Source organism: Bubalus kerabau, chromosome 3 (genome assembly GCF_029407905.1).
Source record: "Bubalus kerabau isolate K-KA32 ecotype Philippines breed swamp buffalo chromosome 3, PCC_UOA_SB_1v2, whole genome shotgun sequence".
NCBI classification, from domain to species: Eukaryota; Metazoa; Chordata; class Mammalia; order Artiodactyla; family Bovidae; genus Bubalus; species Bubalus kerabau.
Genome location: NC_073626.1, coordinates 175,638,708 through 175,710,796, shown reverse-complemented (window position 1 = coordinate 175,710,796; position 72,089 = coordinate 175,638,708). Strand labels below are relative to the sequence as shown.

General features: G+C 41.1%; 1 protein-coding gene, 1 long non-coding RNA gene and 1 other non-coding gene across 7 annotated transcripts in view; all 3 read right to left on the bottom strand.

The window, feature by feature from the left end:
* Nucleotides 1-8,089: 8,089 nt before the first annotated feature.
* TRNAG-GCC (transfer RNA glycine (anticodon GCC)) lies at nt 8,090-8,161 on the bottom strand. Its single transcript has one exon. It is a non-coding gene; the product is annotated as a tRNA-Gly (tRNA).
* A 25,391-nt stretch (nt 8,162-33,552) lies between these two features.
* Nucleotides 33,553-60,106, bottom strand: PTP4A2 (protein tyrosine phosphatase 4A2). Of its 5 annotated transcripts, XM_055573845.1 has the most exons (7): nt 59,968-60,106; nt 44,773-45,476; nt 42,484-42,576; nt 38,467-38,597; nt 37,061-37,135; nt 36,635-36,726; nt 33,553-36,087 (listed from the first exon to the last, which is right to left on the bottom strand). In XM_055573845.1, the coding sequence occupies exons 2-6, from the start codon at nt 44,866-44,868 to the stop codon at nt 36,681-36,683; spliced, it is 441 nt and encodes a 146-aa protein (XP_055429820.1). In that variant the 5' UTR covers nt 44,869-45,476; nt 59,968-60,106; the 3' UTR covers nt 33,553-36,087; nt 36,635-36,680. The 5 variants fall into 5 exon arrangements, with proteins under 5 accessions (XP_055429820.1, XP_055429817.1, XP_055429818.1 ...); XM_055573842.1 differs by lacking the exon at nt 36,635-36,726; XM_055573843.1 differs by lacking the exons at nt 36,635-36,726; nt 59,968-60,106 and adding an exon at nt 57,863-57,995.
* A 9,162-nt stretch (nt 60,107-69,268) lies between these two features.
* Nucleotides 69,269-72,089, bottom strand: part of LOC129646920 (uncharacterized) — a 2,957-nt gene continuing 136 nt past the window's right edge. The window contains exons 2-3 of the long non-coding RNA XR_008712217.1: nt 71,179-71,252; nt 69,269-70,777 (exon numbers count right to left, since the gene is read on the bottom strand). This is a non-coding gene — a long non-coding RNA (uncharacterized LOC129646920). The remainder of the gene's footprint in view (nt 70,778-71,178; nt 71,253-72,089) is intronic.

Below are 72,089 nucleotides of genomic sequence, written 5' to 3'. Positions count from 1 at the left end.
AGATAAGGCAACTGAAAATTCAATGAATAACTTTCCTCAGGATGCTTTTAAGTATCAGGGCTGAAACTACATGTCTAAAGGCCCACACTCGGCTGTTTCCTCAACATAAAGGCTTTGCTCTGTGGAGGGAGTAAGTTCAGGAGAAATGCCTTCTGGATACCTCTTGCTTCTGGGTATCTCTGCTTGGAGAGGGATGGTGCAGCACATGCCAGAAGGGATATATATGGAACTGCAAGAGCAGCTCCAGAGTCCACAGAGTGGCCTGGAGGTAGTCATCAGGTTGTGGGGCGGATGTTTAGGGCTCTGGTTTTGATATTGTACTTGAATGGAAAATATATTTTACTTAACTGGTTTGGGGAACGTTATGGATATTATAGAGAAATGTTTCAGATAGGAATTGGTCAGGCAGCAGATAAGCCAGTTACAATCGCTTAAGTGCGTCAAGGAATTTTATTTTGTCTGCAGTGCCCTTATGCTGGTTTCTTTTATCTCCTGCTCTGCCATTCTGCGGCTCTGGCATCACAGCTATAGCAAGGAAGAATGAAGAATTGGTACGGAAATCCAACTAGCAGTCCTTCACGGGGGGGGATAAAGTCATCAAGCCATGCTTTGGCACTGCCACTATGGAGACTTGATTGAAAAAAAACCAAAGGTCCAAGAACTTGCAAAGTCAGCTGGTAAGAGGAGAAGCTGAGGGAGGTTTTGGAGAAATCCTATATCTTCAAGGAGCCCCTTCATTCCGTATCTACTGGATAAGGAGTCCTTAGTTTTACCCTTGGTTCCCTGAGACTATGTGATATAACCTTGGCAGGGGCATTGGCCTTCTCCAAATGGGCCGTGGCAGTGGGCAGGGTTCTCCAAGAGCTTTCCACCTGGCCTCAGGAGGAGGGGAGCTGGTACCACCTGGAGACAGCAATTTATTACTTAGTTTGGGGAAACTTGGACTGATAAACTGGCTCTAGGGGGAAAAAATTAATTTAAAAAAGCACCCTGGGGACTTGCCTGGTGGTCCAGTGGTTAAGAATCTGCCTTGCAAGGCAGGGGACGTGAGTTTGATTCCTGGTCGGGGAACTAAGACCCCCCCATGCCAGGGAGAAACTAAGCCCCCACGCCACAACTACTGAGCCTGCGCACCACAACTAGAGAGTCTGCACACCACAACGAAGATCCTGCATGCTGTAACTAAGACCCAAATAAATAAATATTTTCAATTAATTAAAAAAATCTTTGATTTATAGCATTCTCTGATTTCCAGGGTGTAAATATTCCCCCTGTAACTCAATTTCAAGCTACCACAGTGGAACAACCAGCTCACAGAATTCCTGAATATTTAACAATCAGCTCTTGGGAGGCTGTGCATGCCAACTCTAGTACATCACTCCTGGTAGCTCTTCTATTGGGACCCCCAGAGATAACTGCAGGGCCCTTTGAGGAAAGACAGGATTTGCCATCACATGAATGGGATGTAAAGTCATTACAAGTTGAATATGAAAAAGCAATCAGGCAATTAAATTCAACTTTGTAGTAACAAGCTGATGAGATTAGATACGTGGGCTACATTTGCATTAAAATATTTTAATATGCATTCTCATTATAAAATAGACAACTGTGAAGATCCATTTATTCAGCAGGTATTTACTCACAATTTCCTCTCTGCCAGGGACGGTTTGAGACACTAGGGATGAATACAGTGAATAAAATAAAGTTACTGTCCCCCTGGAGTTTATACTCTAGTCCTTTTGAAGTAAGGTCAGATAGTCATATTGTTATGATGAAAATCTAAGCAGAGAAGAGGATAGAGAGTGAGAGGGCTTTATTTTAGAACCGGAGTTCAGGGAAGCCCTCACTGAAGATGAGTTAACATTTGGGCAGAGGTGGGAATGAAGTGAGGCGGGGAGGCAAGCTGAGTCTCGGGGGAGGACTCCAGGCAGAAGGAGGAGCGTGCGGGAGGATGCTGAGTTGAAAGCAAACTGGGAATAAGTGAGGAACATCAGGAGTCCACTGTGGCTAGAGCTCAGTGAGCAAGGTGCAGGGTGAGGGGGCCGTGGAGACGAAGTGAGAGGCAGGGAACGCTGCATGGCGGACATTATGCAAGGATACTGTGCATTTAATGCTAAATGTGATGGGAAGACATTGGAGGGTTCTGAGCAGGAAAATAGCAATATCTCCTTTGCATTATAAAAGGATGTTGTGTCGACATCATGTGGGTAGTAAAACAGGAAGCAGAGACACCAATTGGGTGAGAGATTATGGTAGTTTAAGTAAACATAGTAGAGGTGGAAGCAGTAAACGGTGGTTAGATTGTAACAGAGTTTACAGGACTTAACAAAAAACAGGATATGAGATGAAGTAAAAAGAAGATGAATCTTAGATAACCTCAGTATTTTTGTGCTCCCTGCCCAAATTATTGGGATTGCCAGGGAAGAGCAGGTTTGGAATGGAAAGAACCAAGAGTTCCGTGGAATGATATGTCTTCATTTTGTCTTCATTCTTGAAGGATAATTTTGCTAAGTGTAAAATTCTGAATTGACATTTGTTCTCTTCCAACATGTTAGACATTGGGGAGAAAAGCAACCATTAAGGTGACATTTTCAGACAAAACTGAAACAATTTGTCACTAGTAAATCAAATATACTGAAGACATTCTAAATATATTCAATTCAATTCAGTCACTCAGTTGTGTCCAACTCTTTGTAACCCCATGAATTGCAGCACGCCAGGCCTCCCTGTCCATCACCAACTCCCGGAGTTCACTCAGACTCACCTCCATCAAGTCAGTGATGCCATCCAGCCATCTCATCCTCTGTTGTCCCCTTCTCCTCCTGCCCCCAATCCCTCCCAGCATCAGAGTCTTTTCCAATGAGTCAATTCTTCACATGAGGTGGCCAAAGTACTGGAGTTTCAGCTTTAGCATCATTCCTTCCAAAGAAATCCCAGGGCTGATCTCCTTCAGAATGGACTGGTTGGATCTCCTTGCAGTCCAAGGGACCCTCAAGAGTCTTCTCCAACACCACAGTTCAAAAGCATCAATTCTTCAGTGCTCAGCCTTCTTCACAGTCCAACTCTCACATCCATACATGACCACAGGAAAAACCATGACCTTGACTAGATGGACCTTTGTTGGCAAAGTAATGTTACAGGCAGACAAAAAATGATCCTGTGTGCGTGTGTGTTTGTGTGTGTTAGTCATTCAGTCATGCCTGACTCTTTGCAACCCCATAGACTGTAGCCCACAAGGCTCCTCTGTCCATGGAATTCTCCAGGCAAGGATACTAAAGTGGGTTGCCACTCCCTACTCCAAGGGATCTTCCTGACCCAGGGACCGAACCCTGGTCTCTTACATTTCAGGGAGATTCTTTACAGTCTAAGCTACCAGGGAAGCCAAATGAAGCCAAATAAATGTTGACTGTAACTAATGATAAGATTATCTTGAGGTTTAAAAATAAATATTTCATTTGAAAGGCAAAGATTGCCAGAGTGGATAATAAAAATTCAACTATATATTGCCTACAGGCTTCCCAGGTGGCATTAGTGGTAAAGAACCTGCCTGCCAATGCAGGAGACGTAAGAGACACAGTTGACAGTACATAGGCTTCAACAATACGTGGACTATGAACTTCCAGATGTTCAAGCTGGATTTAGAAAAGGCAGAGGAACCAGAGATCAAATTGCCTACATCCACTGGATCATCAAAAAAGCAAAAGAGTTCCAGAAAAACATCTACTTCTGCTTTACTGGGTACACCAAAGCCTTTGACTGTGTGGATCACAATAAACTGTGGAAAATTCTTCAAAAGATGGGAATACCAGACCATCTGACCTGCCTCCTGAGAAATCTGTATGCAGGTCAAGAAACAACAGTTAGAACTGGATGTGAAACAACAGACTGATTCCAAATCAGGAAAGGAGTCTATTTCCTTTCAATATACAATATTCAATATACAAGGCTGTATATTGTCACCTTGCTTATTTAACTTCTATAACATCATGCGAAATGCTGGGCTGGATGAAGCACAAGATGGAATCAAGATGGCCAGAAGAAACATCAATAACCTCAGATATGCAGATGACACCATCCTTATGGCAGGAAGCAAAGAACTAAAGAGCCTCTTAATGAAAGTGAAAGAGGAGAGTGAAAAAGTTGGCTTAAAACTCAACATTCAGAAAACAGCACTGTTTATAATAGCCAGGACATGGAAGCAACCTAGATGTCCATCAGCAGATGAATGGATAAGAAAGCTGTGGTACATATACACAATGGAGTATTACTCAGCCATTAAAAAGAATACATTTGAATCAGTTCTAATGAGGTGGATGAAACTGGAGCCTATTATACAGAGTGAAGTAAGCCAGAAAGAAAAACACCAATACAGTATACTAACGCATATATATGGAATTTAGAAAGATGGTAACAATAACCCTGTGTACGAGACAGCAAAAGAGACACTGATGTATAGAACAGTCTTATGGACTCAGTGGGAGAGGGAGAGGGTGGGAAGATTTGGGAGAATGGCATTGAAACATGTAAAATATCATGTATGAAACGAGTTGCCAGTCCAGGTTCGATGCACAATACTGGATGCTTGGGGCTGGTGCACTGGGAGGACCCAGAGGGATGGTATGGGGAGGGAGGAGGGAGGAGGGTTCAGGATGGGGAACACATGTATACCTGTGGCGGATTCATTTTGACATTTGGCAAAACTAATACAATTATGTAAAGTTTAAAAATAAAATAAAATTAAAAAAAAAAAAAAGAAAACTAAGATCATGGCATCCAGTCCCATCACTTCATGGTAAATAGATGGGGAAACAATGAAAACAGTGAGAGACTTTATTTTGGGGGGGCTCCAAAATCACTGCAGATGGTGACTGCAGCCATGAAATTAAAAGATGCTTACTCCTTGGAAGAAAAGCTATGACCAACCTAGATAGCATATTAAAAAGCAGAGACATTACTTTACCAACAAAGGTCCATTTAGTCAAAGCTATGGTTTTTCCAGTAGTCATGTATAGATGTGAGAGTTGGACTAAAGAAAGCTGAGTGCCGAAGAATTGATGCTTTTGAACTGCAGTGTTGGAGAAGATTCTTGAGAGTCCCTTGGACTGCAAGGAGATCAAACCAGTCCATCCTAAAGGAAATCAGTCAGAATATTCCTTGGAAGGATTGATGCTGAAGCTGAAACTCCAATACTTTGGCCACCTGATGCGAAGAGCTGACTCACTGGAGAAGGAGACTAGGAAAGATTGAAGGCGGGAGGAGAAGGGAACAACAGAAGATGAGATGGTTGGATGGCATCACCGACTCAATGGACATAAGTTTGAGTAAGCTCCAGGAGTTGGTGATGGACGGGGAAGCCTGGTGTGCTGCAGTCCATGGGGTAGCAAAGAGTTGGACATGATTGAGCAACTGAACTGAACTGAAACAAAAGAAAGCTGACATGGCTACATAAGTTACAGAATAACATAATAAAATTACAGACTTTGAAGTAAAAAATATTTCATAATGGAGAGATGTGGTCCTTTCATAATGACAAAAATCCAATTTACCAGGAAGATGTAACAATTCTAAATTTGTATTAACCTAACAACATACTTTTTAACTTGTAATTTTAACTTGCCTTTTAACATGCTTTGTAACTCCCTCTTGTACAAACAAGGGGAAGCAGGTTCTGTATCTAGAGGAGCAGTTGCCCAGGTAGCTAGCGGACAAACAATCAACCCTTAGTGGCTGCTACTTGTACACAGGGAGGCCAAAGGCCTGGACCCACAGGAGCACCTGCTTTGTTGGGCAAGGAAGCACAAGACTCTGGGTTGGGTTGGCCAACGTCTAAGCCTCAACTAGAGAGAAACTGGGAGAGCACCCAGTGTGTCTCCTGGGGTTGAGCAGACAACAGACAAACTTGCAGATCAAGAGCACACGACCCAGGCAGTTCTGGGTCTGCTCCCTGACTGATGACCTAGATCTAAGACCTCCTGGACAGTCCCCAGGGAAGACATGGTATCCTTGTTGGCGAGTATGTAAACTTTCATAAGGGAAAATGGGTGCACAAATTTTTGGCTTCATTTAGGTTTCAAAAGAGTTAGATGGGGGACTTTGCAGGCTCCTTGCCCACAAATCCCTCCCATTCTGTGGCCACAGGAGAGGGAATTTAAGGAGCCCTATTTCAGGAGTTGGGACACAGCACAATTTAGAGGAAAGAGGATGGACTGCAATATACCAGGCAGAGCTCCATTCAGTGTTGAAAGTCACTTGCTGGATGATATAGACAAGTGACTTAACCTTTGTGAATTGCAGTTTCCTCACCTATAAAACAGAGATTATAACTGTATTACTTTCTAGGATTCTTGTGAAGATTAAATAATAATTTGAAAAGAGTTTAGCATGGAATCTGGTATAGGAAATAATAAGTTATACCATTATTATTACATTTGCCACAGGCTTGCTTATAATAACAAAAACAAATGGGAACAACCTAATGTCAATCAATGGGGAATTGGTTAAATAAAGATGTTACATCCACGGCTTCCCTGGTGGCTCAGTGGTAAAGAATCCACCTGCCAACGCAGGAGACAGCAGTTCTATCCCTGATCCAGAAAGATACCACATGCCACAGAGCAACTAAGCCTATGCAGAGCGAGCCACAACTACTGAGTCCACCGGCCACAACTCCGGAAGCCCACGTGCCTTAGAGCCCGTGATCTGCAACAAGATAAGCCACCCCAAAGAGAAGCCTGCAGACTGAAACCAGAGTGTAGCCTCCACTCCCTGCAACTATAGAAAGCCCCTGTGAAGCAATGAAGACCCACTGCAGCCAAAACAAATAATTTTTTAAATAAAATTAAATTTAAAAATAAATAAAATTCAATGCAATAAGTTAATAGTAAAAATAAAATTATAATGCATATCTATACTTGTTAATGTGGAAAATTGTTCGTGTATTTATTATTTTGTATTTTAAAAAGCAGATTTTTATGTCATTGTATATAATATGACCTGATTTTATGTTTAAATGTAAGTTTGTATAAATGCATATAGATGCATGTGTAATTATATGTGTAAGTGCTTAGAAAACTGTTTGGAATGAGATATACCAAATCGTTAACAGTGGTTATCCTTGCAGGGTGAGTACATGAGTAAATTTCTTTTCTTTCTGCTTATCTGCATTTTAATTTTTTTAATGATGACCATGTGTGATGTGTGTAATAAAAATAATAATAAAGGAAAAGATAAAATTTTGTGGCCCAGAGCAAGAGAAGACTCCAAATGAGGTCTGCCCAACACAAAGCAGACTAAAAAAAGGAATGAGGGTTTTTGTTTTTTTTCAGAAAAAGGAAGCTTTATCCAGCTTTACAGAATTGTGATAAAATACTTAAATGGGAAATCTAAAATACAACACAATACATATAGCTGATTCACACTGTTGTACAGCACAAAGTAATACAGTATTGTAAAGCAATAAATGAAAATAAAATATACAAATGAACTATCTATGAAATATAAACAGAATTACAGACATAGAGAAGACTGGTGGTTGTCAAGTGGGAGGGAGTTGGGGGAAGGATGGAGTAAGAGGTTGAAGCTAGCAGATGCAAACTATTACATATAGAATGGATAAACCAACAAGGTCCTCCTCTATAGCACCAGGGACTATATTCAATATCCTGTGATAAACCATAATGGAAAAGAGTATTTAAGAGAAAATATACATTTGTATAACTGAATCATTTTGCGGTACAGCAGAAATTAACACAACACTGTAAGTCAACTATAGGTTGGTGCTCAGTCTCCACTGTGTCTGACTCTTGGCGACGCTATGGACTGTAGCCTGCCAGGTTCCTGTGTCCGTGGGATTTTCCAGGCAAGAACATTATACTTAAATTAAAAAATGCTGATTAAAATTTTAAAAAAATTGATTAAACAAGAGTTCAGGTGGAAAAGATGATACACAGAATAGGAGAGTGAGTGAACTCGCTCAGTCGTGTCTGACTCTTTGTGACCCCATGGACTGTAGCCCTCCAGGCTCCTCTGTCCATGGGATTCTGTAGGCAAGAATACTGGAGTGGGTTGCCATTTCCTTCTCCAGGGGATCTTCCCAACCCAGGGATCGAACCCGGGTCTCCTGCATGGCAGGCAGATGCTTTATCCTCTGAGCCACCAGGGAACACAAAATGGGAGAAGGTAACTGCAAATTATACATCTGATAAGGGTATATATGATATCATATTCATATAAAGAACTCTACAACTCAATAATACAATGACAAATGATTCAATTAAAAAAAATAAAATTGTGACAAAATACACATAATATAAAATGTACCATTTTAACCATTTAAAGTGTATAGTTCGGTGGTATTAGGGCTTCCCTTGTGGCTTGGCTGGTAAAGAATCCTCCTGCAATGCAGGAGACCTGTGTTTGATCCCTGTGTTGGGAAGATCCCCTGGAGAAAGGAAAGGCTACCCACTCTAGTATTCTGGCCTGGAGAATTCCATGGACTGTATAGTCCATGGGGTCGCAAAGAGTTGGACACAATTGAGTGACTTTCACTCACTCATTCACTCAGTGGTATTAAGTGCATTCACATTGTTGAGCACCCATCACCACCTTCCATGTCCAGAACTTTTTCACCTTCACAAACTCAAGCTCTACACACATTAAATTTCCCCAACCCCCTCCTTCCAACCCCGGGTAACCTCCACTTTAATTTCTGTCTCTATAAATTGACTACTCTCGCAGTCACATAAGGAGACTTCTACATTATTTGGTCTTTTGTGTCTGGTTTATTTCACTTAGCATAATGTCTTCAAGGTTCATACACACTGCAGCCTGTGTCAGAATTTCCTTCTTTTTTAGGCTGAATAATAAATATGACATTGTATGTCTACATCACATTTTGTTTACTTATTCATCCATTTATGGATATTTGGCTTGTCCTGTCTTTTAGCTTTGTGAATAGTGCTACTGTGAAATCAGTGTCTTATCTGGCTTTTTAAGGGAAGGCCACCAAATATCAGTCTGTGTCTGGTCTCTCTCCAGTTGCTTATTAGGTTGAGATTCACCTAGCATTTAATAAGCAGTTACTGAGTTCTAGGATCTAGGCCAGGTGCTTTCAACTCATTGCTTATAAAAGCCTCAAAAAACCCTGTAAATGAAGTAAGGACAATTTTCCCCATTTTACAGATGGGGATGGTCAAGTTCAAAGAGATCGAGTAACATGCCCGAGGCCAGTGTAACAGAGATGCAGGATGGACTCGATTATGCTGTAGTTAACAAATGACCTCAAGATGTCAGGGACAGTTTCTTTTTTCTCTGACAAATAAGGACTTCTCACTCATGTCAAATGTCATCTTAGGTCAACTTGTGCTTACTCCGTGTCATTGTCAGACCAGGCTGAAGGGGCAGACCCTCTCAGGGACATTGCTGGACTCATGGTAGAAAGAAAGAAAAAGACAGCAGACCACAAGCTGGCTGAAAACATCTGTTTACAAGTGACATGGCCATTGGCACCAACGTTTTATTGACCAAATCAAATCTCACGGCCACTCCTGAATTCAACAGAATAAAGACGTAGTATAACCCTCCTCCAGGATGGACAGTGAATAATTTAAACAGAAATGTAATCTACCACAGCCCTACAGCTGTGGATGCTCCTGGGGCTCAGAGAGAAGACAGTAAATCTGTCAGGGAAGCTGGCAGTTGTTCAGGCTGGGTCCACTCTGCAAAAGTAAAAGCTAAAGTCTGTGAGTGCCCCAGAAGTGTTCTATCTCCAGAGGACTGACCCACAGTAACCAAAATCAAGGGAAACTGTAGAGAAATCGGAGGTCAAGATGTTTGTTTACTGTGAGATTAGGAAGAGCACAGGGAGCAGACATGTGGGTCCCTTGAGAACACCGTGTCTCTTCCAGAGTGAGGGCTCCTGAGGATCCTGCTGTGACCCGGCGGTCACTGATGACCCTGCAGTCAGCACCGCAGAGTAATAGATAAGGCTGGAGGCTCAAGGCAGGCCTAGCCCCCCGAATTCCCTGAAATACTGCCATCTTTTTCCTTTCACGTAGAAAAACCAAGCCAGTGTGGGTCTGACACTATGCTGGCAAAAATCCCCCAGGGACCTCCTTGGAGCCCTATAAGTGGAGATTATTCAGCCTGTTTAACAGGGGAAATAGGAGAGCAATGGTCAATGATATATAGGTAGATAGGTAGATACATATTATATATATATATATACATCATATACTATTATACATACATATATACAATGACCTTGCCTGCCTACATTTTATATATATGATGTAATGTGCATGCATGTGTGCTAAGCCGCTTCAATCATATCTGACTGTGAGACCCTATGGACCATAGCCCACCAGGCTCCTCTGTCCATGGGATTCTCTAGGCAAGAATACTGGAGTGGGTTGTCACGCCCTCCTCCAGGAGATCTTCCCAATCCAGGGATCAAACCCACATCTCTTATGTCTTCTGCATTGGCAGGCAGGTTCTTAACCACTAGCACCACCCAGGAAGTCCATATGATGTTATTTATAACATATAATATGTACAGATATATACATGTGTGTGTGTGTGTGTATACATATGTGTATATAAAATGGGCAGACAAGATGAGGGAAAGGTCAAGGATTTTTTCCTGGTGATGCAATTATGGATATTTAGATTTTAAAAAATTATTTTCTGAACTATATTGAGCATACATCCGTCTGTAATGAGAACACACTTATTAAAAATTAAAACAATTCTAGGGACTTCACTGATAGTCCAGTGGTTGAGCGTCCGCCTGCCAACTCATGGGCCAGAGGTTCCTCCCTGTTCCAGGAGAGTTTCCTGTGCCATGGGGCAAGTAGACCTATGAACAGCAACTACTGAAGCCCACACACTCTGGAGCCCATGCACCCCACCAAGAGAAGCCCCCATGATAAGAAGCCCATGCATCGCAACTAGAGAGTAGCCCCCACTGGCCCCAACTAGAGAAAGCCCATGCAACAACGAAGACCCAGCACAGCCATAAATAAACACATAAATACATTTTTTTTAATTACAACAATTCTAAAAAAATTACTGGGCTGAGGAACTGCCATTTATGGGATTTCACCTTTCTTGGATTCTACCTAAACCCCATCGGAGGAGTCCTTTTTTGGGCGCCCGCTGTCCATCCCGAGGGCAGGTGCTCCACCTACAGAGGAGAACAACATGCAGACATGTCCTCACAAAGCTCCCAAGCGGGTAAAAGACAATCGATGTGTGGTTTCCACCAAGGGTGATGGAGGCCTGAGAAGTGCAGGTGGTGAAGAGCTTTTCTCCAAATGCCCAGTGACTAAGTGGTTGGTCCTCCAAACAGTGTTTAAGACCAAGGGTTTTACCCGAATTCAAAACCCTGGTTTCATTCCTTTAGCTGTGTGAGCCCCACACCACCCCCACCCCAGGTAGTAACTAAATCTCTCAGCCTGGTTTTGCTCTCTGTAAAAAGGTTTGTTGAAAGGTTAACTGAGACTATTGTTGTTGTTCAGTCACTCAGTCATGTCCAACTCCCTGCAACTCCATGAACTGCAGCACGCCAGGCTTCCCTGTCCTTCACTATCTCTCAGAGTTTGCTCAGACTCATGCCCAGTGAGTCGGTGATGCCAGCCAGCCATCTCATCCTCTGTTGCCTCCTTCTCCTCCTGCCCTCAATCTTTCCCAGCATCAGGGTCTTTTCCAGTGAGTCAGCTCTTCGAACTAAGTGGCCAAAGTATAAGAGCTTCAGCTTCAGCATCAGTCCTTCCAATGAATCTTCAGGGTTGATTTCTTTTAGGATTGACTGGTTGGATCTCCTTGCTGTCCAAGGGACTCTCAAGAGTCTTCTCCTTAAGGAAAATAATGCATGGAAAATCCTGAGCTCAGTTCCTGGCCTACAGGGAGTCACTGATATTTAAGGCATTTGACCCAGCACTCCCAAATCCAAGTTTGTTGCCCTTCTCAAACAGTGAGAAAAGTGCTCTTCTCGCTGCCTCTAACGAGGAACAGGCCTACTTCCTCAGTCACAGAGGTGCTCCCTGCCGTGCTGTAGGAACTCGGCAGCGTGCTCAACTGCTCAGTCAGGCTCCCTGTGACCCCCATGGACTCTAGCCCGTCAGCCTCCTCTGTCCATGGAATTTTTCAGGCAAGAGTACTGGAGTGGGTTTTCATTTCCTCCTTCAGGGGATCTTCCCGAGCCAGGGATTGAACCCGTGTCTCCCGCATCTCTTGCATTGGAAGGCAGATTCTTTACCACTGAGCCACCAGGAAAGAAACTGTTGTCTCTAAGGAGAGAGAACTGGGAGGCAGGGGTGGGGAGACTGCAGAGCCTTCCAGACTGTTTGAAAACATTATTTTCTCCTTCATGAATTCTTCTCAGGTTTAAAAATATAGGAATGAAATGATTTTAAGAATTTGAATTAATGAATTCCTCAGTGACTTCTTCTGCTTTTCCCTCTGCAGAGCCGGGCTTTCCTCAAAGCCGAGTCTGAGGACTACCTTTATGAAAATCTGTGCTCCCCTCCACTGCCAGCTCCAATGAATCAGAACTTCTGGGGCTGTGAAGGAGGGGGGCGCCTGGTTGGCCTCACTTTTAATTAGCTCCCCTGGTAATTCTCCAAGACACCAAAGTAGAAGAATCACTGCTTTATGAGCCCTTCGGCATATCAAGTGCTCAGAAATGTTACCTTCCCCTTAGTCTGCCTTCCCTGAAATGACATCACAGCCCAGCAGGCCTAGAGAATCCACCTATAACTTTGACATGATTTACTGTGCAAACTAAAATTATTCACCCTGTCAACTGTTGTCATACCAATACTGGTGGTCAAATGCAGCCTCAACGGGTTAAATCCAGCACAGTAGAATTCTATGTAAATGTTAAAAAAAAAAAAAAGAATGAGCAGACTCTTTTCACCGTACTATGTACAAGTTCTAAGTAAGATAAGTAAAGTGAATAAAAATCAAAACGTACGACAATGTGCTTGGCCTGTTAGCACTTGTGTAAAAGTGCTTCACACACACAAGAGGTACACATGTGTATTTGTGTATTTAGTATATGCAAATCTCTGGAAGGATAAACAAGACCTGGGGAGGGAGGAGTTGTGGTTTGCCTCCGGGAAGAGGAAGTGGGGATGTGGGTAAGAGACAGGCCTTTCACAATGCTGTATACCCACCCAAGCTCTCAAATTTTTGAGCCATCTGAATGCATTCCTTTTTCAGAAATAAACTCAAATGTGAAAGCATGCTGCCACTGTCTTGAAGCTGCTCTGAATGCATGAGCCTCGTTCTCAGCTCATCCCGATGGCTCCCTGTTCCTCAAACCGTCTTTTCATCTAAGGCTCTCCTTCCACAGAGTCAATCACTGACCTTGTCCATCCACAGGCGTATTTTGATCAGACTGTTAAGTCAGACAACTCCACTGGCACTTAACATTCCAGTCCAGAGGCAGCGAAAGCACGCTTGCAAAAGATTTCATGATTTTAGACTCTGGCAAGAGGCAAGAGGTCAGTGTGCTTATGTAAGCCGACACAGCTTCTCCACTGAGACGTGCTCAGGAAGGGAAGGTGCACTGTGGCTCACACAGGACCAGAGGCAGCTCGGAGACACTCAGAGAAGAGGAACTGAGTCCGTCTCCTGCGGAGGGCCTTGACTGATCCTAAATTGATCAGTTTCAGCCAAAAAGGAAAATAGATTCTTAAGAATATCGCAAGGTGGGGCCTCCCTGGTGGCTCAGTGGTAAAGAAACCACCTGCCAATGTAGAAGACATGGGTTCGATCCCTGGTCTGGGAAGATGCCACGTGCCGCAGAGCAACTAAGCCCGTGAACCACAACTACCGAGCCTGCACTCCACAGCCCAGGCTCCACGACAAGAGAAGCCTGTGCACCGCCACTAGAGAGTAGAGAAAACCCACAAGCAGGGAAAACCCACGCAACAATGAAGATCCCAGCAGAGCCAAAACAAAAATAAATAAATTTTTTTTTTTTAATTTAAAAAAGAATAACAGAACGGTGGGAAGTCCCTGGCAGTCCAGTGGTTAGAATGCTGTGCTTCCAATGCTGGGGGTCCAGGTTTGATCCCTGGTTGGGGAACTAAGATCTTACAAGCCACGCAGCCAAAGAAATAAAATAAGATAATGCTGCGAATGGATGTTTTGCAAACACGTCGAAGTTTTTAAAAAAATAACAACATAAGGATAGCATAGGATGCAACCACTCCACTCCTAGGTATTTTCCCAAGAGAAAAAGAAATCTTATGTTCCCATGAAGACCTGTACATGAATGCTGAGAGCAACTTTATTTGTAATAATCTCAAGCTGGAAACAACCCAAAATGTCCAACAAATTGTGGCATATCCACCCAGTGAAATGCTACTCAGCAATTAACTACTGATTCTTGCAACAAACAATATGGATAAATGTAAAAAAAAATAATAATAAATTGCTGAATGAAAAGAGGCAGACCAAAAAAGGAGTGCATGATTTCGTTTATAAAAATCCCTAGACAATGCAGGCTAATCTATAGTTACACAAAGCAGGTCAGTGGTTTCTCTGGTTGAGGTAAGGAGGGATGGGAGGGAAGGATTACAAAGAAGTGGAAGAAATTTGGGGGTAATAGAGGTGTTCACCATCTTGATTAGAGTGATGGTTTCATGGGTATACACATATGTCAAAATATCCAGTTACACACTTTAAATACGTGCAGCTTTATTGTCTATAAGCTCAACAAAGCTTTTTTTAAACAAAAAGAATCATGGAGTATCACGCGGAACTCAAGTTCCACAGGTTATGCTTTGAGGATTGAAGGAACCATTCTTGATTTTGATTGTAGTGGTAATTACATGACTGTCTACGGCATTAAAGTTCATCAAATTTCTTTGAATCTAAATACTTAAAAGCAATGATTTTTGTTGCACGTGAATTATACCTCAATGAAATTGATTTTTTATAAACAGGACATACACATGGGCACATCCGCACAGAGAGACCAGGTTAGCAGCTGGACCCCAAAAGCATCTGGTGCCCACCTGCCACTGCTGCAAATACACTCTTTCTCCTCTCTCTCTCTCTCTTTCTCGTCTCTGGCTCTTCATATGCCTCTCTCTAACCTTCCCACAGATTGATTCCCTTCCAGTTCTTTGGCCCAAAAGGCAGAACATTCAGCTGTCAGTACTTTCTAAGCTTTATGTCTTAAGGCTCAGGTATCAAAAAAAAAAAAAAAAAAAAGGAAACTTTTTCTAAGCCTCAGTACCTGGTTTGGAAAATGAGATGGTTGGAATAATTTCAGTAGTTCTCAGTGAGGAAATACCCACTACAGAATGCTGACCTTTAGAGAAAGAGGCCAGGGACTCTAGATATCTAGAAAATATTAATATCCCAACAATAAAGAATCCTCTTGCGATCCACTTTCAAGTGCCCCACTGCACATAAAGATGAAAAACCTGTAAGTTTATCTGAGCCTAGAATCTACATCCATTCTACATACAAGCATGGTTTTTAAAAATACTTCCCAGGAGGTCAACTCAAATGAAAACCAACAAATTTGATCTATTTAGAGAATTGCTTTTGGAAGAGCTGTCACCAGTCAAAGTGCTTATAGTGTTTGAATTGCAACACATAGCCACTTGGGCTTCCCCGGTGGCTCAGCAGTAAAGAATCCCCCTGCAAGATAGGAGCCGAAGGAGACCGGGTTCGATCCCTGGGTCCGAGAGATACCTTAGAGGAGGAAATGGCAACCCACTCCAGAATTCTTGCCTGAAGAATTCCATGAACATAGGAGTCTGGCAGGCTACAGTCCATGGGGCCACAAATAGACGGAAATGACGTAACAGCAGCAGCAGCAGCTGCAGCCTTCAGACTGCATTTACAGCCATGGCTTTCAGGGTGATTCTCTGTGTGGGTGTAAACATCTATTGCAGTCTCTCGGGTATTTACAAATGTAAAATATATTTTATTATAAATTCCTTCTTTTTTCTTATGGGTCAGTTCAGTTCAGTTCAGTTCAGTCGCTCAGTCGTGTCCGACTCTGCGACCCCATGAATCGCAGCACGCCAGGCTTCCCTATCCATCACCATCTCCCGGAGTTCACTCAAACTCATGTCCATCGAGTCGGTGATGCCATCCAGCCATCTCATCCTCTGTCGTCCCCTTCTCCTCCTGCCCTCAATCCCTCCCAGCATCAGAGTTTTGTCCAATGAGTCAACTCTTCACATGAGGTGGCCAAAGTACTGGAGTTTCAGCTTTAGCATCATTCCTTCCAAAGAAATCCCAGGGCTGATCTCCTTCAGAATGGACTGGTTGGATCTCCCTGCAGTCCAAGGGACCCTCAAGAGTCTTCTCCAACACCACAGTTCAAAAGCATCAATTCTTCAGCGCTCAGCCTTCTTCACAGCCCAACTCTCACATCCATAACATGACCACTGGAAAAACCATAGCCTTGACTAAACGGACCTTTGTTGGCAAAGTAATGTCTCTGCTTTTGAATATGCTATCTAGGTTGGTCATAACTTTCCTTCCAAGGAGTAAGCGTCTTTTAATTTCATGGCTGCAGTCACCATCTGCAGTGATTTTGGAGCCCCCCCAAAAATAAAGTCTGACACTGTTTCCACTGTTTCTCCACCTATTTCCCATGAAGTGATGGGACCAGATGCCATGATCTTCGTTTTCTGAATGTTGAGTTTTAAGCCAACTTTTTAACTCTCCTCTTTCACTTTCATCAAGAGGCTTTTTAGTTCCTCTTCACTTTCTGCCATAAGGGTGGTGTCATTTGCATATCTGAGGTTATTGATATTTCTCCTGGCAATCTTGATTCCAGCTTGTGCTTCTTCCAGCCCAGCATTTCTCATGATGTACTCTGCATATAAGTTAAATAAGCAGGGTGACAATATACAGCCTTGACGTACTCCCTTTCCTATTTGGAACCAGTCTGTTGTTCCATGTAGGAAACTGCAATCCTAATATACATTGTAATCCTAATATAGATTGTAATCCTAATTCCGCCATTAGGATTACAATGTATATATGAATATATATACTAATATACTAATTTAGTTCTCAAGCAATCATATGAGGTATATACTATCATTGGCCCCATTTTATAGATGAAAAACTGTGGCACAAAACAGTACCCCAGTTCACATAGCTAATAAGCAGCAGAGCAGGAATTTGAACCCAGGACATTTACTCCAAGAATCATATGGTCTGAAGTACTACATCATACAGACTTTAGCACTACATCACATAGACTTTTAGCCTACAAATCTAGAGTCTTTAAGCTACCTAAAATAGCCCACAAATTTTATTTCAGGCTAGGAAGGTTGTTAGCGGCTTCCCAGGTGGCACTAGTGGTAAGGAATCCGCCTGCCAATGCAGGAGCCTCAAGAGATGTGGGTTCAATCCCTAGGTCAGGAAGATACCCTGGAGAAGGGAATGGAAACCTACTCCAGTATTCTTGCCTTTAAAAATCAGCCCATGGACTGAGGAGACTTGTGGGCTACAAACCCTGGGGTTGCATAGAGTTGGACATGACTGAGTGACTGAGTAAGGCTGTTACTAAATAATGATGATGAGGATGAGATCCAGTGGTCTAGATGCCCTGGGTCTCTCCCAGTTCTAGAATCTATTTATTCTGGCTATGTTCCTAAACAACTCTTCCTGTTCAGTTTAGCCTTATACTTGGAAGCGTGAGGAACTTCCCTGAAGAGGAAGAGTGTAATGTCAAATTAGTGACATTTTTAGCTTTTAAAAAACAATCACAACGTCTAGTGAGGACACAATACAGATCCTCTCAAACACTGCTGGTGAGAGGGCAATGAGTGGCTACTTCTCAACAGAAATTCAGCGAAATATCGTATCCTTTGACTCAGACTTCATTTAGAAAATCTTTCCTAAGGAAATAGGTTTTTAAGGTGGTTTGTTGTTGTTCAGTTGCTCAGTCATGTCCAGCTCTTTGTGACCCTATGGATTGCAGTATGGCAGGCTTCCCCTGTCCTTCAGCATCTCCTGAAGCTTGCTCAAACTCATGTCCATGGAGTCGGTGATGCCATCCAACCATCTCATCCTCTATCATCCCCTTCTCCTCCTGCCCTCAATCTTTCCCAGCATCAGGGTCCTTTCCAATGAGTCAGTTCTTCACATTAGGTGGCCAAAATATTGGAGTTTCAGCTTCAGCATCAGTCCTTCCAATGAGTATTCAGGACTGATTTCCTTTAGGATGGACTGGTTGGATCTCCTTGCAGTCCAGGGGATTCTCAAGAGTCTTCTCCAACACCACAGTTCAAAAGCATCAATTCTTCAACACTCAGCTTTCTTTATAGTCCAAATCTCACATCATAGATGGACCTTTTTTGGCAAAATAATGTCTCTGCTTTTTAATATGCTGTCTAGGTTGCTCATCAGAGAAGGCAATGGCACCCCGCTCCAGTACTCTTTCCTGGAAAATCCCATGGGCGGAGGAGCCTGGTGGGCTGCAGTCCATGGGGTTGCTAAGAGTCGGACACAACTGAGTGACTTCACTTTCACTTTTCACTGTCATGCATTGGAGAAGGAAATGGCAACCCACTCCAGTGTTCTTGCCTGGAGAATCCCAGGGATGGGGGAGCCTGGTGTTAGTCATAGCTTTTCTTCCAAGGAGCAAGCGTCTTTTAATTTCATGGCTGCAGTCACCATCTGCAGTGATTTTGGAGCCCCACAAAATAAAGTCTCTCACTGTTTCCATTTTTTCTCCATCTATTCGCCAGGAAGTGATGGGACCGAATGCCATGATCTTTGTTTTTTGAATGTTGAGTTTTAAGCCAGCTTTTTCATTCTCCTCTTTCACTTTCCTCAAGAGGCTGTTCAGTTCCTCTTCACTTTCTGCTAACTGAAAGGATGGTGTCATCTGCCTATCTGAGGTTGCTGATATTTCTCCCAGCAATCTTGATTCTAGCTTGTGCTTCATCCAGCCCAGCATTTCGCATGATGTACTCTGCATAGAAGTTAAATAAGCAGGGTGACAATATACAGCCTTGACGTACTCCTTTTCCTATTTGGAACCAGTCTACGTCTACTCTTCCATGTCCAGTTCTAACTGTTCCTTCTTGACCTGCATGCAGGTTTCTCAGGAGGCAGGTAAGGTGGTCTGGTATTCCCATCTCTTTAAGAATTTTCCAGTTTTTTCTGATCTACACAGTCAAAGGCTTTGGCCTAGTCAATGAAGCAGAAGTAGATGTTTTTCTGGAATTCTCTTGCTTTGTTGATGATCCAACTGATGTTGGCAATTTGATCTCTGGTTCCTCTGCCTTTTTTAAAAACAGATTGAACATCTGGAAGTTCACGGTTCACATACGGTTGAAGCCTGGCTTGGGGAATTTGGGGCATTACTTTGTTAGCAAGTGATTTGAGTGCAATTGTGTGGTAGTTTGACCATCCTTCGACATTGCCCTTCTTGAGATTGGAATGAAAACTGATCTTTTCCAGTCCTGTGGCCACTGCTGAGTTTTCCAAATTTGCTGGCATATTGAGTGCAGCACTTTTACAGCATCATCTTTCAGGATTTGAAATAGCTCAACTGGAATTCCATCACCTCCACTAGCTTTGTTTGTAGTGATGCTTCCTAAGGCCCGCTTGACTTCACATTCCAGGATGTCTGGCTCTAGATGAGTGATCACACCATCATGGTTATCTGGGTCATGAAGATCTTTTTTGTATAGTTTTTCTGTGTATCCTTGCCACCTCTTCTTAATAGCTTCTGCTTCTGTTAGATCCAGAGCATTTCTGTTATTGTGCCCATCTTTGCATGAAATGTTCCCTTGTTATCTCTAATTTTCTTGAAGACATCTCTAGTCTTTCCCATTCTATTGCTTTCCTCTATTTCTTTGCATTGATTGCTGAGGAAGGCTTTCTTATCTCTCCTTGCTATTCTTTGGAACTTTGCATTCAAATGGGTATATCTTTCCTTTTCTCCTTTGCCTTTAGCTTCTCTTTTCTCAGCAATTTGTAAGGCCTCCTCAGACAACCATTTCACCTTTTTGCATTACTTTTTCTTGGGGATGGTCTTGATCACTGCCTTCTGTACAATATCATGAACCTCTGTCCATTGTTCTTTAGGCACTCTATCAGATCAAATCCCTTGGATCTATTTGTCACTTCCACTGTATAATTATAAGGGATTTGATTTAGGTCATACCAGAATGGTCTAGTGGTTTTCCCTACTTTCCTCAATTTAAGTCTGAATTTGGCAATAAAGAGTTCATGATCTGAGCCACAGCTTGTTTTTGCTGACTGTACAGAGCTTCTCCATGTTTGGCTGCAAAGAATATAATCAATCTGATTTTGGTACTGACCATCTGGTGATGTCCATGTGTAGAGTCTTCTCTTGTGTTGTTGAATTAGAGTGTTTGCTATGACCAGTGCATTCTCTTGGCAAAACTGTTAGCCGTTGCCCTGCTTCATTTTGTACTCCGAGGCCAAATATGCCTGTTATTCCAGGTATCTCTTGACTTCCTACTTTTGCATTCCAGTCCCCTACAATGAAAAGGACATCTTTTTTTGGTGTTAGTTCTAGAAGGTCTTATAGGTCTTCATAGAACTGTTCAGCTTCTTCGGCATTAGTTGTTGGGGCATAGACCTGGATTACTGTGATATTGAATGATTTGCCTTGGAAACGAACAGAGATTGTTCTGTCATTTTTGAGACGGCACCCAAGTACTGCATTTCAGACTCTTTTGTTGACTATGTGGGTTACTCCATTTCTTCTAAGGGAAGTGGTAGAATACACATAATATAAAATTTACCATTTTAACCATTTTTAAGTGTGTAATTCAGTAGCATTTAGTACATTCACAATATTGTTGTGCAACCATCACTGATATCTAGTTCTGGAACAGCTTATTACACCAAAAAGAAATCTCATAACCTCATAACCATTCAGTAGTCACTCCCCATTCCCCTCTGCCCCAGCCTCTGACAACCATTAATCTGCTTTCTGTATCTATGAATTTATCTATTTGGATATTTAACATAAATATAGTGACCTTCTGTGTATGACTTCTTTTACAAGAATATTGTCTTTAAGGTTCATCCATTTTGTAGCATGTATCAGTACTGTATTACTTCTTTGTTTTAACTTTTTAGTAAAATCCTTACAACATGAAATAAAACATTTTAAAGTGTACAATTCAGTGACATTTTGAACAGTCACAATGCTGTGCAACTACCACCCTATCTAATTCCACAACATTTTCATTACCCAAAAATTAAATCCATCCTCATTAGACAGTTAATTCCCATTCTCTCCTCCTCCCCTGACAACCATCAATCTGCTTTATTTCTCTATGGATTTATCTATTCTGAATATTTTATATAAATGGAATCATATATATAAGATTATATATATATGATCATATATATATGACATATGAATCATATATATATATTATATATAAATGGACTTATATGTATACTATATATAACTTTTTTGTGTTCGGCTTCTCTTATAAACATGACTTTTTTTAAGGTTCGCCTACACTGTAGTATGTATCAGTATTTCATGCCTTTCTGTGGTTGAGTAATATTTCACTGTATGGATGTACTACATTTTGCTTCTCCATTCACCCATTAATGGACATTTGGATCATTGCCACCTTTTGGTTATTGTGAATAGTGCTGCTATGGGCATTTGTGTACAAGTTTCTGTTTGAATACCAATTTTCAATTCTTTCAGGTATATACCTAAGATTAGAATTGCTAGGTCATATGGTAATTCTTAAAAACTGATTTTTTTTTTTTTTTTGGGTCATGCCACATGTTAGGCAGGATCTTAGTTCCCTGAGAAGGGATCAAACCCATGACCCTTGAAGTGGAAGCACAGAGGCTTAACCTAGACCACCAGGGAAGTCCCAAAGGGTCATATGCTAATTCTAAGATTAACTTTTTGAGGTACCACCAATTTTCTAGTGACTACCATTTTTACATTCCCCCAGGGATGTTCCAATTTCTTCATCTTCACACCCTGCTAATGCTTATTTTGTTGTTGTTGTTGTTATGGCCATCCTAGTGGGTATAAAGTCATATCTCACTGTGAGAGTCTGGCTTTGCATTTTCCTAATGACTATGACGTGGAACATCTTGTGCTTATCAACAATCTTTATATCTTCTTCGGGAAGATGTCCTTGTCCTTTTTGAAAATTGGGTTGTTTGTCTTTTTGCTGTTGAGTTGTGCCTGAGGAAATCATTTTAAATGGGAAAACTATTTAAACATAAACATCACAATATTATTTACAGTGGTGAAAAATTCAAAGTGACACTAATCTATAACAATAGGGGATATAAAAACAGTCCCAGCCCTTAAGGGGCATTCTGTCCTGTCAAAAAAGCACACAAGAAACAATGAATTCAGTAAGACCCATGTTCAGGGTGTGCACAGGGTTACGAAAGGAGCTCAGAAGAGGGGTGGGGAGAGTCGGGGACATCTTCCCCAGACAAATGAAGAAATATGAGGGTGATTATATGCAAAGCAGAGGAATGGTGCATGTCCAGAGTTGCAAAAGAGAATAATACAATTGGGGAACTACAAAGAGTTTTTTGGTCTGTGCTTTTGTCAAAGTTTCAGTGTAGAGAAGCAGGAAGGAGCTGGAGCAAGATCGTTCTTTCATGCTAAATCTTAACCTGAAACCTCAGAGGGCTTCAGAAGGAGGCAACATGATGAACTTTATGTTTTGGAAAAATTACTCTGACAGCCACATGGAGAACTGGTGATGGTGGGGCCAGACTGGGGTCCAGTTAGGAAGAGTTACAAGACAGAAGGAACTAAGACATGGCTCTGGGGAGAAGAGTTAATAAGGTCAGGGATTAGATATGATCCCTATATCATACTTCCTGCCTGTCATGAATTAGACTGTGCCCCCCCAAAATGGATATGTTAAAGTCCTAATCCCCAACATTTCAGAATGTGACCTTCTTTGGAAACAGGGTCAGTGCAGATGTAATTCATTAAGATGAGGTCATACTATAGCAGAATGGATCCAATACGACTGGTGTCCTAATTTATTAGAAGACAGTCATGTAAAGACAGAGACACACAGGGAAAACTCCATGTGATGACAAAGGCAGAGATTGGAGTGAGGTAGCTGCAAGCCAAGGAGTGTGAGAGATTGCCAGAAAACCACCTGAAGTTAGGAAAAGGCAAAGAAAGATTCTCCTACAAATTTCAGAGGGACCGTGGCCCCAGTGAGCAATAGCTAACATTTCTAGAGTGGTTACTCTATCACAGGTTGGGTTTTAAGTGCTTCACTCAGAGCAATCATTTCAACCTCTGAGTTCCTTGTGAAAAAATATTCTATTATTATTTCCACTTTATATTTAAGAAAACTGAAACCAGGTCTTCTCTGGTGGCTCAGTGGTAAAGAATCTGTCTGCCAAGGCAGGACACACGGGTTTGACCCCTGGTCCAGGAAGATCCCACATGAGGTGGAGCAACTAAGCTGGTGTACCACAACTATTGAGCCTGTGCTCTAGAGCCTGGGAGCCGCAACTATTGAGCACGTGTGCCACAAATAACACAACTCGTGTGCTCTAGAGCCCATGCTCTGCAACAAGGCACTGCAATGAGAGGCCTGCAGATTGCAGCTAAAGAGTAGCCCCTGGCTCTCTGCAACTAGAGAAAAGCCCAGGAGACAACGAAGACCCAGTACAGACAAAAGTAAATACATAAATAAAATCATTTTAAAAAAAAAAAGAAAGAAAACTGAAACACAGAGTAGTTGAGTAAGTTTCTCAAGGCTACAAAGCTAGGGAAATGGCAGAGCCAGAATTTCATGCTTGGCAGACTGACTCCAAGGTCTAGTGTTCTTACTCGATATACTATGTTGCTGATGCTGTGGCTGCTGCTAAGTCGCTTCAGTCGTGTCCGACTCTGTGCGACCCCAGAGACGGCAGCCCACCAGGCTCCCCGTCCCTGGGATTCTCCAGGCAAGAACACTGGAGTGGGTTGCCATTTCCTTCTCCAATGCATGAAAGTGAAAAGTGAAAGTGAAGTCGCTCAGTCGTGTCCGACTCTTAATGACCCCATGGACTGCAGCCCACCAGGCTCCTCCATCCATGGGATTTTCCAGGCAAGAGTACTGGAGTGGGGTGCCATTGTCTTCTCTGATATACTATGCAGCCATTCTAATACATATTTACTGAAAGTTCAATGGAAGGATGAATGAATGAATTGTTGAGTAAATCTAGATTTGTTACCAGGGGGAAAGGTGGAAGTGATGAAGAAGAGAGAAAAATCAAGGATGAAGCCCAGATACCTTGCTTGGAAGACTTAGTAAATAAGGCATCGCTATTTACTGAGGCAGGAAAAAGAGGAGCAAAGTCAGATTCAGGGGTGGCAGCTAAAAGCTGGAGAAACAATATGTTTCTTGAAATGCTGAGTTTGAACTTCAATGGGATGAGCAAGTGGGATGTCCTGTAGTCTGTTGGACACATGGATCTGGAGCTCCAGAGAAAGATGTCGGTTGTAATTATAGATCTGGGATCGTGTCAGGGGTTTGAGTGAGATCACCAAAGCAAAATGTGTAGGAAGAGAAAAGCTGACTACCTATGACAGAGCTTTGGGGGAAACTGGAATTCAGGGAGTCAGTGGGGGAAGAGGAGTCTTAACTTACTAGCATAGGGTCTGTCATGGAAAGGACAAAAGTCAGGTTGTGGTGGGTTGAGGAGTGAACAGAAAAGGAACCGAAGGGTAAGCATACATGCTGCAGGTGGGAAAGATGGATGATGACTGAGACAGCGAATAGGTGCGGAGGCAAGCATACCCGTGCTGTGTGGAAGTCACTCACGCCAAGTGATCGTTAGACTTTAGGGATTTTGCAAGCTGGTTGTTAAATACAGCCATTATTAAAAATTAAGTTATTAATAACATCGTCCTACTATATAGCACTGCTGCTGCTGCTAAGTCGCTTCAGTCGTGCCCGACTCTGTGCGGCCCCAGAGACGGCAGCCCACCAGGCTCCCCATCCCTGGGATTCTCCAGGCAAGAACACTGGAGTGGGTTGCCATTTCCTTCTCCATTGCATGTAAGTGAAAAGTGAAAGTGAAGACGCTCAGTCGTGTCCGACTCTGCTCGACCCCAGAGACGGCAGCCTACCAGGCTTCCCGTCCCTGGGATTCTCCAGGCAAGAACACTGGAGTGGGTTGCCATTTCCTTCTCCAGTGCAGGAAAGTGAAAAGGGAAAGTGAAGACGCTCAGTCGTGTCCGACTCTAGCAACCTCATGGACTACAGCCTACCAGGCTCCTCCGTCCATGGGATTTTCTAGGCAAAATTACTGGAGTGGGATGCCATTGCCTTCTCCATATAGCACAGGGAACTATATTCAATATCCTGTGATAAATCATAATGGAAAATAATATGAGAAAGAATACACATGTATAACTAAACCAGTCTGTTCTCAATGAGAAATTAACACATCATTGTAAATCAACTATACCTCAATAAAATAAATTTTTAAAAATTAGTTGTAAAAACATAAATAATAAAGACAAAGCTTATACATTCTTCAGACTCTTCACTTTCTTTTACTATTATTATTATTTACTATTATGGTATCTGTTTTGTGGAAACATTAAAATGGTGTGCCACTGCACCTTTTCAAAAATCTGTGTTAAGTGATGTCTACTGGTAGCTTGAAATGGGCCATGGCAGGAGTATTTATACCATGGAAATTGGAAAATGCTACAGACTGGGCTTGTTTTTGTGATTGTGTACATTTAAGAAATTAATGGAGAAAATGTTAGTAATGGATATCAAACTTTAAAGTGCATCCTGTCTGTAGCCATTACATTGTAAGCAGCATCCAAAAAAATGGAGGAAGTAGTCCTCCAGTGTTCAGAAACCATCTTCCAATTCCATAAAGAAAGCACGTCACTGATGAATGAGTAAAGTTCTAACATAAGTCTTCATTGTTCTACTTCCATGTCTGTAACAAAAAGGAAAATAACAACGATCATTTATGCTAGGTTTGTTACCATAGGTTGGCTAGGATTTAAGAGTTGTGGAAAAATAAAAAAAAAGCATTCTGTGATAATTAATTGACTGTATGGAATTTACAGTAAAGATTTATTATTTTAAAATTGCATGTTTCTTTTTTCTTCCAGAAACATCTTAATAAAAATTGGCCATTTCCAAGAAACACTTATTGCATGCCCACCAATAAAAGGCAATCATAACAAAGTAGAAAATTCACCATATGGCTATGACTTAAAGAAAAAAAAAAAAAAAAACTAGCACACACTCAAGCACATCAGCAAAGTCCAGTATCAAAGTCACATTGTTTCTTATGGGCTAGGATTCAGAATAGACACTGAAATAAAACTTAATTCAAACCCTGAACTATTCAGGTCAGAGGACCTCTACAGAAGTATCTGTCCTCAAAAGCATTCCGGTTTGAGACATGATTTCAGAATCAGTTCAGTTCAGTCGCTCAGTTGTGTCCGACTCTTTGCGACCCCATAGACTGCAGCACGCCAGGCCTCCCTGTCCATCATCAACTCCTGTTTACCCAAACTCATCTCCATTGAGTCGGTGATGCCATCCAACCATCTCATCCTCTGTCATCCCCTTTTCCTCCCACCTTCAATCTTTCCCAGCATCAGGGTCTTTTCTGATGAGTCAGCTCTTCGCATCAGGTGGCCAAAATATTGGGAGTTTCAGCTTCAACATCAGTCCTTCCAATGAACACTCAGGACTGATCTCCTTTAAGATGGACTGGTTGAATCTCCTTACAGTCCAAGGGACTCTCAAGAGTCTTCTCCAACACCACACTTCAAAAGCATCAATTCTTTGGTGCTCAGCTTTCTTTATAGTCCAACTCTCACATGCATATGTGACTAATGGAAAAACCACAGCCTTGACTAGATGGGCCTTTGTTGGCAAAGTAATGTCTCTGCTTTTTAATATGCCATCTAGGCTTTCAGAATAAAGCACAACAAACGATCACAAGACATTCAGTGTACAAGAGGGATTCTATAATTCCCAACATACTCTGAACCTGATAGAACAAATCTAACTTTCTAAAAAAATTGTATGTTATACATCCTTTATATCAGTAAAATGTACAGTAAACATATATGTGCATATGTGTATATACACACACACACACACACACATAGAGTCCATGGAATTCTCCAGGCCAGAATACTGGAGGGGGTAGCCATTACCTTCTCCAAGGGATCTTCCCAACCTAGGGATTGAACCCAGGTCTCCCACACTGCAAGTGGATTCTTTACCAGCTGAGCCACCAGGGAAACCCATCACGCATTCTTTTCATCAGTAAAATGTACAGTAAACATATATGTGCATGTGTTTATATAGATACATATGTGGGTACACATACACATATACATACAATTGTTTTTGCCCAGATATTGTTCAACCTCCTCACTACATCAGAAGCAGAGCGGTCTCATTACCAAGGAAATGAGGTATGGATTTAAGGTAGTAAAGGCCTCTGATGCTGAGGGGCTGGAAGAGGCACTGAATCAGCCAAGGATGAGAGAATGATGAGGGGTGGGCTTTCAAGGCCCAAGGAATTCCTTGCTCTGAGTGATGGGGAGGGTGACAGAGGAGAGCAGCAATGAGCAGCAGTGGTTGACTGTCTCAACTGGTACTCCCCAAGGGCAGAACAATAATCTAGATGTGGCCAACCCCTCATCTCCCTGTGACCTTTGTAGTACACAGGTCATGGGAGAATGAGTAACTTCTGTTTTTTGAGGTTGCAGAGAAAACAGTTGTCCTCAGGGGATAACTTGGTTTCAGTTAATAACAGCTTCACTTATTGAAAGCAAGGGGAGTGTACCACAGAGATATGATCAGGGTTTCTGAGTGAGACATTTCAAGTGTGATACTGGGCAAGGTACTGACCCTTTCTGAGCTTCCATGTCCTCCTCTGTAGAATGAAAGTAACGTGATCTACCATTCAAAACGTAACACATTTCAAACACTGAGTGCAGTGCCGGGCAGACGGTAAACTTTCAATAAATTGTAAATACTACTTTGGCTATATAACTAAAAATGGAAGACACATAATTACATAAATACACATATTAATACATGGAGGTAAGGAGGTAAAATGAAAGAAATACCCATAATAAAGGTTGTCCCTGGATGGCTGGACAATTAGGATTTTTTTTTTTTAAACTCCACATCCTCTGTATTTCCCAAAGTTTCTACAGTAAGCCAATTTTGACTTTGATTCTGGAAAAAAAAATTTTTTTCTAAAGCAAGGAGTGTGCATAAGAAGAAAAATCTTCATTAAAAAAAAAGGAAAGAAAAAAAGATCAGTGTTGTCTCAGGGCATGAGAAAATAAGTCCTCCACAGGACACACAGGCCTAGCATCTGGGCAAATTATTGCAAAAGGCAGAAAAAACACTTGAGGGTTTAGCATTTCCTAGTCATCCTTTCCCACCTCTAAAAAAATTGATAAGCTCAAAGGCTATCTCTTCTTCTCTATTTTCTGTCTCATCTTTTGATTTTTAGATTTCAAGAGGACTTGTGATGAATAAAGGTGTTATAAATTAATCTAAACATGATTCAAATCTCTAATTTATGTATTCATTAAAATTTTACCTGTTATCAATCTTAGGGTTAAAGGTGTTAATGGCAACTCTAAGGGAAAGTCAAATATAATCATTTACATAAAAGCATTAGAAGATGATTAATTGGTATTTTTGTGCAGCTGTGATCTATTCTGCACTTCTACAGGTGAAAAAAAAAAAAGTTTCACTAAAAACATTTACCTATGCTAATCCTCATGAAATTGTGGAACATCCTCCAGGTTTTCATGTACTCGGTTACATTTATAGCATTTTCATTTCTGGAATCACATTTCATATTTCCGGATTTCAAAAGGCATTGCAATTGCACACCCTTGAAAATTGGGCTGATTTCCACATCATTCCTTGTATATTTATGTATTCTGTTCCAACAGGAAGATAGAGATTAAATCTACTTGTGTTAACAAATTTCTGTTTGTGTGTCTTAGCATGATTTGGGTAATATATTCCAATTTCAAGGGGCCTAAACTTGCAGTGTCCTAAAAAAAAAATGTCACAGGGCTTAGGTAGAGAAGTATTTTCAGAAAAGTGATTTATCTATGCTGAATAAAAGCTGTAGCATGGCCAGCTCAGATCCAGTTACGATTGCTAAAGCATGTCCAGGCTGGTTATCTAATGCTTCTGCAAGAATTTAGGCCACGCATTAATGCACTGAAGATAAAATCAATTTGAAAATTTCTTAAATCAAATACCAATCCTGGAGTAATACTCTCTGTGCAGGAGAATCAGCCAACAGTAATAGGAAGCCAATTATAAATTATAAACCACTCTGCTCAAATGTCCTGTTTTGTTACTGGTAGGGCCCATTACACACAATTTGCACAAGTTAAATCCACTGACTAGACAGAACTGCTGTTCACACAGACACTTGCACTCCTCTCTGCCTCACTCCCCACACTTAATATAAAGATGCAGCTCAATTAATAGGGATTCACTGAGTAAGAAAACCCACAGCAATGCGATCATAAACATCCCATTCTACTATAGCAGTACAATCAAGCAGTTAGCAAGAGCGGAAGCCTAAGAAGGTTAAATGATAATGCTTATGAAATTCTGAAGCCAGTTATACTCAGCAGATACTGACTAGTGTCATCCTTTTGTTTCTGTCTTCCTGACTGCCTCAACCCCAAAGCAGCAAAGGAGACAGAGGCCCCAACACTAAAAACACCTCTCCTGGCCTACTATAAGCCATCATCAACCTTGTTGTTGTTCAGTCACTCAGTCGTGTCCTACTCCTTGCGACCCCATAGATTGCAGCATGTCAGGCTTCCCTTGTCATTCACCATTTCCTGGAGTTTGCACAAACTCATCTCCATTGAGTCAGTAATACCATCCAACAATCTCATCCTCTGTCATCCCCTTCTCCTCCTGCCTTCAATCTTTCCCAGGATCAGGGTTCCTTCCAACGAGTCAGCTCTTTGCATCAGGTAGCCAAAGTATTGGAGCCTTAGCTTCAACACCAGTCGTTCCAATCAACTTTTAGGATTGACTTCCTTTAGGATGGACTGGTTGGATCTCCTTGAAGTCCAAGGGATTCTCAAGAGTCTTCCCCAACACCACAATTCAAAAGCATCAATTCTTCGGTGCTCAGCTTTCTTTACGGTCCAACTCTCACATCCATACACGACTACTGGGAAAATCATAGCTTTGACTAGATGGACTTTTGTCAGCAAAGTAATACCTCTGCTTTTTAATATGCTGTCTAGGTTTATCATAGCTTTTCTTCCAAGGAGCATCTTTTAATTTCATGCCTGAAGTCACCATCTGCAGTGATCTCAGAGACTAAGAAAATAGTCTGTCACTGTTTCCACCGTTTCCCCATCTATTTGCCATGAAGTGATGGGGCTGGATGCCATGATCTTAGTTTTCTGAATGTTGAGTTTTAAGCCGGCTTTTCCACTCTCCTCTCTCACTTTCAAGAGGCTCTTTAGTTCCTCTTTGCCTTCTGCCATAAGGGTGGTGTCATCTGTGTATCTGAGGTTATTGGTATTTCTCCTGGCAATCTTGATTCCAGCTTGTGTTTCATCCAGCCCAGCATTTCTCATGATGTACTCTGCATGTAAGTTAATTAAGTAGGGTGACAACGTACAGCCTTGCCATACTCCTTTTCCAATTTTGAACCAGTCCATTGTTCCATGTCCGGTTCTAACTGTTGCTTCTTGACCTACACACAGGTTTCTCAGCAGGCAGGTAAGGTGGCCTGATATTCCCACTTCTTTTAAGAATTTTCGGGTTTGTTGTGATCCAGTCAAAGGCTTTAGTGTAGTCAATGAAGCAGAAAGCCTACCACCCATAAATGGTCTCTCAGCTTCTACTCTCTCCAAAACATTGTCATTCATTCAGCTGTTATTTATTGCACGCATAGTATTGCAGCAACTGAGTTTCATAAGAGGTATGGCTTCTACTTTAAGGACTTTTTAATATAATTTTATGGCTGTGCTGGGTCTTTGATGCTGTGTGGGTTTTTCTCTAGTTGCAGTGAGTGGGGTTTAGCGTCTAGATGCTGTGCACAGGCTTCTCATTTTGGTGCCTTCTTGTTGCGGAGCATGGGATCTAGGGTGCACAGGCTTCAGTTGTGGCACATGGGCTCAATAGCTGCTCTTTGGCTCCAGAGTATAGGCTCAACAGTTTTGGCACACAAGCTTAGTTGCTCCACAGTACGTGGGGTCTTCCCAGACTAGGGATCAAACCCTTGTTTCTGGCATTGGCAGGTGGATTCTTTACCTCTGAGCTACTAGGGAAACCCTAATATAAAGACTTCTTGAATAAGCTTTTTGAGCACAGATCTGACTATGTAATTGCTATGTTTACCAACCTTCAAAGGCTCCTCATTACCCAAAGATATTACCAACTCAGGACTGATTCAGAATGACCTTCAGTTCAGGTCAGTCGCTCAGTCGTATCTCTTTGCGACCCCATGAATCGCAGCACGCCAGGCCTCCCTGTCCATCACCAACTCCTGGAGTCCACTCAGACTCATGTCCATTGAGTCAGTGATGCCATCCAGCCATCTCATCCTCTGCCATCCCCTTTTCCTCCTGCCCCCAATCCCTCCCAGTGTCAGTCTTTTCCAATGAGTCAACTCTTTGCATGAGGTGGCCAAAGTACTGGAGTTTCAGCTTTAGCATCATTCCTTCCAAAGAACACCCAAGGCTGATCTCCTTTAGAATGGACTGGTTGGATCTCCTTGCAGTCCAAGGGACTCTCAAGAGTCTTCTCCAACACCACAGTTCAAAAGCATCAATTGTTTGACGCTCACCTTTCTTTATAGTCCAACTCTCACATCCATACATGACCACTGGAAAAACCATAGCCTTTAGACAGACCTTTGCTGGCAAAGTAATGTCTCTGAATGACCTTAGTGATGCCTGAACATGGACATTTTTAATAAACCACATAGGTGAATCTGATGTTTCCTCCTGAGTAAAAAATAGACTTTCAAATTTCTTGCTGTGATATGCAATACCCTCTACAATATGACCCCAATCTTTCCAGCCTCCTCAAATCCACACAATTTGGTCTCTGCCTGAATTTCACCATTACTCCTTACTGGACTTCAGCCATACCACCCATTGCTATTTCCTGAACATACCAAGTTGTGTTTCAAGTTGAAACACGCTGTTACACTGCTTGGAAAGTACTTCCATTGCCTTCACACAGCATTTGCACATAGTAGGCTCCCTTACCTTCATCAGAGACCTTCCCTGACCCTCCCATCTAACTCCATACATAACCCCATCAATAACCCCTTTTACTTTCTTCGTATCTTCATAGTTACTAACCACTATCTGAAAGTGTATTACTTATCTTTGTATTTATTCTCTATCTTCACTAGAATTTAAACCCTGTAAGGGCATCTATTTGCCACCATATCTTAAGTGCTTAGAATAGTGTAAGTATGTGGCAGGTGCTCAAATACTTACTAGTAAATTATCCCTCTTTCTACAGGTGCTCTAGTCACAGCACTTTAACATGCTATTTGTGTAATCCCTTCAAGGCTCTACTATTAAGAAACTACTCAAAAGTACTCCTGACAAGGATGTGACGGTAGGAGCCTGTGGAATTTGTTTCTATTTTCTAAGTTTAAAAAAAAAGTCGTAGGCTGAGAGTGCGAGTTAGAAAAATTTTAGTTTTCAAGAGTACCAAGAGAGTAAATGGGACAGTGAAATGCAAACAGGATCATCAGATGATACTAAGGTCTACTTGAGATTGTGCCTTTAAAACACAGAAACTGTGCCAGCAGGTTCAGCTGACTAAACTTGCAGAGGTGCCATATTGATCTTAACCAAAAATGGGAGTTCAGCTAGGCAAGTATAATGAAGCAAGAGATGGGGCAAGGCAATTGACTATATAGTTAAGTGATTCTAACACTGGACCACAGAATCTAAGCTGCGTAATGAAAGACATGAAGTGCAAGATCAGAGAACTGTAAATCACATAGCTCTGTAACCACTGTCTACATATCTGGCTCCTTTTCTGGACAGAGGTCTTCCAAAGTGGGATCAGTGTCTTATTTTTTCATTCTCAGTACCTCACCCATGAATTTGTTATCCAGATGGATGGAGAGATGTCCACCCATAGTTTAAGGGAGATTTCCCACCCCCAAATCGAATGATACATCAAGTTCCTCCTTTCTCACTGTTCTTGAAGCTTTCCAGTAAAAAGTTTCAGTGCTTCATCAAAACTCTATGGAATAAACAAATCCTTTGAGATGAGACGAGATGCTGAATTCCTACAGCGCTACCTCCAAGAACTGAACCAGAAAGTGAACCTCATGTATCCCAACTACTGTTAAGTCTGCCCTTACTGAACACCCAGGAGGCATGAATCTTCAAACTTGCCAACATCTGATTATTTCACCTTCTTATAGTAATTATAAGCAGGACCCAAAAGAAGCCTTGAGAATACCAAGATTTCTAAGCAGACATAAATGAAATTCAACCTGAAGACAGAGAACAAATGCACAGACAAAGAGCATGTAAAATATGTTTTATTGTTCTTTAAAAGGGCTCAGGGTTTGGTTTTAAATCAGGCTGCACACCTTTCATCAGTCTGACATCTCTCTCACCATGTCAAACTGGCTTCAGCTAGCAATACTTCATTAAATCCGAAAGAAAAAAATTTTTTAATTTTGAAGAAAATCCAGTTTTGAGAACAATTAACATTATTCTGTAATTTAAAACAATATGAGGGCTAATGTTTCATGTTATTTTACATACCCTTCTCCTCATACAGAACCAGGAATGTAATTTTCCTAACTCAGGCAGGCACTGTTACTGGTGGATACTGCACACTCACTCGCTCGCTCACTCACTCACTCACACACACACACACACACACACACACACTCTCTCTCTCTCTCTCTCTCTCTCTCTTCCCCCTTCCTCTCCCCCTCCCTTCTTCTCTCCCTCCAAACAACAAAAACCAGAGTATGTCAAAGGAAAAAGGTTTGTTATGGTATTGATCAAAACCCTTGGAGTCAACAGTCTATCTGAGCTTAGAGGGTATGCTGTTTTGATCTTGAGCCTATGTTAAAGGAATCCACTGTCAGATTCTGAAATAAAGAACTTTGGATAGTACCATCATTTTTTCACCTTAAAATCCTAGAGACAATTTCAAAAAGCATTATTTTGCTTTGTTTTTTGGAAAAGGGGAGGAGAGAATCTACAGATTTTCATTTATTTAAAAATCAAAAACAGCTCGGCACAGGAAATAGGCAGTTCACATAGCCACCCAACATCTGAGGTATCATCAGTGTGAGACAAGGTCCTGGTCCATTCCTACGGGCCTAGCTGATCCTAACAAAATGGGAAGTTTAAGGCTCTGCATAGCAAATTCCAACAGGACAAGATGACCCTAAGACTCCATTCAAATCCTTAGAAGCAGAGCACTATTAATTATGCAATATTCAAATGGAGAGTGCAAGAACCCCTGATGGTATCATCCAACTTGCTCTGTCAATGCAGCCTGGTCACAACAGCAAAGGAGCAGAAAAACAGCTTTTCTAGATCAGTACATTAAACCCAGCAAAGAATCTGCAGAAATGACACTACACCACCGCACTAGCCACAGTCCCTTTGCTGCTCTATGTCTCTCTTCTAACCCCGTTATGGCCTGTGGACACATACTCACTAGGCATTGTTGGTTTTGAACCAGCAAAAAAAAAAAAATTTTTTTAAGTCTCATAAAGAACCTAGTAAGAAAATAACAAGGCAATCAGTGGTTAAACTGAACTGTACATATAGGGAGCAGTTTCGAAAATACCCATTTCAGGCATTTCTCAGGTCTAAAATATTGTGTCTTTGCTGCTACTCCTTTGACTGTTCCTGAAAATTCAGAGTACAAATAAGTCCTAAAATAAAAAACTTTACACTACCAGCATTCTCTGACATCATCAGACAGAAAATCAGAGTAATGCTACAGCCCACAGTTCTACAAGGTGTAGAAAGTGTACTAAGGCTCTGCCTGGACACATCTTTAGTGATGGCCTGGAGTACTCCCCTTCCGAAACAAACATCTCTGGGACATCCACTTAGCTTCATTGGTTGGAAAAGAGATGAATTCGACTCTCAGCTAAGTTCTCTGAGAAGAGAGACTCCTCCTAAAATGCCATTTCCCTACAAATTTATCAAAACAAAAAGTTCCTGGCTACTTTGCCTAATGCTGAATAGGGTTTTCAAGAAAAGAAACTAACATGAATACCCCATCATCAGTAAAGACTAAGAACCACCTGGAACATACAATATATATGTCACTGCCTCTTTTTTTTTTTTGGTGTTTTTTGTTTGTTTTTTCCTAAAAGTGCCCAGGTGGGCTTAAGGCTGCCAGACTGCACACACATCTACAGCAACATGGGCTTCTCCTATTCCACCTACAACTTGTATCAGGGGAAAAAAAAACAGGGATAGGAGAAAGTGAGAAGAAGGGAAAAATATACCAATCTCCCCCCACCCCCCTCCCCCAAGAAAGAAAGAAATCCCACAACAGGGATATCTATGTGCCAAGCATAATGGAAGAGTGTGCTCCCCAAACAGATGGTTCTGCAGAGGCTCATGTTCTGCTGGTTTTCCTTAGAGACCTATTTTGAGAAAGTTAAAAAAGACAGGAGATTTTGAAATAAATTCAATCCTGGCAGAAATTCAAACTCCAACACTAGAAGCAAAATCATTCTTCACTAAATTAATCCCTATTTTCTTTCTCTTTTTCTTTTCTTAAACATTTTATTCACGTTATAGAGGGATTTGTGTTTGCTTTTTTCCAATCATTAGGAGAGTGGTTGAGGAGTACTGAATCCATCACTACTTTGATGACACAGTTAAGATTCCAGATTCACATTTCCAGGTACCAAGAGTTCCCTCTAAATGCTACAATCAAGTCAGCCTTCGTATACACTTCTTTTTACTGAACACAGCAATGCCCGTTGGTATCTCTGAAGCGTAATCGCATCTTAGGTCGGTATTTCTCCAGGTAAAGCAGCTGTTTGGAATTGAACGCTCCCCTTCTTTTTCTGAAAATACAAGAATGGCAAACTTTATCATGTAAAAAAAGAGCTGCCTGACATGCGTATTTATGGCCTATGGCCTTTCTAACTCTACACAGCTGAAAACCAGCATATTTCCCATATATCACTTCCTATGAGAAAGGGCTGAAATGAACAATGAAATTTCTGTGCCTTCCTAAATGAAAAATAGACAAATTTTCTTTGCTCTCATTAGAGTCTATTAATTGTTAATAAATATCAGAATGGTTTATCCAAAGACATCTGACTATATTCTTCCCAATTAATATATTCTTCATATTAGAATTGGCAGCAAGTATTTAGGATAAATGAGCAAATATTTATATAAAGCAGCAGACACAGATGACATTCCTTGAAACACGTTACCTTCCAAGAGCTGCTACCATACATTTCATGCCCTTTGTCACCAAGTGTCATTTTTTAATTTTTTGGTAAGAAAAGGCTAAAAAGAGAAAGGGCAAGACAATAATTGCCAAAGAAAGAACAAAACAGCCTGTTATTCCAGATTGATGTCAAGATTCTGTTTGGGCACTACCATCCTGATTCTGTGACTGAACAGGTCACTTCAGAGTCCTAGGTGATTACTCCCTCTGGTTTCTTCCTTTCCTCTTTGTCACAGAGTTATATCTGGAAGGCATTTTGGACATCTATTAAAAGAGGCACTAGATCACTGAAACTCCATTACCTAGCTATTGATTTTAAAGATTTCTAGATATTCAAGTCATATACTGGACATATTCTACAATGTCCAAATTTGCCATCTAAATGAGAAAATATTTAAATCTGGGAGCCAGAGTGTTACTGTGAGTCTTTTTATCGCTTGCTATTTTTGGTATCTTCAAACAACATTCTAAGCCAAAGACAGCAAATTACTCTGTACTATAATTGGATACTTTTTATAATTGCTCCCTCTTGTATGATTTTGCTTTATGTATTTCGGAAAATAAGACTTCATACTCACTGTCTTATAAACTGAACTGCATCCTCGTACTTCATTCCACATTCAATCAAAGCCAGTGCAACTAGCACAGGTGCCCTGCGGAGAAACACTCCCTGGTAAGTTAACCACAGGTCTTTGGATTACAGGAGTCTTTAAAACCCAGGGTTACATATTATCAAAAGTATTTAAAGCCTGAGCTTTCCTTATTCCTATATACTAAAATATCAGATATTTCCCTACATAGTAAAAATATCTAAATTATAGATTCTAGGTTATTTTCTATTTTTAGTAAAAAGCACAAAAATTTAAACCTTTATTTAGAGATCTTTACTCTTTAAAATATTATCACATTGTATCTTAAATTTCCCATCATTTTATATCACCAAAAATCCACTGATCTTTAAGCATTATCATAGTAAATGACCAGATGTATTAACCTGAGTGTCTCAGAATTTTCATTACAAATCAATTTATTATCATTTCTTCACCAAATATGAAAACAGTGCTAGATTTCCTCAACAAAATCGTTTCTATGGGCTAGGGGACTATCAGAGAACTGGTAATTAGGATTTGCTTTCTATATCAGCACACACATATATACATATTTTTTTTCTTTTTTAATATAACAAATGAAACAATGTTTTTAAAAAGTCCATTACAGAGCACTAACTTTGGACTGGCTACCTAACTAGACAGCTATTAGTTTAAAAAATTTCCCCACGTCAGGAAAAGAACTGAAACTTCTTGACACTGAAGAAGAAACTGTACTAAACTGCAAAAAGGAAAACAACAAAAGGGTTGAGCAGAGGTAACAGCCTGAGTCACCACCACCATGAGGCAACAGCAGCCTTCATTAATGTTTTGAGTCAAAGTGCAGATCATAAATTGACACTTAATCTACTGTTGTTGAGTGTTGCAACACCATTTCATGAAATGCTCAAGGGAAAAGTTTTTAAAATCAAAGTCAATTTTCATTCTCCATACATTTCCTTAGAAGAGTTTAAGGTTTAACCATCTGCTCTTTATCTATTAATTTCCCATTCATCTCAAACCAAAATGAACCATGTACAAATTCTTCAAATCTAAAGATATTTTACCTTTGTTGTCAATTTAAAAGACCTAAACCTTTGATTACTGGAAATGGGGAGAAAAAACTAACATACTGAATTAAAGCTGTATTTTTGGCTCAAAGATAAGAGAATTACATTAAAACAGTTTCAAAACAACTTTAGAACCATCACCCAATAAATCTAGTATAGTATCAGACTCAGACAAACAATGAAACCTAAGTTACTTTGAGAAATCATGACACCAGCTTTTACTCTCATTTCCTTTCAGGCAATTTAATATTTAGTGTAACAAATACACATCTCTACCAAAGTAAAAGTTTTGATAATGAATTCACAGACAAAAGGAGAAGAGCTTACCTTCCCAATCCTGCAACACAATGCACTGCAACACAGCAACCTGGTTCTTCACGAAATTTGGTTTTTAGTAGGTTTAGCCAATCATCTACTATCTGATTAGGGGGTGGTGCTCCATCGTCGAAAGGCCAATCCTAGGAGGAAAACATCTTTGAAATTAAATTGATACTTTCTCCAGGATGAACATCCTAATGCACAACAGCTACACCATACACAAGAGAGGCCTACCTGCACTAACTGTACTAACATGTACCTATTCTTAATCACACAATTCTGATGACTTCTGAAAAATGACCAAGATCAAAATTCAAGCGCGCCAAGCAACTCAGCCTTCTCAATGATGCGCAGCCAGCATCAGAAGCATCCAGCTTTATCTTTGGAAATAACTCTCATCATAGTGACAAGAGGCTAGCATTCTTCAAACATCTTATCTGAATAGAGCAATAATTAGACATAATAGAGAAAATTAAAATTAAAACTGAGACAAAGTAAGAGAGGACACGACACCTGTCAATAAGATTTAAGTCCAGTCTGGCAAAGAAGTGTACCAACTGGTATCTCACTGGTCTCTACAAACATAAATAATTTTGAAGATAACCCTCTAAGTAGCTCTAAGTTACAAGTATCTTTTCTTTAGAGCAAAACTCTCTGATAAGTAATTTCCAATAGCAGACCATAACAGAAACAGACTACAATCTTTGTGCTTACATATGTATTTGGTAAAAGTCAAGCAGCAAATATTTTTAAAGCTCTGCCTAAATTATACATATCCCATTTTATAAGCACAGTGCCACATGATACAATCCTGAGAAGAAAATACCATTTTCTCAAGTATTTCTTTCTGCTTTATTATTCATTGATTTCGGTTGTTTTTCAATTAAGACCAACCCCATGTGCATTCACAATACAGGCAGGAGTTTATCTTCCTTGTTACCAAAACACAAGGTTCTGAGAAATCAACATAAGTCACCTTTGAAGAAAGGAGAGAAGGGAGATTCACGAGTTACATACCCTCTCTCCCATCTAGCTTCAAGGACAGAAATGCAAAGACCCTGGAAATATTTTTTAATACTATTCTAGTGAGACTGCATAAGGACACTTTAAGATACTAGAGAAGGAAAGAGAGAAAAGTGACAGAACACTACACTGATCCTGCCCTTACTCTGGCACCACTAGAGCACCTCATGTAGCCCATGAGCCACGGCAGCACATTACGTTTGTCAACTATACCCCATAATTAAACAGCTGTCAGTGTTGTTATCATAAATGTCGCTCGAGTTTAACTGTAAATACCAGTAAAACCAGTATCTTAGTTAAGAGCTCACTTCCTCTAAAACTCTGAAATGCATCTGGTTAAGAAACAGTAGTATAAAACATGCCTTTACTGACTCATACGAGCAGTTTCTATCAAAAATCCACTAGAGTAGTAAAGGAGTACATCAAGGCTGTATATTGTCACCCTGCTTATTTAACTTATATGCAGAGTACATCATAAGAAACGCTGGACTGGAAGAAACACAAGGCTGGAATCAAGATTGCCGGGAGAAATATCAATAACCTCAGATATGCAAATGACACCACCCTTATGACAGAAAGTGAAGAGGAACTAAAAAGCCTCTTGATGAAAGTGAAAGTGAAAAAGTTGGCTTAAAGCTCAACATTCAGAAAACGAAGATCATGGCATCCGGCCCCATCACTTCATGGGAAATAGATGGAGAAACAGTGGAAACAGTGTCAGACTTTATTTTTCTGGGCTCCAAAATCACTACAGATGGTGACTGCAGCCATGAAATTAAAAGACGCTTACTCCTTGGAAGGAAAGTTATGACCAACCTAGATAGCATATTCAAAAGCAGAGACATTACTTTGCCAACAAAGGTCCGTCTAGTCAAGGCTATGGTTTTTCCTGTGGTCATGTACGGATGTGAGAGTTGGACTGTGAAGAAGGCTGAGCGCCGAAGAATTGATGCTTTTGAACTGTGGTGTTGGAGAAGACTCTTGAGAGTCCCTTGGACTGCAAGGAGATCCAACCAGTCCATTCTGAAGGAGATCAGCCCTGGGATTTCTTTGGAAGGAATGATGCTAAAGCTTGAAACTCCAGTACTTTGGCCACCTCATGCAAAGAGTTGACTCATTGGAAAAGACTCTGATGCTGGGAGGGATTGGGGGCAGGAGGAGAAGGGGACGACAGAGGATGAGATGGCTGGATGGCATCACTGACTCAATGGACGTGAGTCTGGGTGAACTCCTGGAGTTGGTGATGGACAGGGAGGCTTGGCATCTGCAATTCATGGGGTCGCAAAGAGTCGGACACGACTGACCGACTGAACTGAACTGAACTTCAAACTGACATGGTTGAAACCATCAGTCTTTTCTAATAAGCCTCTGATTTACAAGAACACTGGTCAAAGTGTTGAAAGGTCTCAAGTTGGATATCTTCACCTAGCAAAAGTAAATTATTGATTACACTTAAATTAAAATTTCTGCCTAGGAAAAAAAAAGAAATTCCAAGCTTAATTCTAAATGTCCCTTTTTTTTCAAGCTTTAGTTAGACCTTTCATTTTACCTGATCATAGCTCTTCAAAACAAAAGGCTAGATTTAAAGGCTTGGAATAAATCTCAGATCTACCATTATCTTCTACAAACTACTTCAAGTTCTTTAGTTCTTTCTATTTTATAAAGGTGTTTACCAACATTACTGATTCAAACAGACTACGGTCACTCTGCAGTTCATTTTCTCACCCTGCCAACTGTCAAAACAAACTGATTTCTCATCTACCCACTAAAGAACATACTTACAATACAGGAAAAGAACTTGTATTTTGGTTTAATTTCAGAAGTTAAAATTCTGTTTTTGTTTTTTTAAACATAGGGCTACATTTACCCATGTTTATACTTATTCCCAGTGATCCAGCCAGAGGACCTTAAAGCCATTCGGAAATAGGAATGCAAACAAAGTATTATTACCATGTCATACTACTAAAATACATTTTCTTAATAAACCATAATGTTTGGTTTTTTAGTTTTTATGTTTTCACCAAAGTGGAGGTGAGGAAACTTGATGGATCAGGTATGAGACAACTGCCTTACCAACAGGACATTCATTTTCTTTGCATCAACTGCCTTCTCAACTAGTAACCAATGCAATCAAAAAACAGGAACATAACCTTGTACCATTACCTTGCCTAGTACTTTCTTACTACCCAATCATTTCAAAAATCTCTAGTTGTCTTTGCACTACAATGCCTTCCCACAACCATGTCAAACAGCTCTAAGACACCAAGACTACAGGGTCAATCAAATACGTGCTTCTCTAATATAGACAACTTTTTAGAGAATAAAGTATAAAATTTCACCTAATGTGAGGTTCCTATTTCCACTAATAGAACATTTAGGGGGCAAGGAGAAACTTAATTTAAAATAATTCCAATCACTATATTCAAACTGAACTATGAAAGAAATCAAATCATAAAAAAGCTTGTTAGAAACCTACCAAAAAAATATCATAGAGTATGTTAATTACTCTAAAGCAAGATGGCCTCTCCCTTTCCCTTCTTTTCCTTTCTCCCACCTTTTTGTCTCCTACATGTTATCCTACGTCCGATATAAACTGGACTCCTACAATATAAAATATTAAGTAACCAATCTGTACTTGCAAAGTGAGAGAGAATATTTCCATGTGATTTAAGAATGTCTAATGGAAAAGTTAGATTCAAACCAGTAGCCTAGAAACAAAAGCTAAATATCATGTTAATTGCCTAGAGAAAAATGAAATTTCTGATTCTTAAAATAAGTGTATGCTAAATTCTGCCTTTTATTTGTTGAAAATACTCTGCATCTGTAGATTTTAAGGGTACAAATGAACAAAATTGCCAACCCAAAGTAATTTTACTAGTTTGCTATGATTGTTTTATCTCCTGTAAGTTTAAAAAACAAACAACGAGCGCCAAGTTTTAAAAATATCTATGTTTGAAAGGTACAACTTGTTTGTAGTGAAAAATTAGAACACTACACACTCACTAGAACCTGGATTCCTTCTTTTTCAACTGGTGCTTTATCATATGTAGCATCACAAACTCGAACCAAAGTTGTCACTCCATACTTCTTAAGTTCCTTTAAAGGAAAACAAATATAAAGAAATCTGTTTTTAGAATCTGCAATTAAAGCTTTAAAAACATATGCATATAAATTGAAATGAGACTTCATTCTTAAACAAAGATCAAAATCATTCTTCTTATAACAACATAGACAATGGACACTCTTGTATTCACAGCGGAAGCATCAATAAGACTCACTTTTGTACAGGGCAATTTAGTAGCATAACACAAAAACTTTAAAAACACACATAAACTTTGGCCTAGAAAATTCTACTTCTGGAAATTTATACTAATGAAATAATTAAAGATATACACAAAGATTTAGGTACTAGCATGTTCAGCACATGTTGTTTGAGACAGTAAAAAGCTAGAAATATTAATAGTCCAAAAACAGACAAACGGTTTAAGAAAGTATAGCACATTCATACAGAATACTGTGACAGCTATATTAAGGAGGCTGGGGGAAATTCTGTTTTAAATACACAGTGTAATCCTATCTATATGTATATTTATAAATATACACATAAATACAGAGAAAAATGTCTAGATAGCAGGCAGCAATAGTTAAGTATTTTTAAATTGTCTTTTGCTTATTTGTATCTTCTGATTTTTTATGTAGTAAGTGCTTTTTGCTTTTTGTAAATTAAAGAAATAGTAATTTTGAAATTAAGTTTAGAAAGTGGTTTATATTACAAAGTCAAGAACACAGAAATAATTATAGCCAGAATTCTTGCTTCTTTAGAAGTTTTCCTATAGGGCCTTCCCTGGTGGTCCAGTGACTAAGACTCCTCCTTCCAATGCAGGGGACACAGGTTTGATCCCTGGTCAGAGAACTAAGATCCCACATGTTGCACAGTGTGGCCAAAAAACAATGTAAAAGTTTCCCTACAGCAATGCCACCAATATCTTTTTATAGTCGCAGGAGTCTATGACCAAGGAATCCACAGGCTGAAAATAGTATCATGTAATTCAGCCAGGCTTAAAGGTGATGGAACAACCTGAGGGCACAGAGGCTTGGAATCGACTTGGACACTGTGCACACAAGGTTAGGAAGCTCAGAGAACTAACATATAAATAAGCAGGAACAGTGATATCCTACAAGTGTCAATCATCTGGTTATCTAAAGAGAAAAGTTATTTTAATTGGTAAAAGACTTTATTTTTCACAGAAAGGCTGTGTTTATAAAACAGACTCAGGGAAGCTGTGCTATATATTGAGTCAGGAATTTTAAAAAATTTCAAAACACAAATAAAACCCCATTAAAATGAACTCTACAGTAGCTGTTCATTGAAAGGTTCCAATACAAATTTTTCATGGTAAATATTCGTGACCTTCAGCAAGTCAAAAGACCTCTTCTAAACTCAGTTTTGCCATCTGTAAAGTGACAGAGGTAGATTTAGGATCCTTGGGCATTCATCTAGCTCTCCAAGTCTACTTTATAAATATATCAACAGAAATCACACTGGGATTGAACAATCTGAGAATGATTTAAAAGCTTACATTCAAATGTCTGTTGAATAAAGTATAAAAAGTTTCTCTACTACTACCAACAGAAAAAAATGCAGGATCTGACATAAAAATGCTGCCTCTAAAACCATTCCCTCCCCCAAATTTCTGGACACATGTATACGATGGTCACTATTCCTAAGTTGTTTGACAGTAGCTTTTCATCATAAGTGGTCAGAACATTTGAGGCAGAAATGGGTTTTAGTGTCAGAGATAATTCCACCACATACTTGGGTGCGTTCAGACAAATCGCTAAATTATTAATCACTCTGAACCTCAGTTTCCTCATCTATAAGAGGGAAACAATGGTACCTATACCTCATAGAGTTATTGTAAGGAGTAAATGATACAGTGTATAGAACTGCTTATTGTAGTGCTGGGTACATACTAAGTATTCAATAAATGTTAATTACCTTTATTACTGAATGTGTAACAAAAGAACTGTTAACAACTTGAAAGGATACAGTAAAAAAAAACACAGTACTAGATATCTCTAAGATATCCCCAAATTCCATAAATGTTCTTTTAAAAATCTGTTTTAACTAATTCAGCTCAATTCAAACAAAGACCATCCATACTTCAACCACAGAAATCAATGGCTTTGTGGTAAAAGATTTCTTTACAACGGTGTTAATTTTTAACGTGACTTAACCTATAAATCAAAGGTGGATTATATACCAAAAGGTAGACCACGCTACAATCTTACCTCTGTGAACTTGTTGAGGGTAGCATTGGTAGGGTTGTGGGTTATCAAAAAACGCATGTTCTCATAAGAGATCTCCACAGGGGCTGGACGGTTCATTATGGCAAATAAAAAGTGTGAGCGTGCGTGTGTGAGTGTGATGGGGAAAATGGAAAAAAAAAAAAAAATCAATAAATCTTGAAATGTTTCACAGCAGAAAACATTAAAAAGACCACTAAAATGCCTAAATCAGTGTTTTCTCTATTCAACTTGTTTATTCTTTCAGAAACTTCTCTCTTCAAGATAAGCAGAAGTATTTAGAATCCACTTGAATCCAAATTCAACTTGGGCCTCAATGTCTGTTGATGGATACCTCCAGACTACAAAAAAATTCCAGCTACATACAAAACTTCAGCAGCCTTTACTACATTTAGGCACTAGTGAGACAAGTTAAAAGTATAGGTCGCTTTCCACTTTTGTTTACTTGATGCTTAATTTTACTGGAGTCATTAAAAGAAATATGCTTGCAATTAAAAAAAAAAAAAAAAAAAGAAGCCAACTATTTCTGAGGCCAATCTCGGTGTCCAGAGTCTTCAAGGCAATGTTAATTATGGCACATAGAACCTCCAAGCTCACTTGTCAGCGGAAACGCTGTGCTGAGCCTGGCAGAAGTCTGCCCTCACGCTCAGAATCGCCATAAATGTGCAACGTATATTCCAACGAAAAACCTGGAGGAGAAAAGCATAAGTAAAATGAACTGGAGGTTGACAGCATAGTAAACACAATGCCCAAAGTCAAGAATATATTTTTTATGAGCTCAAGACATCTGAAATGGTGCCGCTTCAAAACTATTGCCATCTATCAATAAAAGGATAAGTGTATATACCAAGACTTTTTTAAAAATCAGAGATTCAAAAGTTAAGTATGCCCAAGGACTTCCCTGGCGGTCCAATGGTTAAGACTCCACACTTTCACTCCCCTTTCACTGCAAGGGACACAGGTTCAATTCCTGGTCAGGGAACTAGGATCATGCTTGCCATGTGGTACACACATACACAAAAAAGTATGCTTTTCTTTTTACAAAATGAGGTTCAATAAAGTTCTGTACTAATAAGATTTCTAACTCAAGTCATTTTTAAATGATTATGATTTTTTAAAAAATCATTTCTAAATAATTAAAAGATTTTAACTTAAAACCTCTTTCATTAAACCTCTTTCATTAAAAAGTTCACAATGATCTTGTTTTTCTGCTGTGATGTTAATGATTTCTAATTAAAACTATATCTATAAATGGATAAAGGATATTTACCAAAATTCCATATGAGGATTTAAATCTTTCTATACAAAATATGCACTGGCCCCAATATGATATCAGTTCAAAAAGTACTTTCAAGAAATTATCTTCTTTTCCTCACAACTCTGAGTAGTTTTTAACTACCTATGAAGAATGACGTAAGAGGTTCAGAAAAGTGAATTGACTCGCCTAAGGTGAATCAATTAGTTGAGCCCAAATTCACTCAAGTCTTCTGTTAAGTCCTATATTTTTTCAAAGGCACCACAATGCCAGCTGACTCAATCAATGAACAACTCCTGTTTTCTCATTTCTAGTTCTATTTATCTTTTTACTATTTCACATATCACTGCCTCAAGAGTACAAAGGCATCTAAAGGTTGATTCACACAGCAGTCTTCTGTCCAAATATTAATTCCTACTAAAAACAAGGCAAGAAGAGAAGTGGCAGAATTTTCAAAACAGTAATCTGTATAGCTGGCTCAGTCAGTGTATCAACATAATCATAAATTCCTCTGGAAACAGGAACAAGGTCTAAGTTATTTTACCTGCCTCTTCCCTAAGCCACCAGTAAATGCTTACTTAGAATTCTAATAAAGATCACTGTGACCAGATGAAAGATGATGAGAGAGGCACCTGAAGGGAGAAATTTAAACAGATAAGAATGAACCTAAGCCTCAAGCTTTCAAGCCTAACCTTCTATCTTCCAGTCTCCTTTTTATAATATTCTATAACATTTTATTTTGTAAATTACATACTTCTGATCATATTACCATAGAAATAAGCACAAAACTAAAACATTCCTAAAATATGAAAGATATAAGATATTCAAAAAAGGAATCTTAAAAATTTCAATACCCCAGCAAACAGTTATCCACTACTTGTGAAAACAAAACTTCTGCCTTCAAACTAAGAAAAACATAATACACACCATCATTCTCATTCATAATTCTATCTGGTAACCCTAAAACACAGCCACTTTAGATTATACATTTCACAGAGGATTCCTTGCACAGTCAAGGAATTTTAAAGCTAGCAAAACTTAAGAGATCAAATACACTGACCTTAAAAAAAAAAAAAGAAAGAAAGAAAAAAGATGCTGTTTGGGATTCAGAGAAATTAAAAAGATTTAACTAAGACCATACTGCTAATTAGTAGCAGATCAAGGACAAGAAGCCAAGTCTTATTTTCCTTCAATTTTGACTAATGAAGGTAACCACTTATTTTTTAAGTCATAGTCTTATTCATGACAATGTAACTGCTATTCAGATATTTACTTGGATGTTCATCTGCAATTCTTTGACCTTTTAATAAGGGGAGAAAAGATTATTAAGTAACTACTCAAAGAACAATGATTTGTGAGCAGCTCAGAGCAAAATACAGTGAAATTCTAACCTGCTAGAATCCCTTCATTTAATGTTATCATAGCGAGAGTGTGTGTCAGCTGAGAAAGACACTGCAAGACCAGCACTGTAGTGATGGCCAGGCTTAACAGGTTACAGCTCTAGCATTAAGCTTTCTACCCAGTCAGTGTTTGTCTGCTCAGCAAACAGAACAACCTTCATCCCATCTTATTCCTCCAAGCTCATTTTGAAAGGACCACTTTCAGGGATAAGGATAATTTATTATTAGTTTCAATTCTTTTTTTTCTTTTTTGGCCGCACAGGTTTAGTCTCAGTAACCTAACCAGGAATCAAACCCAGACTGTAGCAGTGAAAGCGCTGAGTCCTAATCACTGGTCCATCAGGGAATTCCCAGATTTTCAATTCTTAATACCATACTGAGATCCCCAGCAAAGAAACTTCTGCCAAATGAAACAATATGGCCTATCAAAGTTAACAGATACATGATAAAAGCCAAGTTTCTGTTGCTTCCCCTCCCCCACAAGTTCAACTACACATTAACTGTTAAAAGCTCTTGCACCTGTCAATTCAGATAAACTAATGTTAGTTTCTGTGACACCCATAAGAATGCAAAGCAAACAGTCTGTTAAAAAAAAAAATCATCAACAACCCACCACAGCTGGAAAGTACTCAGAAGTTACAAAGCTGTAAATTTTAGCATAAACTCAGCACCTGCAGACTTTACTGGAAAACTTTCTCAAGTTTTCTAACATTGATTCTGCTCTACCTACTTAAGTAAAAATTGATTTTTTTTGTTTTAATTTACCAAATGGTAGAAGAGGCTTGTATATTTGACAGTGATCAAATTCAAATACACATCCAAATAGTTCCTTCACCCTTTATCTGTTATCAACTCTAACTTTTAAAATGTTCAATTTGGGATATTTCCATTTCCCAGCCAGTATTTCCATTTTGAAGAAAAGAATGTAACTTCACTGAAGAATTGGAAAGGATGGTCTGTGACAGAGAAACCCATTTAAATTACAGAGGGAGAGAAGGGGGGGAAGAGAAAGAAGAATGTAGAAAGAGGGGCTAAAGAGCAAGTAAGCAGAGGCCTACACCAAGCTAGAATTGTGCACTGCCAGTAAGACTAAATCAGTAACACAACAGAGACCACTTAAAACTCCGAAGAGCATATGTTACAAGTTTAAATATCCAGTGTCAATACTCAAGGAAATGGCAACCCACTCGTGTTCTTGCCTGGAGAATCCCATGGACAGAGAAGCCTGGTAGGCTGCAGTCCATGGGGTCGCACAGAGTCAGACACGACTGAAGCGACTTGGCAGCTGGCAGCGGCAACATCTACCCAGATGAGACCCCAAAGCCAAAATGCATGAAATAATACAAGTTATCATCTAATTATGGCACAATGTTAAAATAAAAAACCACAGAGATTAAAAAAAAAGCAAAAGATCAATGTAAACTGATATGGAAAGATGGCTAAGAGACAAGAACAAGTGAAAAGAGTAAGGTGCTTACAATATGAACAATATATAAAGAAATATTTGTGAGTACTGAATGTATTTTCATTCCTACAGACTATCTGGAAAGTAACAGAGAGAGGAGGCTAACAGTGATTGCCTCAGGGTGGAGGCGACTGAAGCTGAAGGAGCATGATTTACAATATATGCCTTCTGAACAGTTTCTGGGTTTTTACCTTAATTTTAATATTTTATCTTTTTTCTTTTTTTTTGTTAGCTGCGCCATGCAGGGCATGTGAATCAGGGATCAAACCTGTGGAATCTTAACCACTGGACCACCAGGCAAGTCCTTTTAATTTTTAATTCTAGGGTGATAAAGAACTCTACAATGATTTACAATTCCACTACAACCTTAACTGCTATGGTCACTGGATTACAAAGAGCCTCAAAAGGGGGCTAGTCCCTCTGTCCCCAACAAGTCTGTACCCACACATTTCCAGAAAGACAGCTTTCTTCTTTGTCAAAGATACTATTGAGTAAAATTCAGATCCTGCTTTGGCAACTGTTAATTCTAAGTTCAAACATAGAGAATTCAAGTGCATGAGAAACTTTACAAAATCAGCCCCATTTAATGTAACCCAAACTTACTGAGGGGCTTCCTTAGTGGCTCAGTGGTAAAGAACCCACCTGCCAATGCAAGAGACACAGGTTGAATCCCTGGGTCAGGAAGATCCCCTAGAGAAGGAAATGGCAACCCACAACAGTATTCTTGCCTGGAAAATCCCATGGACAGAGAGGCCTGGAAGGCTACAGTCCATAGAGTCACAGAAGAGTCGGACATGCTTCAGTGAAAAAACAACAAACTTACTGGGCATTTACCTTTTAAAAATCCTGTCAAACCACTCACACCAAGCTTTCCACTGAGAATTACCTCTATTCTTAAATTAAAGTAAATGATACAATAACCATTTGATAGGTTATGCCAGTGTTCACCAAATTAAAACTGCACATTATAAGTAAATATACAATAAAGAACTCTAGATCTTAGAAAATAAAATCTAAAAACAAAGGTCTAAAGAACAAATATACATTCACTGTTTACTTTTCTTACCAGAAATTCTACAGGAAGTCATGCAAATTTGAGTCAGCTTGTTTCTACAGCAGACAACATGAAAGCATAATACAGTGTATAAGACTCCAGGTAAGTTTTATGGTATATAATTCTCCATGCAAGAATACTGGAGTAGGTAGCATTCCTTTCTCCAGGGGATCTTTCCAACCTAGGGATCAAACCCAGGTCTCCTGCATTGTGGGCAGATTCTCTACTGTCTGAGCAACCAGGGAAGCCCCATATAAGACTAAAACCTTGCAACAATTTTTTCCTAAAACAAATTCATTTCACTTCATTGAAGACATCTGCATTGGCCTTAAAATAAGTATGAATAATCTGTCAAAAGAAATTCATTCTCACTAAAGATCAGACATTTTCCCTGCAATTTAGCTAGTTAAGAATTCATAAATTCAAGTATTTATTGGACACAATGTGTATCATATATTCTTATAGGTACAGCAAGAGCAGTAAGCAAAACAAAAATTCCTGCCAAGATGGACCTTATATTTTAGTAGACAGAAAAAGACAAATAAAACGTGCCTTTGCTATGAAGAAAAATGCAAAGCAAGTGAGCCTGCAATGTCAGAAGGGAGAGGGGATTCCACTTTTATATAAGGCTAGCAGAAAACGCCTCAATGAAAAAAGGGACATTTTATCCTAGACCTGTGAGCCAAAAAGACATTTGAGGGAGCACTCTAGGCAGAGGGATTAGCTCCTGCAAAGGTTATGAGGTGGAGCCATGCTTGCAGTGTTGGAGGAACAGCAAGGGGACTAGTGCTGCTGGAACAGGCAAGGCAGGGGAATGAAGAGGGTCAGAGAAATAAAGAGAGGGCCTTGTAGGCCAACAAAAGCATTTGACTTTTATTCAGAGAAAAATAAGAGGTTTCAAGCAAGAGTGACAACTTATATTTAAAAGGATCATTCTAGATGCTACCTGGAGGCAGAATGTAAGAGCAGTAAGAGTGAAAAGCAGTGAGATCTGGTAGGAACTTGATGCTACAATCCAGGAGCTAGATAATGGTAGCCTGGGCCAAAACAGCAGCAGAAGAGAGAATATGAATCAGTTTCAAGATATACCTTAAAGTAGAACTCCAAAAGACTTGTCCAAAGATTAGACATGGGATCTTGGGGAAAAAAGTCAAGGCCTTGAATAACTTAAGAACTCTCAGATAGCTGACTATTCAGACAACAGACCATAAAATCTTCAAAACCATCAAGGAAGAAAAGCAGAGAAATGCCTCTGTAAAGAACTCCTGAATCTACTGCATTCTGACCATTTGAGATAAAAAGTATCTTAAGACTTGTAAACTAAAGAAGACTCAACTCTGCTAATTAAACTCTCCTTTTCTGCGCAGGGGCCTGGGAGAAGTAGGTGAAGGCGATTTAGAGGCACAAACTTCCAGTTATAAATTAAGTCAGTCATATACAGCCTGGGAGAAGTAGGTGAAGGAGATTTAGAGACACAAACTTCCAGTTATAAATTAAGTCAGTCATATACAGCATAAGGAATATAGTCGATAATACTATAATAACTTTTTATGGTAACAGATGGTTACTAGACTTACAGAGGTGATCATTTCATAACGTATTTAAACGTCTAATCACTACATTATACACCTGAAACACATACTGTACCAACTAAACGTCAAGTAGGGGAAAAAAAAAAAACCTCATCTTCTGGGTAACTGGTCTCAAACTGGAAATTTTTACTCATCTTTCATAACTTACCCAACTCATCAGAGCCCCGTAGAAACAAAGTTCTACTCTGTGTACTACTAATATTTGTTCTTCCCTCTATTGTTGCATTTATCAAACGAAAAGCAGATGCCATTTGGCAACCTAAACTTAAGGCGATTCAAATTAATGTTAGTTCTCTTCCCTTACTGACTACAGTCCTGGGGAATTGATAAAGAGGTATCATTAAATTCTACACAAATTAGGATCCAAAATATCTGTAAACAAGCTAAAAATAGCAACATGCTTCTTACTGATAAAAAAAAAAAGTTTTGTAGTCACTCCCTTGGTTATTCCCACTTCTCTACTTCCTCATTTAAGGAGGGAACTTGAGAATCAAGTTCCAGTACACAAATCAATAATCAGTTCTATAAAAAGAAATTATGACCTTGTTGGTGGGAAAATATCTTAACATTTCAGAACCAGCAGGACATACATGGCCTGCCACTCAGAAAGGAAAGGAAAGCAATTAACCAGCAATCACACCCGCTTCTGAGGACAGCACCAGTTCTTTTCTTGAGTCCTGTGGGCTCTGTTTCCACTCAAATGAAAAGGGAGTGGTTTTTAAATTTGTATGTTCTCTGGTGATTAGAAGCAGTTGTCCTTTTCTGGTAATTCCTACCTCTACAAATAACTGTAATACCAAAATTGCATTAAATTATTTTCATGCCACACTTGAAAATATTTACTTTTCAACTTTGGACTTCATTGTTCCTCTAAAGATTAGCAATTCTCTAGCTGAATCTCTTTGCCCAAACACGTTAAATATTTTTCCTTCCAGAAATAAAATTTAAATGGAGATAACAACACTATGGCCAATTTTCACTTTTTAAAAAAAATTATTTGAATACCAGCAAAAACATTAACATCCTAAAACATCATTCTAGTATTGGACATAAGCTTATTTTTTTCAGTGACTCTTTTAAAGATTTAAGTTAAATAGCTCTATTAAATTGATTCTATTCATTCTCTTCCATTTCCAGGCAAAGGTATCATAACTATACTCTCCATGGGCTTTATGTTTAAAGACTTCAGTTTATGTACAAGACTCCCAAGCCTCTTTATTACAAAATTTAAGCACCTTCTTTTTCTAAAAAACTGTAGTACCTTCCTATATGGAATAGGGAACTATTTCAAATTCAGCTGCATTCCCATAAAATTAAATATTAATATTTGTTTTCTTCTTTCCTTCCATCTTTATTTCTTTAATCTCAAAAGGCTAAATAATTTTCCTGGAGAACAATTTAAGTCCTAATCATTTTATTTTAGTTTATCACTATACATACATTAACCCAAGAACCACTGAATTACTTCATTATAAAGAAATGTATTTGAGAGTCTGAACTTCAATTGTAATAAAGAAAACTCAGAAGTAAAAATCCAAAAGGGCACCTGAATTCACCCTGTCAACACCACTTTGAAATGTTTTCTGAGCTATATCAGGACAGTTAGAACGACTATAACAGCTGCAAGTTCCCTGAGGTTGCAAAATAGATACTTGGGAAAAGGTTATTTGAATCACCTTTCAAAATAACCTACAGCACAGGAGCAGCATGCAAAGCAAAAACTTCCAGGCTATTGTTAGCATTATTTAAAATATATGTTTCAGAGCTTAGCAGTTTATGGGTCAGCTTAACTCTTTCATTTCCCCATTCTGTCTAACCTATTGGGCATATTTAAAGGTCCTCTTCAAGTATCCACCACTAGAATCGGGGAAGGAAGCTCTCTATGTACAGGATATGGAATAAAAACATTCCAAATTACATCTTGTCAGCATAAGTTTTGTTTGAGCCCCAGAAACTTTTCTGCTGTTAGGGCATTTTGGTCCAAGTTTCCCCTAAGTCAGTTACACTTCACTTCCTCTCCTAAACTTCTTATAAATCACATTATACTTCTCAGCCATCTCTCTGTGCACTGAGTATAGTACAAGATAAACAGACAAGAACCCAAATCATTCAATTTGGATCTGCTGGTGGCCTTTTAAAACATACTGTCTATCCACTAATTGCCCAATAATGACTTGATGTTTATTTTCATAAAATGCAACGTTCAAGAATCTTCAGAAACCATACAGGGAAGGCAGCTGTTTCACATTACATGTAAATGTGAAGTAAAAAGGGTGAAATACCTCTATAATGCCAAGGGGTTATTATTCTTTGCTCACCAGCTTAGTTCAACATGGATTCACCTTCCCTCTCTTCTCACTTAAAGAATGCAAAATTTCATCTTTCATGTCCTCTTCCTCCAAATGCTTACTGAAGTGAGAGAGAATACACCAGTTCGGAATGATACTAAAACGCAGTCATCTACTCTTACAAAGAAAGCATTTGTGGGGCTCTGTGTGCATACCATATTAATCAGGATCCTAGAGAATACATGTGGGTGAAAAATATTTGATGGTGGGTATTACAATTTCAGTATTAATGCTACATACTTTGAAGACACAAAATAAGCATGAGTAGAATGGAGTGGGATTAAGACTTAGGAAAGATAAAACTTTTATGACAAGACTGGCAGAAATAGTGACAGGCCATGGTAGCACGACTTGAGAAAGGAACTAAGTCTTGGGTTAAATAACTCTCAGGAGGCCTTGACCATGCTGAGAATTTCACACCAATTCAAACGCAATAAAAGCTCTTAGGGATTTTAAAAGCAGAGTAGTAGTAACTCTTGGCTCACTGAGAGAAAACAAATATTGCCATATTGGTGGGCATCTCCTGATCTACTAAGCGGGTCCATAATTACCAGCAAGCTTCACAAAAATAGCCTCTCAGCTTACTAAAATCTACCTGACAGTTGAATTCTTTTCTTAGTAAACAGATACAAATTTAACTAAATTCTACTTGTTGATGATCTCTAAATGAATCTCATCTCACTAGAAAAACAGTTCAGAGTTAAGGCTATGGCTTAAATTTGATGTGCTCTTCATCCAGAAAGATCTAAATTATTTGAATGATTTAAACCAATTACCAAGAGGAAACCTGTTTGTAACCACATGTGTGGAATGAAGAATGCCACTAGAATCTATTGTTTTTCCATCATATCCTTCTCAATTTGCTGACAAATCCTGCTGATGACTCATATCCTTCTGCACTAACCAACCAGTCACTCTGTTCCCTCATGATAGGCTTTCACTGATAATGGAAAGAAGGAAACTCACCAATTTTCTATTAAAAACAGTAAATATCAGTATGTGTATATAAATCCAATCTACAAAGACTATGGTGGTACAACACGGTGAATGTTTTCAGTGAAAGACTGCAAAAAAAAGTTATGCTCAAATCTCAAAACTTAAAGACAACTAGAAGAAAGCAGACTTGATTGTGAATTTGAATTCTTGTCAAACAATACATTAGTTAAGAGCCAACATTTTTGACCACTGCAGAAATAAAAATATAAAGTAATTTATCTGATCTGCTAAAGCAAATATATCATGTGTGCATTTTATGCCAAAAGAATTAACATTTTCTGAGAAGAATGAAATTTCAACCCAGAAATACTATGAAGAAAATTAAATACACCAATTTTCTAAAAGGTAAAGACTGTTCTAATGGTCAAAATATTTTTTCAAAACAGGCTCAACTAGCAAGGAAAGGGTCACAGAAAAGCTTAATCTTAAAATTCTCTACAGTTTAAAAAGGAATGTTGTGTAATGTAAATTTATATTTAAATGATGAAATTTAGTTTCTATACCACTTAAAATGGAGTGGATGCTGTTATAGAATCTACGGGTAAAAAATCAGCGCAGGCAAGGAAAACATATTTGTATTCAAGTCACATAAAGCTGTTGCTATAATCTGTCAACCCCTCAGCCATTTTTTTGGCAAAGAGTTTATGCACTGTAAATCTACACTGACTAAACAAACAGGGCAGGAAAAACCACCTCAGCGTGTGCAGGAGATGGGCTCCATTCTCACACAGGCTCCAGGAGCCCCACAGGGGAACGACTGGCAGTGGACAGAGCCTGCGGTGCTGTGCAGCTTCTCCCGTGAAGGCGTCATAGAGACAGTTTTCTGGTTTAGCCTAAACCTCTACAATTCCAAGGAGGGAGAGATTCCTGACACAGTATCCACTTGAGCCTTGTATCAAGCAGTCCTGTAAGGCTTCAAGCCGAGGTCAAAGGAGCCAGAGAACGTGCTTCAGTCAATACAATGAAGGCTAACCAGAGAAAGCAACCAGACACCTCTATATATATACAGTAGTTCTGAAACTGAAAATGGACAATATTCCAAAGTAACAGATTCAAATCACCATTTCCCAAGTAATTTTAGTTGGTGGCATCTGTTTATTTAACAAACCCAAGATACAAAATTACCTGAACTGTAATATCAAGGACTCTTGCTTTATAAACTTAAGAGAATAATCATTAGTTTCTACATAACCCAACTAGTATCTTGAGAAAAATCTCAAACAACATGCCCCAAAGAGCAAAAAAAGTAACTGAAGTATCCTTAATTAAAAAAAAAAAAAAAGAACTAAATACTAAATTTCAAGCAAAGAAAAAGGTAATTTCCTTAACGTCTAATTCCTACACAACTCATGTAAATGACTAGAGTTAACTGAGGAAGGTGGGGGGAGAGTTAGAAAGAGACTTAAGTACTTTAAGCCCCAAGGGGAAAATTTTTTTTTTAATCCACTGCCATCTATTTACTGATACTCTTTAACTAGGATTCAACAATTGATCTCTAAACCAATTTTCTCATCTACAAAATTGGAAGGATGCCATTACTTACTCCCAGGGTTATTATGAATTTAAAATGATATGATTTGTGATTCAGCACAAAGAAGATTCTTCAGACGATTATGTTGAAACCTAAAGCATGCTGGACTTCACAAGTATTCCAAGACCTCAAAATCTCAAGCCACCACCCTAATTCAATAAACATAACTAAGTCTGGTATGTCAGAACTACCGGTCCTGATTTCCAGTTGCTTGAAATTTTTAAAGATCACTAACTTCTTTAAGTAGCAGAGCTGATGCGACAGCACTTGAAGAAATCAACCTAACTTGGGCTTCCCTCTAAAGTTTCACTCAAGAGCAACAGCTAAAAATGTATGTATTGTTCCTCTGCATCTTATTTGTAAATGCTTTTTCCAGAGGCTTCACTGGTTACCAATCCCATATTCCGACAACAACAAAAGTACAGTCAAACCCTCTAAAATATATCTCCATTAAATTTCAACTTTGTGTCTCAAAACTATAAAGTGTTCTGTAACTACTTCATATAGAAATACTGTCTTTAAAGACAAAGTGAATAAAAATAAATGTTTTTCCTTGTTCATACAAGGGTCTTTTCAAGTAAAACATAAATATGAAGCTTTCAGATTTTTTTAAAAGTATGTGCAAAAGCAGTCAAACATTTACTCTTCCCTAGTGCCACCAAAGTTCAATGATGTTGTAAATGGTTTCTGTCTATAAATTTGGTTCGCTCAAATTAAATATTAGTTGCCTGACTCATAGAGGGAGTGGTTTGACTTTTGCTGTTCTGAGTCAGAATATACGCGGTTCAGCAGTTCTAAACAATTTTTCATTTGTAAGGTGGTCTACAATGCTAGCAGCCTTTTCCAGCTACTAAATATAACAAACTGTTACCTCAGTAGTAAAGTCTTAGTGATAATAACACTTTGAATCTGTAGTCCAATTTATAAATAATTAAGTACTTTCATATATATTTTCTTCACAATCTCAGTCTCCTGAAGTAAATATATCACAAAGCTGAAGAGAGATTTTTACAAAAGGCAACTTCTGTGACTCTTAGACCCAATTAATACACTCTTCTTCTTTCCCCCAAAATAAAAAACACAAAAGTCTATTGGGTTTCTTTAATCAGACTTTTCTCTCCCAGACATATCCCAGGTGCCTCATAAAAACTCGGTCTCAAAGCACACACCCTAAGGCCCCAAGTGAGTTCCAAGGCAGAATCTCCACCCACATAAAAGCCTATCCTAACTTAGGCCCCAGAGAGCCTCAAGTCAGCATGTCCTTAAAGATCTACTCGCCTCCAGCCATTCAGTCTTGTGCATTAACCTCAACACCTCTTACCTGTACAAGCTGCTAGGTCACTGTGCGGACGAGAAACTTCAAAGACAGACAACCTAGCATGAGGGAAGTTAATGGTATAGTGGAAAAATCAAAGACTTTGGAGTCAGACTGACCTGGGTTTTTAATCTAGCTCCCATTCCTTTACGTTTTGACCTGGGACAAGTTAATTAACCTCTTTGAGTCTCCATACTGCCTCATTTCATCACTGTAAGTCAATGAGGGCTCATCACTGTATCCCTAAAGTCTGGCAAATAGAAACCATATGTGTCAAATGAATGCAAATGAGAACACCTACCACCTTTTAATAGTAGCTGTGAGAACTGAACAAGAGTATAAAAAGCACCTGGTACACAGTAGGCACTTAATACTAATTAATCCAGTCACCCACGAATGATAACAATACTACTCACTGTTTCTCAAAGTAGAGAGCATGCTAATGATCAAGAAAAGGACACTAAGAAATTTATAATTTCTGACTTCTAATTACATAGGAATGCTTTTGCTTGTAGTTCTATCACATTTAATACCAAAAGGACCACACTACTCTTTGCATGAACTGAAAAGACTTCCAACTTCTAAGAGACTTCTCATCATTTCAGTATAAAATCCGTATAAGGCACTCTTCATCAAGAACCCCTTCTTCCTTCTACAACACAAGAATCTGGAAAAGCCCATGGCAATGATTAATCCATTCACAATACAACATGAAACTACTTTTAAAATGAATACCAGCAAGCAACTTTTCATCATCTTCACCAACACAATGATTATGCTGGCAAGTGATGATGAAGCCTTAATTTCCTTTTGCATGTGGAATAAGGCATAACTTCACTGACTTCCTGTCTGAACGACTCTGTAACACAGAGCAAGGCAGCCAGTAACTACCAGATTTAATCCAGCAGCAGCTACAACTTGGTGACTCCACACAGAAAACCATTTGCTGAATGCATACAATGATGCTAGAACTGCTATTTTATACATTTCTTGAAAAATTCTAGAAAATAATAAACTACCCTATGATTGAGCTTCATCATCAACATGCTACACCATTACTATTACTATTATTTCTTAAAAGCTTCTCTCCAGAAGGGTAGCAAAGAGCTAAAACCTAAAACACATTTCTTATATATTTACCTAACAATAAAACACCTCTCACCTGAAAAACTAGCAGTACTTTACAAGTGTCTATCTGAACACTCAAAAGGCAAGAGTCTAGGATCCCAGGCAATACTCAAACTTGTTTTAGTTAGCTTTCAGAACCCAAACTAGGGTGGGATGCCAACCAATCATGTACTCGACAAATTTGGAAATTGATGTCCATGTTCTGAAATATTGGGGGGGGGGGGGAGGCACAGGGCCAGAAAATGATTGCCACTGGAATAGACTTCTGTACCCTTTGCTCATACTTGAACCCAAGGACCCAGGAACAAGATGCTCCTGGAAAGAACTCCCTAACCCAGGACACCCAGGTTCACTACGGCCCTAGAAAACGATCAAGGATGGCCCCCAAGGATGCCTGCTCACAGACTGGACAATCGCAGGCAGACACTTCCACGCTCCCTCATCCGCCTGCCCTTCACCTTCTCCCCAGCTCTCTCTCACGCTGCTCTCACGTTCTCCCGCCCATCACTCTACCCCTAGCACGCAAACTCTCCCTCCCCCACTTACTCACGCTCCCTATTTACACCACTCTCCCACGCACAAGCATTCTCCCCCTACTCACTCGTTCCCACATGCTCCCCGCTCCCTCTCCCCTACACTCACCTCCCACCCTCCTGACACTGTAGCCCCTACCGCCCCCCACTCACACTTCCCCTCACTCTCCTCTGCAAGCGAGCGCGCGCGCACACACATACACATAGCCCCCCAACTCCCCCATCTGCACTTTCTCCCCCGCCACGCTCTCCCCACATGCACACTCAGCCCTGTTCCCCAACTCACTCTCGCCTTCACGCACGCACATTCCCCCCCACACGCACTCCACATTCTTGCACACAGCACTAGCTCCTCTCCCCTCCCACACGCGCGATCCCCCCCACCCCCACCCTCGCTCTCCACGCTTCCCGGCCGCGCTCCCCCCGCCCCCGGCCCCGGCCCGGCCCTCCTTCCGGGGACGTGTCTCGGGCCTGCACTAATGGCTGCGGCGCCTCCCGCCCTCCCCTGCCCCGAGGCCCCCGGGAGGCGGCGCGGGGGGCCGCCCGGGAGCGGCGCAACTCACGCTGGCGAGCTGGGGACTGGGCATTGAAGTCTGGCGGCGGCGGGAGCGAGGAGGCGCCTCTCTCCTCAGTCACCTCGGCGGCGGCGGCGGCGGCGGTAGCGGTGGCGGCGACGACTCCCCCCCAGCCTCGGCGCGCGACACCCGGCCCGGCCCGGCGGCGGCGACGGCGCGTGTCCACGAGTCCGTCTTGCTGCTGCTGCTGCTGCTACGGCCGCCGCTGCGTCTCCGGCTGCTGCCGCTGTCCCCGCTGCCGCCGCTGCCCTGTGGCCTCGCCTCGCGCCGTGACCGGCCGCCGCTGCCGCTCCAGCCGCTACCGGACGGACGACGGTTACAGCCCCGGCCGATCGCGCCGCCGCCACCACCACCGCTGCGCGCGCAGCCGGAACCAGCTCCCGCCGCCGCCCCTCAGGGGGCGCTGCGGGGCGCGGCGCGCGCGCCCGCCGGCCCGCCTTCCGCGCCCGCTGACTGGCTGGCGGGCCGGCTCGAGGCGGTGGGGCCCGCCCACCTGCCCCGCGGGGCGCTGACCCACTGCCCTGGGTGCCTCCCCCGCTCCTCCTCGTGGTTCGTTCCGATCAGCACTTCTGGCTGCGGAAGGCGCGTCCATGTGACAGGGAAGGGGGGGTGCAGAACCTGACCGGGGGAGTCATTAGCCCACGCCGTGGCCCGCCCATCCGCACCTGGGCTGAACAAGGGCCGGAGGCCGCAGGGTGACCCTCAAGGTCGAAGGGTGTTTTCCCGCGACAGAGCCGTGAGGCCTGAGGCCAGACCCTGATGGGACGAGGCGGAGACGAGCCCTTTGCTCGGGGATTTCCAACCCAGAAGTGAGAACCGGGGCAGCTCAGTTCTTGGCTGCCCTTTCTCGAGGCCCCAAATAAATGGCGGGTGCGTCTGCAATTGCTCAGGATATTTCTGCGTGCCCCTACCCTCACTCCCCGCCCGCGACACATACACGCGCGCGCGCAAACCTAGGAATCCGAGGAGATCAAAATTCAAACTTCCGGGAGATAGCATCTTGGCCAAGTTACTTCCTATCTTCGTATTTTCAACTATTAAATAAAAATGATTATCAGCTACCTCGTGGGGCTCTTTTCATTATGTATGAAAAATGCGTGATAAAGAGAAGACCCTGAATTTAAAGACAGGGATTATTCCAGAGCTCTCATTATTCTCTCTTGCATTTAGAAGGTGGGCAGAAATTCTTTGTCGGACCATGAATTAGGAGTTTTGGTTTGGAAGATGTGGTCACCAGTGACTTGGGAGATTGGTCTGGGCCATTGCCAGATGGCAGCAGGAAAGAAGCACTGGAGGCTTACCCTTGAGAGCTGGGGAAAAGGGGCAAGGGGCTCTGTCCTCTTCCTTCACCCTGGGAAGCCTCATCTTCTCAGAATTGTCATTCAGATGCTAAGTAGTGGCCTACTCTTTGCAACCCCATGAACTGCAATATGCCAGGCTTCCCCGTCCTTCACCATCTCCCTGAGTTTGCTCAAACTCATGTCCATTGAGTCAGTGATGCCCTCCAATTATCTCATCCTCTGTGGTCCCTTCTCTTTTTTGTCTTCAGTCTTTCCTAGCATCAGGGTCTTTTCCAATGAGTCCCCTCTTCACATCAGGTGGCCAAAGTATTGGAGCTTCAGCTTCACCACCTGTCCTTCCAATGAATATTCAGGGTTGATTTCCTTTAGAATTGGCTGGTTTGATCACCTTGTAGTCAAAGGGACTCTCAAGACTCTTCTCCAGCACCATAATTTGAAAGCATTCTTTGGTGCTCAGCCTTCTTTATGGTCCAATTCTCACATCTGTACTGGAAAAACAATACCATTGACTATATGGACCTTTGTTGGCAAAGTGATGTCTCTGCTTTTTAAAATGGTGTGCCGGTTTGTCATAGCTTTTCTTCTAAAGAGCAAGCATCTTTTAATTTCGTGGCTACAGTCACTGTCCTCAGTGATTTTTGAAGACCAAGAAAATGTCACTGTTTTTCACTTTTTTCCCCGTCTATTTGCCATGAAGTGATGGGACTGGATGCCATGATCTTAGTTTTTGGAATGTTGAGTTTTAAGCCAGCTTTTTCACTGTCCTCTTTCACCCTCAAGAGGCTCTTTAGTTCCTCTTTGCTTTCTGCCATTAGAGTGGTATCATCTGCATATCTGAGGTTGTTGATATTTCTCCCATAACAAGCAAGTGTTAGTCACTCAGTCATGTCCAGCTCTTTGTGACCCCATGGTCTGTAGCCCACCAGGCTCCTCTGTCCATAGGATTTCCCAGGCAAGAATACTGGAATGGGTTGCTATTTCCTTTTCCAGGGGAACTTCCCAACCCAGGGATTGAACCTGTGTCTCCCACATTGTAGGCAGACTCTTTACCACTGAGCAACCAGGGAAGCCCATATTTCTCCTGGAAATCTTGATTCCAGCTTGTGAGTCAGTCAGACACCTATCTAGAAGGTACTCCTGCCCCTTGGGCTGCCTCTCCCCAACCTCCTCACCCCAACACACATATTCACTTGGCCCTGTGGGGAGAAGCAATGGTCAGTACACCCTCCCCACAAGGTCAACCTGGGGCTTTGCTCTTGACAAGAAGGCATTCATTACAGTTTAGCAGTAAAAGGAAAGGTTTTATGACTCAGCCACCTCACCGCAGCACAGATCCCACGATGTTCACCACCAGTAGGTAGCCCAGGAAAAGTGAAACTGAAGTCACTCAGTCGTGTCTGACTCTTTGCGACCCGACCTCAATGGACTGTAGCCTACCAGGCTTCTCTGTCCATAGGATTTTCCAGGCAAGAATACTGGAGTGGGTTGCCATTTCCTTCTCCAGGGGATCTTCCCGACCCAGTTATCAAACCCAGGTCTCCTGCATTGTAGGCAGACGTTTTAGTCTGAGCGACCAGGGAAGGAGGAGATAGGTATTCCAGGGCAAAGCCAGCTGGTGGGCTGTGTGGGAGTTGAGAGGCCTTGAAGCAAGAGGGGCTGCAGATCAGAATCCAGGCCCTTTGGGTGAAGAACACAGGCTCAGCTCTCACATTCTACTTGGCTCCAGCAGACAGCATTTTCTACTTCCTCAAAGCACAGGTTTGAAACAGAGAACTACCTGCTCTGCAAAACTTTTGTTGAGTCTCCTGGTTATTGATTCTTCTGCTGAAGTCCCAAAACACCTTATGCAATCCCCTATCATAGCCTGTATCACGTGTATTATAAATGCCTAGTTTCATGTTCTCCCATATTTAGACTGTTACTTGAGGCAGTGTAGCAGACTGTTGAGTAAACGAATGACTCTTCCCCTGTCCAGCTCTCAGTCCAGTCCTAAAATGTCAGTTAATAATGTAATAACAACATAAAGATATTAATAGCCATCATAACAGGTACTATTTATTAAGCATCTACTCTATTCTGAACCTGCACAAGGTGTTTTAAAATATATTATCAAGTTTACTCTTCAAAATAACCCTGTGAGGAAGTGGAAAGGAATTCCTCATTTTCAAAGGAATTGGACGGAATTCCCTGGCAGTCCAGTGGTTAGGACTCCACGCTTTCACTACCAAGGGCTTCAGTCCCCGGTCAGATTGAACAAAGGTCCTGCAAGGTGCGTGGCGCAGCCAAATAATAAAAAGAGACTGGAGGCTCAGAGAGACAAAGTGACAGAAGCAGGATTCAGCCTGTGTCTGCTTCTGAAGCCTACACAAGCATGAGGTTAGCCTCTGACTCCAGTCAATAACTGGTGTGTGTCAAATTAAGCCGGAATCCCTTCTAAGATGTTGGCAACACCCTCCTCTGGGAGCAAAAGGCCTGAGATCAGGGCACCACCAACTCCCCACACTCCCAGGACAGCAGGGAAATGCTGTCCTTATGCATGAATGACCTTATGCAAACGGTTTCCCAAGGAAAGTTGCACACGTCAAACAGATCACGAACTGGGCTGCAGGCCCCTTATTACAGTGTGAACCACCCTTGGCAGTGAGTTTTACACATAATAAGTGCTCTGAGTTCATCCAGCACCTTTGCTCAAGCATTCCAAGTGCCATTAGCTTATTAATCCTTCCAGCGCCCCTGTGAGGCAAATTTGGCGGTCTTCTCAAATGATTTTATGAAGCATTAGCTCCTTGAGAGCAGGAGCTGTGTGGGCCTGCCACACACGGGGGTTAGAGAAAGAAATAACGGTAGTGTGGCGAAGAAACCAAGACCCTTAGGGAAGTGGTTTTACATAGAAGTGGGGGCACAATGCAGGTGCCTGGTTCCCACTGTGAGACCCTAGACTGTTTCATCAGGCATTCTTGCATTGCCATTTTATTGCTTTGTAACTTTGGGAAGTTACTTCATCTAGTCTCAATTTCTCCATCTGTAAAATGGAAAAGGAAACAGTACTTACCTCATGACATAGTTTTGAGCTTTACAGGACTAGTGTATATAATTCAGGTAACACCATACCGGACACATAGTAAGTGTTCAATAAACGTTAGATATTATTACAATCGTTAGAGTGGTACATGGAACTGTGGGATGAGTAAAGGGCATGAACTTTGCTACTACTGACTCTATAGAGTTTATTTCAAAACTGCAGGCTCTGCAGTTTTGTGATCTTGGACAGATGACTTAACTTCAGGAATGAACCTCTGTCCTCATCTGTGAAATGGGATAGCTCTGAAATGACGATCTTGAAAGTGCTCTGTAAACTGCCAAGCACTACAGAGACATTAACATAAATAATTAATTAACATAAATAGTTTTATACTATTGCTCTACAGGAATCCCAGCTCAGCCCCACAAATTCCCAACTTCTAAAGTTGCTTCCCTGGTGGTCCAGTGGTTAAGACCCCACCTTCCAATGCAGGGGGTGCAGGTGCTAAGATCTCACATGCCTCCTGGACAAAACCCCAAAACATAAAACAGAATCAGTATTGTAACAAATTCAATAAAGACTTTTAAAGTGATCCATATCAAAAAAAAAAAAAAAAAACCCCACAAAACTTAAAGTTGCCTGTTGTGTAATAGGGCATTGATGATCATATCTATCTCAGGGGGTTGCTGTGAAAATAAATCCTTAAAGGCTTCCCTGATAGTTCAGCTGGTAAAGAATCTGCCTCCAATGTGGGAGACCTGGGTTTGATCCCTGAGTTGGGAAGATCCCCTGGAGAAGGAATAGCTACCCACTCCAGTATTCTGGCCTGGAGAATTCCATGGACTGTATGGCTTTCAGTCTTTAAAGACATATTTAAAGTACCCAGCATGGTAGGAGGTAGTCCATACATGTTACTTCCCTATCCCCTAATGGATGCTGCCTTTCAAAATCTTCAAGTTAAGGAAGCTGCAGGGTTTGGTAGGAAATCTAGGGAATCAACGGAGCTGGGATTATTCCTGACTCTGCCACTGTGTGACTTTGGGCAGGTTACCTAACCTCTCTGCCTAGCTATCAGGAGATAAAGAATGCCTACACTGCGAAGTTTTAGGGAGAAAAGACAGAGCCGGGGCTTGCCTAATAATACATGCGAGCTACTGACAAATGCACAGACAGGCCGGTGGACTTCTCTATGGAAAGGACCCAATGGGAAGCAACGACCAATTCCCCAACCCGAAACCAAACGGGGTCACGAGCTGCAAAATGAGCGGTCCGGGCTCCAGAAAATTCAGCTGAGCTTGGGAGGTCCCTGCCCAGCACTGCTTAGCGCGTCTGGACCCTGCCAGTGGACCGGTCAGGAGAAGGCCAAGAGAGGTTTCAACCCTCTCCAAAGTGATAACGGGGGAGGGGGAGGCAAGAGGAGGAAAGAATGTACTGATTCACCGCCCCACCCATCCCCTGCCTCTAATCTCTCTTCCGGAATTTTACAGCCCTCTTTACAGGGGCGGAGGCCGAGGGGGCAGGGCGCGGGTTACTGCGGGCTGCGGGCACCTACTCCTCCGCCCCTGCCCTTGTCAATCAGCTTCTGCGGGAAGCCTCGGAGAGTAGCGCAGACCCTGGCGGTCCGCCCTCGGACTGCAGTCGGGCTTCGGGCGCTCCTAACCGAAGAGCCTCGGCGCGTGCTGCTAGGGGGAGCCGGGTGTGGAGGGAGAGAAGCTGTGAATTCCGGGAGACGTCCAGGCTGGCTCCCGGGATGGGTCCACGGGTCAGAAATTCCCTCCCCCGGTGCAGGTAGGAGCGGGAAAGCTGCCGCTGAATCAAGGCTGGGCCTGGGTGCTCTGCGAGGGCCCAGCCTCCTTCTGGATCCGGCCCATCAGCTGTCAGGATCCCCCTCTCAACCGCCGTCAGGTGTTACTGGATTTCAGTCAGAAATCCAGAAAGAAAAGGACTTCAGGAACTGGCAGCGAGGAAGAGGGGAAAGTTCAGAAACATGGCTCAACCTCCTGATTTTATCTTAGTATAGATGGGGCAACTGAGGCCCCGGGAAAGCGGTGCTGAGAGTCAGGGGAGGACTCCGAGCCAGCACGTTAAGTTTGGCGCTGCCCTGACTGCTCGATTCAGTTCACAGCGTTCCCTGATAACCTTGAGACTTAGTTTCCCTGTTGGGCAGTTGGAAAATACTAAAGAATTTATTAAGAAGTGAAACAAGTGCTGTTGGAAGTAGTGTAGCAAATTTCCCTACACAGCGAACGCAGTGATTGGGAAGTAATGATGCTCACAGCTAACACTTATTGAGACTTGCTCTGTGCGAGGCACCATTGTAGTAAGCCCTTATGGGCTTCCCTGGTGGCTCAGATGGTAAAGCGTCTGCCTGCACCACGGAAGACCCCGGTTCGATCCCTGGGTCTGGAAGATCCCCTGGAGAAGGAAATGGCAACCCACTCCAGTACTCTTACCTGGAAAATCCTATGGACGGAGGAGCCTGGTAGACTACAGTCCATGGGGTTGCACAGACTCGGACACAACTGAGTGACTTCACTTTATAGGTATTGCGTCCTCAATGGCTAAGTCGTGTCCGACTCTTTGCGAGCCCACGAGGCACCTCCATGGGATTTCTCAGGCAAGAATACTGGAGCGGGTTTGCCTACTCTAGGGGATCTTCCCCACCCAGAGATCCAACCGGGGTCTCCTGCGGCATCTGCATTGGCAGGCGGATTCTTTACCACTGAGCCACCTGGGAAGGCTTATAGGTATTAAGGAGTTTAATTTCACAACAGTACTAGAAGGTGAAAATTGTTATCCAAGGTGAATAACAGAGAGGCCACTTGACCAAAGTCACCCAGTGAGTATGTGATAGAGGGATTTGAACCGAAGAGTATCTGTCCTGAGCCCCATACCCTCAACACCATCTACACCTCTGCACCATCTGCTTCTCAAATGATATCAAATGTGGTTATGATCTACCTCCATGAGGGATGTTGGTTTAACGGTATAAACTCTTTTCTTATGGCAACTTCTTTCAGAGTGACTTAGATTGTCTGTGAAAGTCGCTCAGTCGTGTCCTACTCTTTGTGACCCCATGGACTATACAGTCCATGGAATTCTCCAGGCCAGAATACTGGAGTGGGTAGCCTTTTCCTTCTCCAGGAAATCTTCCCAACCCAGGGATTGAATCCGGGTCTCCCACATTGCAGGCGGATTCTTTACCAGCTGAGCCACAAGGGAAGCCCAAGAATACTGAAGTGGGTAGCCTATCCTTTCTCCAGGGAATCTTCCCAATCCAGGATTTGAACCGGGGTCTCCTGCACTGCAGCTGTATTCTTTATCAACTGAGCTATCAGGGAAGCCTGTGTATAAATGTTTAATATATGCTCTCTGACCATATATTAAGTCTCTGACACACTAAGACTTCAAAGTACCAGGTTAAATGGGGCAATCAAGGTCACATTTGGAGAAGGAAATGGCAACCCACTCCAGTATTCTTGCCTGGGGAATCCCGTGGGCAGAGGAGCCTGGCTAGCTACAGTTCATGGGGTTGCAACAATGGGACACGACTTAGTGACTAAACCACCACAGCCCCCAGAGTCACATTGTGAAACAGAGGACTCCTTCCTCGATGGTGCAGGTCTTAGTTCCGTCAGGTGCCGTGGCCAGAATCTTGACTTTTTGCCCTCACAGTGGCTTTCTGCCCTGCCTCCATCAACATATCACCTACTCTGTCCTCAACTTGCGTACATATAAACTACACAATTGAAGGTTTCTTCTTGGCTGAAAGCCAAAACTATAGCTTATCTTTTATTACAATGCAAATATCACAAGAGGGGAAAACTGGATCTTACCAGCCATTTGCATGTATTAAATAATGAGACTGGGATTATCAGCCCCTCCCTAAAAATCAATTTTGGTAGGAGAGAGAAAGAGCAGAAGGGCTACAAACTTACCAGAGTTAATGTTGGAAAGAACTTCAGAAGTCATCTAGTGTAGTCGCTCATAGGCCCAGATAAAGAAAATGAGTTTCCCAGGCCACTTAAAGATATTGAGGGCCTGAGGAGGGTTGTTGTTTAGTCAGTAGGTCCTGTCGGACTCTTTGTTACCCCATGGTCTGGAGCCCATTGGGCTCCTCTATCCATGAAATATCCCAGGCAAGAATACTGGAGTGGGTTGCCAGGGAATCTTCCCAACCCAGGGATTGGGACTGAACCCAAGTCTCCTGCATTGTAGGCAGATTCTTTACCACTGAGCCACCAGAGGGCCTGAGGAGGGTGGGAAGACCCATTGTGGGGAAGGGAACAGGACAAACAAAAGAACTGAAGATTAGATTAGCCTCAGTGTCAGAAGCCTTTCCTTTCTAGCTTTGTTCTAACTCCCAGCCCCAGCCTTAAAAATTATATGCACCTTTTATAATATGTAAATTCTACTTTAAGGCTGTTAAGGGAATTGCCTGGCAGTCCAGTGGTTAGGAGGCAGTGCATTCATGGCCAGGGTCCGGGTTCAATCTCTGATCAGGGAACTAAGATCCTAAAAGCTTAGTGGTGTGGTCAATAATAATAATAAGGCTGTTAAAAAATAATACATGCTTCTTATAAAAAAATTTTTAATTATAGAGATGAATGCTTAATAAAGTAAAAGTCCCCTGTAATCATACCTAAAGAAAGAAAACCATTAACAGTTTGTATTATATTGTTCTTCCCTATCTTTCTCTGTACATTCGTATTTTTTGATGTATTCCTATACGCACGCACGTGTGTGCATGTTTAATAGAAATGGGATTGTTTCTCTTAGCAATATGCCTTGGACACTTTCCCGTGTCAGTTGCATTTAGACCTACATTATTCTTTTAAAGGCTGCTTATGTAGTATGGCTAAACTATAATTTAACAGGTTCCTTAATGATAGATACTTGGATTGTTTCCATTTTTTTGCTAACACAAGCAGTACTGGAATGGATATTTCTGCACATACATCTTGGATTCCTTTTAGAGGAATTCTGTAGGATAAATTCCCAGAGAAACTGTTCCTTTTAAAGCACCATGCTGCATAGATTATCATTTTCATCTTATTCCAAATACCCTAAGATAAAAGCCTGACCCTGATCTAAATTACACAAAGTGCTTAGGCTATAGTACACTTTTAAAAAATATTTATTTAAAATATTTATTTCCTGGAATAGGAAATGGCAACCCACTCCAGTGTTCTTGCCTGGAAAATTCCATGGACAGAGGAGCCTGGCGGGCTACAATCCATGTGGTCACAGAATCAGACACAGATGGGCGTGCAAACACATACCCACCATTTATTTACTTGGCTGCACTGGGTCTTTAGTTGCATCATGCAAACTCTTAGTTGTGGCACGTGGGATCTAGTTCCTTGACCAGGGATCGAACTGGCCCCCCTGCACTGGGAGCAGAGTCTTAACCCCTGGACCATCAGGGAAGTCCCAACTAATGTGTTATTTTCATGATTCTTATTACAATTATTTCATGATATCATTAGTCTGGTAGGTAGAAGTTCATTTCTTCAGTCAACAATTAGTAATGAGCTTCTACCAGTGATGAGCCAGAGGATCCAATAGCAAACTGATGTAGACCCTGCCCCCAAGAAACCAACGGTCTAGTTGTCCATGAATGTATCACCCAGGGAGTACAATAGTGTAGGATAAATGCTACAAAAGTGGTAACTGCAGGAGAGATAAGGAAGAATATAAGAGAGACAATAACCAACCTGAAGAAGGGCAGGCAAGAGACGGGAGAGGAAAAAGAAGAAACAGATTCAATTATCAAAAAGGGAAGTAATAAGCACTCCAGCCATTAGAAGTAACTAAGCAGAGCCCAAGACACCATCTCCAAGAACTACTGGTAGAAACAGTAAACCAAACCAGTGGTTTCTCAAATGTCTATGCGAAGACTGGTGTTTGTGGATGGAGACAGCAGAAAAGTAAGGATAAAAAGGTAAATTTCAAAAACAAAAAAGGTACATTTCATATGCTAAATTTATTCAGTTTAAGGAACAGGCTTTCATTCATTCTGACAGTATACTCTTCCTACCTTTTTTGGTATTAAAATATCCTTCCTTTCATGAAGTAGTGGTTGTAGTAAATGATAGTTGTTTTTCTTTAATGTTGTTGTTTGGCCAAACTAAAAGCTAGCAACCATATCTGGATCCCCTTCCCCACTTTTTAAACTTCTGGGACCTCTGAGCCAGGTGACTTCTAAGGCTCTTTCCATCCTTGTGTTTACAAGATCTCTGCTCAACAATGATCATGACCTGAAGCTAAGTTAAGTTTGCAGTCTGTGAGCCAAAGCCCGTTGCAACAGACCCAAGGTTAAAAAATAATAATAATAAGTACGTCAGTAAGTAAAAGGGGGGGAAAAAAAACAATTTGGTAACCTCTTAAACAATTATTTTTTGGTTCCCAAACCACATCAGAGTACCTCAAGTTTCCATGTAGACTTGCTCTCTTGCTCCCAGGAAATGCAGCACTGAAGAAGAGAAACCACAGAAATAACAGATAGAAGTGATATGGGAAAAATCAATTTGGTGCAGTTTTCACAAACCTTTAAAATAGAGCGATTTAAGTGATGATGGGGTTTTATGACCAGCAGTGGCAGAGCCTCTAATGGGACTGCTGGTGTTTTTTGGCGTTTCTTTGTGCAGGTGGGGAGGGGATTTTTTTTTCCTCTCCCTTTCCACTTAGAAGCAAATGGAAGCAATGAAAAGCAAAAGTCTCCTGTAAGGTCCCATTAAGAGAAACAAATGAAATGCGGCTCCCCTATAACCAGAAATCATAAAATCCTCAGACAAGCACCGGGCATGACTTCCCTGCAGGAACTGAGTATTCACCAGCACACCTGGCTCTGCTGTTACCATGGCAACTCCTCACCTTTACATTCCTTGACTTGGGGGGTTGAGACTGGTTCAGGGCACATTGGAGTTTTTCATGTTTCTCCTTGACTTCTGGAAAAAGGAAAGGGGAGGAGAGGGAAAAGATTCTAAATCAGCTGACCTCCTGCCTTGGCTGTTTGCTTTTTGGCTTGTGTAACTAGGCCTCACTGTTGAGGGGGGCCTGCAGCGGGTTGAGAGCATGGGAATGGCTCTGCCAGAGCCCAAAAGACCTAGGTTCAAATCTCAGCTCCTCAACTGAATCCATTTATTCATTCCAACAAACCCTCCTCTGGGCCAGGCACTCGCAGTGCAGAGAGATGACTGAATAGCCAGAATTGGCCCTCAGAGAGTTGGCAGTCCAGAGGGAAAGTTGGGTCAGCAGATGACCACAAGCCAGCGTGACAAGTGACTTCACCAAGGCAGGTGTCGGTTCTATCCCTGCCCAGAGAGGTGACCTTGTAGGGAGGGGAGAAACAAGCTCACACTGCATTGACAAGGACTCTTGGAAACACTCTAGCAAGAGTTCCTTCTTCTTGGGCCCAAAGAACTCAGCATGAGGGCCCGAAATTAAGGGTGACAAGAGTTGAAATTTGCACTGTGGATCTCAGACATGTCAACTCACTTATCTGAGCCTCAGTTTCACCATCTATAAACCAAAGCTAATAATAACTGCCCTACTTCTGCTGACAAAAATTACATTAATTACTATAGAATGATGATTCAAAGAACAGACAGAACCGGATCCAAAGCCTGTTGCTCCAGTGCCCAACTGTGACGTAATTCTGGACTTTGAGCCCTCTGAGTCTCACTTCCCTCACATGTAAAAGAATCATCATATGAATCTAGACTCTGAAATACAGAGTGAAGTAAGTCAAAAATAGAAAAATATTGTATATTAACACATATATA

What these genes read in the sequence shown, in the direction of transcription:
- PTP4A2 (XM_055573842.1), bottom strand. Translation starts at nt 44,868, where the DNA reads ATGAACCGTCCAGCCCCTGTGGAGATCTCTTATGAGAACATGCGTTTT. An exon ending in TGTGTTGCAGGATTGGGAAG is followed by an intron (nt 37,136 to 38,466) that starts GTAAGCTCTTCT and finishes GTTTCTCCGCAG; the next exon opens with GGCACCTGTGCTAGTTGCAC. An exon ending in GCAGTTCAGTTTATAAGACA is followed by an intron (nt 36,088 to 37,060) that starts GTGAGTATGAAG and finishes TTGTATTTTCAG; the next exon opens with AAAAAGAAGGGGAGCGTTCA.